The sequence below is a fragment of the Cibotium barometz genome, chromosome 12, assembly GCF_041138505.1.
Source record: "Cibotium barometz isolate CiBa-2024 chromosome 12, ASM4113850v1, whole genome shotgun sequence".
In the NCBI taxonomy this organism is placed as follows: domain Eukaryota; kingdom Viridiplantae; phylum Streptophyta; class Polypodiopsida; order Cyatheales; family Cibotiaceae; genus Cibotium; species Cibotium barometz.
The window spans coordinates 44,703,430-44,775,518 of record NC_141057.1 but is presented as its reverse complement, the minus strand read 5'-3'; the positions used below and the strand labels follow the sequence as shown (position 1 = coordinate 44,775,518).

The following is a 72,089-nucleotide window of genomic DNA, read 5'->3' as shown; positions in this document are numbered from 1 at the left end:
CAAGCACAATTAGGTTACAAGATTAAGACTAGTACTCATAAAGAGGCTTGAGATGCGTGCAAGTGCTTGTACTTCCATTGCTTGAAAATGACCCCTTTTATATGGGTATAGTACACCTTTGCTTGGTCCTTGCATATGGGATAAACCACTTTTTCCATGTGGCTTCCTCCTCACCTACTAACTCCCTACCTCTACATGTGCTCTATGGCACCACACTTCTCAACACCCCCCCTTGGTGCCATATCTCTGGGCTACTCAAGGTGGTTAGATGTGAGTCACAACATTCATTACCCCCCCTGGGTGCTCAATTGGTTACTCGCAGGTGGTCAGGTATGAGTTACAATGATCATTTACCCCCCTGGGTACTCAACTAGCTACTCTTAGGTGGTCGGGTATGATTCACACAAAAACAAGATAAGATGGGTGTCTACTCATATGGTGACCCCTCTTTTACAACAGATGGCTAGGGTAATGATGGTGGTTTACTCCTTGCTCTTTCGAAGAGCTGACCTTTGGGATTCTCTTCATACTTGGTAGTCGAAGTAGTCTCCATAAAGTTGCCTTCGCTTTTCTTCAATCTGCACTCTTCTTCTTTGTGCCCGAACTTGTTGCGGAAGTTACACTTTGGCTTGTCTTTGAACCTGCATTCATTTTGAAAATGCCCTATGCATGCTCAACACTGCTAGGATTGCTTCCTTTGAATTCTCTCTCCTTTCTCCAAAAGGGAGAAGTCGCATCCATCAAATGTTGGCTCTAGTAGATTCTTCAAGGTTGTGACAAGTGCATTGTATTCCTTTGGCATACTTTTTAAGATTATTGCAAATGCATATTTATCTCCAATTCTAGCATCTATGCCATCCAACTAGGTCATGATGCTTTTCATTTACTAACAAACTGAGCCAATGATTCATTAAAGTTCATTTCTAGACCGTAGAACTCAATCTTTAAGTGAATTTCTTGTTTCTTTGCCTTAGCTCCAAACACGAGATTCAATGTATCCCATGCATCTTTTGCATGTTCCATAGAGTCAATGTTGATGAATAAGCCTTGCATCGTGTAGATGTAAACCAATGAGTGACAATGCTTGCTCGTCTTTTTCAACCCACCCTTCGCTTGGTAAATTTGACATATTCTCCTTTAGTGACTTTCCATAATTTCTTATGCATTAAGAGGTACTTCATTTGTGTAGCCCAGGTGTGGAACCCTTCCCCATTGAACTTCTCTACATGCGAAGTGATGCTTGTTGATGTTGCTATAATAAGGTCTTACCAATGAGCTTATGATGCTTCAATTGGCAGTGTCTATTCTTGTACATTTTAGCAAGTTTGGATGCTTTAAACAGGATGGAATGCAAGTTGTGCGTGTGCTTCCAAATTTCAATTTTTGCTTCTAAGGCTTCCTAATGGTAGCCCCAATGCAAAACTAGTGCTTCTGATGGGTAAACATGCTAAATGCAACTGTAATTACTCACTTGTATCCCCATTTTTTAATTACATATTAATTATGGTGATTAGTGCTTAATACAATGATTAAGTGAGCTAAAATTTGGAACCTTCAATTGAGCATAAGGGAGCAAGCATTGAAGAGGTTTTTTGCTTTAGCTTTTTGCCCTTGATGAGAAGATAAGGCATACTCAAAATAACCAGCTCAATTCGTACAAAAAGGGCGCAAATCGTCAGAGAACTGACGACTGTAGTTTAGCTTGCCCCGGCCGGTATACAGTATAATTTGAAGAGCCCTTTTGTCAAGCTATAGATTATACCATGGGTTATCTTTTTCTAGAAGGGCTTGACCCAATTTAATGCACAGACGAAGAACGGGGAAAATAACCAGACGACGTGTTTCTGCGGATTTCTACGTCCTGGCGGCGATCTTGCTTAATTACTCCACAATGTAACTTAGCAATTACCTAAGGAACAGCCTCCTAAAGTGGCTTGGACAATGGTGAAGAAAATTTGGAGAATGAAGAGATCAAAAACTAGCCACAAAGGGGAAAGAAGAGATAAGCTTATGATTAGAGAGTGATTAGTGGCTTAAACACACTGATGAATTGAAATTAAATAGATAAGGTGATTAAAAGAATCTCTAAAGAGAGAGGGAGGCTTTGATACCATGTTAAAATTCATGGTATTACCTCCTACAAGAAGCTAATTAGCCTAATGACATACTAATCACACATGATTAACTTAAACCTACGGTAGATGATGCCTAAGTGCACTCATAATGATGAGTGTATGCATTAGACTCAAGCACAATTAGGTTACAAGATTAAGACTGGTACTCATAAATAAAGAGGCTTGAGATGTGTGCAAGTGCTTATACTTCCATTGCTTGAAAATGACCCCTTTTATATGAGTAGAGTACATCTTTGCTTGGTCCTTGCATGTGGCTTCCTCCTCACCTACTCACTCCTTGCCTCTACATGTGCTCTATGGCACCACACTTCTCAATGACAAGGAGCTCCACATACATCTCTAAGGGCTCTCAATTCTCTCACTCTTGCTCACTCTCACAATGGACAAGAGGCACATACACTAAGAATCATGACCCTACTCTCAACTCCCTCTCTCATATAAGACTAGAGCACAAGAAATTAAGTAGATAGACAAGTCTCAATTAGGGCGAATGGGGATTATCAATTGAGAATGAGAAAAAGTTACTTGTATACATCTAGGCCTTATTCACACTTAGGTGCCTAAAAACAGTGAGCTTGGCCACTGGCCAACTTTTCTCATAATACAACATTTTATAGTTTTGTTCATGACACTTATTATAAACCATCTCACATGTGTAGAGAAGAGATATTTAGCTAACCCAAAATGGGGTTAACATCCCCCCTGCTTGATGTAGATTTCGTCCTTGAAATCCTTTTTTTTAAAGGCATCTGATCCAAGATAGATTTTATATCTAGATCTTTTGGTTTGTAGTTGCCATAGGGTGTACCTTAGGTAATAGAAGGGCATCCAGAATCCTGTGTTAATCATGTCTTCAAAGATTGTATGCATGTAGGAGGGCATGAATCAGAGTTTGTGGTAGTAGAATATGATGTCTTTTTTTGGGCCTTCGTTAAGTTCAAACTTTAATTGTTCCCTAGTAAATGTGTACACATAATCATGATGTTTGTCAATTAAGCTGATGAGTAACTTGAAAAACCTGATTGTGGCTTTATAATCACTTGATCTGGAATGTTTTGCCAAGATTTTATGATGGTCAGCATGTGCTGATGTTGCTGGTTCAAGGTAGTAAACTTATTATGTTTGAAGAAGGAAAAATTAAAGCAATAATGGGAGTCCCTTTCTTTATGAGCTTTGAATTCTGATTCACTTAATCTTCTTCTTATTGGCATATATACAGTGGGTCGATCCTGAGTATCCATGGTAATCTTCTACAGATAGCGGCCAATTTTAGTACCTCCAAGAAGGGTGATCTCCATGTTTTGCCAAGATTTTATGATGGTCAGCATGTGCTGATGTTGCTGGTTCAAGGTAGTAAACTTATTATGTTTGAAGAAGGAAAAATTAAAGCAATAATGGGAGTCCCTTTCTTTATGAGCTTTGAATTCTGATTCACTTAATCTTCTTCTTATTGGCATATATACAGTGGGTCGATCCTGAGTATCCATGGTAATCTTCTACAGATAGCGGCCAATTTTAGTACCTCCAAGAAGGGTGATCTCCATGCTGGATAGATGCGATAACAATGTATAGTGTAAGTGACATCAGCATTTAGGTACACCCCTTCATATCCTCCTCTTTATTCTACAAGGTACTTGATCCACCATCTCTTAATAATAGTAATCACTGGATCTGGAATGTTTTGCCAAGCTTTTATGATGGTCAGCATGTATTTATGTTGCTGGTTCAAGGTAGTAAACTTATTATGCTCGAAGAAGGAAAAATTAAAGCAATAATGGGAGTCCCTTTCTTTATGAGCTTTGAATTCTGCTTTAATTAATCTTCTTCTTATTGGCATATACAATGGGTCCATCTTGAGTACCCACCATGGAAATCTTCTACAGATAGTGGCCAATTTTGATACCTCTAGGAAGGGTGATATCCATGCTAGATGGATGCCATAACAATCTACAATGTGAGTGCCATCAGCATTTGGCTACATCTCCCCATATCTTGGACTCTTTGTTCTACAAGGTACTTGATCTGTCATCTCTTATAGCAGTAATTGATCATCTAGACCACAATTATAATTTCTAGTAGATCTACTAAGTTTGGATTTTCTACCTTGGTGTGCCTAGCCACATTTTCCCATAGGGTTCCTTCCCCTACCATTGGCATTAATTCCTACATATTTGGCCTTCGAGATCTTACGAGATAAGGTAATCATGACTTCTTGTCTGTGCTTACATAAGCTTTTGATAAGATTAGCATGGTTGGATTGAATGGTGTGATTTTTTGTAAGGTTTTCATTATGAGCTTGGGCTGCAGTATAGCGAGTTACCTGTTCTGATCATAATCACTTCATATTCACTAGCAGCATGCATATCCATGATGACATCTGTATTGTTAGAGACGTCTTTTGGTTCTTCAGTAGGAGCTTCTTATTGTGGAAGATTGTACACACTTGTTGGCATAACTTTTGGCAACTCAAGAGTGTTAGTGGGAAATTTAACAATTGGAAAAGAATAATGTGGGATAGTTTCTTTTTATTTTTTGTGTGGCTGCTTGGGTAAGACTTCATCTACCTCACCCATGGTCAACTCAACCCTCGTAGTTTTGTGAGGTGGTGGTTCTACCTTCTGCTATTCTTTGTTACATGGGAAAAAGGGTGGTCAACTTCTATCATGCATGTTGTTGCATTACCTCAGCCAAACTCCATTGTCACATCACCTCAGCCACCAACTCTATTACCTCAAGCAACTCCATTGTCACATTGCACACTAGTGTTGCAACTAGGCATACCTAGAACCACTTGCATCACCAATAGTTCACTCTCCCTTCTTGGAGGACTAGGCATTTCTCTTATCACATCACTTTCTTCAAGCTTCCTCATGAGACATTTGAGGCATTTCAATATTGCTCCTTGGTAGTGAATAAGTTCCTATCTCTGCACTTTCCAACAGTTCTAACTTTACCACGGTTCCAAAGGTGTTAACAAGGCTTCCCATGCTATTGTGGAAGGTACAACTTCCATGGGAGAACTTGCATTGTTAATTCATCTAACTCCATGGTGGGCTTGATAGGTGTATTCTTCATCCTTTTTTTAGCCTCTTATCCCTCCTTTTTTCTTTGCTCCTCTTGGAGTTTTTATTGCAACAATTGTGCTAGCCATTTAACCACCGTGATTTACTTCACATCAAATCTTCTATGTTGATGAGAACTACTGCACAAAAGCCCATATCTTGATTCATTTCTTTGTTATCGATGGGTAGAGGTAAAGAGGCTCACCCAAAAGAGGGAATCTATAGCATGGCTAAGATCCTAGTCATTAGCTAAGGGTTTTACCACCTTACATCCATGCTTAGTCATGTATGCATTGAAATCTTTGTTGAACATTTATGCCCAATCATCCTTCTCGGCCTTGTGTAACTTGTACAACCTATGCAAGTATATGAAATTGTACTTATTTGTGGGATTCTCCTGCATGATCATGGTCACTACCTTGCATGCCTTTTCCAACTTTTGGTCTTTAATGTAAGCAAACTCCAACCCATTATTTATGTTCTTTTGTTTAAAATATTTGGGCTATTTTGTGACCAGGACATGAACTTTTTTGCCATCAAGGTAGGTACTCGTACCCCTTTTGATAACCTAATCATATGTTAACAAATATTTTGCACATAGCTTAGTATTGCCATGGCAATCAACAATCACTTTGGCATATCCCTTTAGCCCTACCTATTGTAGGTTTTCTTGGAAATCCTCATCCTTAAGCATCTGCATGCATTGTGGCGAGTGGTTTTGGAAATACACCTTTTTTGTTCTACATAAGTTTTCCTCATCCTTAAGCATCTGCATGCATTGTGGCAAGTGGCATTAGAAATACGCCTTTTTTCTTTACATTGTGGCAAGTGGCATTAGAAATACACCTTTTTTCTTTACACATTTTCCTCATCCAAGAGTACCTTGTCAATGTAATCCCCCAAATATGATCTTTTTCTTGATGGGCTTCTATTTGGCCTTATTCTTTGTTGGGGTCCTATCCTTGTTGATAGATGCATATTTAGAGTCAGATGCCATCCTATTGCAAACATTGATGAGCAACAATTTAACCTCTTAAATTATAAGCTGGAAGGATCTTCCCCATCCTTGTGTTTAGGTGTTCAATGTTGGGATGACGCACATGCCCCAAGCCATGTGTGGGAGGGTTTTTTCTTGGTCATGATGGTTGATCACAAACCTTGCAATACCAAGACCTAAGCAACTAGGTTAGAGTGACTCTTTTTAGCTAGTATACCCAAATTTTTAGTCTCTAGTTTCTCTCAAGGCTACTCTTATTGATGCTACAATAATGGATATCATTGGGGATAATGCAGGTGATGCTCTTGATATGTATGCATAAAATCTTGTTTGTATAGTTTAGCCATGATATACTCACAAACTAGAAGCACCAACTCAAGACAAGAAGAATTACATCCTTGAACAACTCTATCGAGAGTTTTTGTAGCCCAACAAAGATGCTTAGTAGTTTAGTAGAAAGTGGATGCTCAAGAGGATGACAACCACAATGAGCCATTGAAGGTTAGAAGTAAGAGATGTGATTAAAGAGGAAAAAAATAAGCCCCGATATCTTGATACAGATGATTGGAGGAGGAAGGCCAAGGCTAAGACACTTAAGACCCCCCCCCCCCCCGCCCGCCGCGCCGATAACTATAAGTAATAATGGGAGGTAGCTAGAGCGAGTCTCGAAGGTTCAAGGCTTCTCATCTCAGCAATGCTTGAATGCTTCCATGCACTTTATAGGTGAATTCCTCACATTTACTCCATGTGTTTATGCATAGCCTTATACCGTATGTGCTCAATTGTCATTCAAGAATGTGTGTAGAAGGAAGCAACCAAATGTGCCTGTATGCAAGATGAGTATGACTATGCATGAAGGCACATAACAACTACTTTTCTTGAGAAGCTAGAGTGAGAAGGTCATCAAATTAATTGGGCCCATGTTGTCAATTGTGTAAGTATAATAGTTTGCTAATTAAGTTTCCAAGCATGTAACTTATGGTTTGGAAGCATGTAATTAATGTCTATATTTATACAAGAAATTTTGGAGGAGGCTCACGATGATGTGGAAGGGGAAGGAGCTAATGGAAATTATGAATGAGTAGATACGCCACCATGCAATATATATGCTATTTTTTGCTCGTGATTTTTGTAAGAACTTACCTCAATTTTTTGTAAGAGTCTTACTTCAATTTTTTGTAACATAGCAATTTATAGATTGTGCCACACTAAAATATATCAATGTAAATGTTTATGCAAATGTTAATACCAATCTAATCATATTTGTGTGTACTAGTATGTCTTGTGAACTATTCTTTCAAACACGTTTCTTTCAAAATATCTCAAATATGAGTACATGTTATGGTACAATGGTAGAATGGGATGATAGACTGGGGCTAGTAGAGTTTCCAATGCTAGTGTACTCCATTTTGCTAAATAAAAATTAAGAGAGTCGGTATAGGCGTCGATATAAGCATTGATATATCTATGCATATCCCAATGCTTATACTGACAGTCCCATACTGATGCTTTTACCCCTGCGAGACGGAAGAAAAAGGTAAGAAAATACTAAATCTAAGATGTCGGTATGGGGTCGTTCCTTTGTAGTGTAAATTAGTCTAATTAAGAGTATATTTTCAAGTACTTTAATTTTAACTTGATATTTTTCTATAGGTATCTAGAGAAAAAAATCTAATTTTTAATATGCACAGATAAAAATTTCTACCATTAGAATGCAAAGATTTATTGAAATGAAGAGGATTATACAAGGATAAAGAGGGGTAATATGAGACTAAAGTAGAGACCTATGTTTATGGCACAGACTTCTAGACTCATTCTCATTTTGACTGTCAATTGAGGCCCTCACAACTTGAGGATAATGAGATCTTCCTCTACCCCTAGAGCGGTCTGCTATGGGTATATCATTTTGCACTTACATGTAGCCTATTTGACATGATGCTAAACTTGGCTAAGTTGTCTCTTAACTCTTTAGCCACATATGGACCAACTTGGGTGTCCACATAGGTGGACCCACCCCGATGTCTCTTAACTATTTGGCATATCCAGGAAGAGAAGGTAGTCTCCTTGGAGTCTACCGCCAGGCCGCTGGGAGAGAGGCAAGAGAGAGCACGACAAAGCAAGCAAGCAAGTCATTCATTAGCCACGAGAGAGGGAGAAATTAGAAGCTTGCACTAGAAAAAGCACTGCGCAAGAAGCTGGCCATGAAGGCATCTCAAAAGATGGCTACGAAGGTAACTTGAAAGTCGGACCTTTCATAGGGTTCTTAATAGTCCTCGCTTCCCATCAAGCTATAGATCACTCCATTTGGATCAATTATTGGGATTTACACTCATTTTCTTATTTTCAGTTGGTTGTAAATCAAAAAAGTCAAAACAAAGGGTACTACAGATTTAACCATCAAAAGTCATCTTACACATGGGAAGTAGACTCTGTTACCTCTCCATAGATCTAAAGATCATTCAAATGAGCTTCTCCAAAAGTCATTTGACATTTAAGATGATGCTGAAGGCCAAACCCACCAAAGGAAACTACGCAGGAAGGCAGCAAGCCTGCAATGAGGTCCCACCCTAGAAAAAGATTAGAGAACCACACCACAATGGGCATGCAATCCCCTGCCTGGCACTTTTAATCCCACAAGCTTTTTTTTTACGCTCAAAAGAGACAACCAGAAGAGATTCCCAAGGACCTCTCCCACCTTCTTGCAATCCATAATTATGATGAAGTTATTTACAGAGTAGCAAAGAATCTCCCTCGCAGAGAGCTCATTCATGGTACTATCCGCATGCTCAAGGTCCCACTTATGTGGCTATACCTCAACCAACCCTGTAAGCAATGGTTGTAAAACACCCTAGTCCACGAAGAGCGCGGTGGGTACAAGAGGCCAGTGGTGGATGACAAAGCCTTTAACAGCATAGAGATGAAGAACCAAGCAAAGTGGTAGCGGCTTTGAAATCCAAGTTTATGGGCCACATACTATGATCTTTTCTAGCTACAACTTTATGTTCACCCGCAACAATTGGAAGCTACTCCAACTTGTAAAGGTGGTGCAACACTTCTATATGATGAGGTCCTCGTGAAGATAAGATGAAGATCCTCTCATCGACATGCTTGCAGGAACCTCCTCTTGTGCTTGTTCTCCCACTTGTGAAATGGAGACTCTTTCTGGACTTTTCTTACCTTATAAGGGCCTTTTCAAATATATGCAAACGTTTCAAGGATTAATTACAGACTTAATCCTAATCTCTTGATTAAGAAAATGTATACCTCCCTGGGCAAAAACAAATATGGAGTTTGTTTTCTTGGGAGATGTAATTTTGATTTTTTTCTCCAAACCCACTCATGATTGCATGCCGGAGTGCCATTTTTTGAAGAGAAATCCCATTTTTTGAAGAGACTAGAGCCTAAGCCTTTATACTTTGACCAAGGGTTAAACACTTGCTTTCTCTTTTGACCAAAGGTCCAAATCAAGGACTCTTGTCTCTATAATTTGACCAAGGCTTAAACACTTGCTTTCTCTTTTGCCCAAAGGTCCAAATAAAAGGCTCTTGCCTTAATTTTTAAAAGTCCTTTCCTTCACAGATATTGCTGACTGTACAAAGATGTACAAGTACTTGCTTTTATGTATTTTTCTACAAAGCTAAAGCTAAAGCTATGGTTAAATGTTGACATGTCTTAGACAAATCTTGATTTTTTAAACTTTTATTTTTTTGGTTCAAAAAGCTGTTCTTTACAAATGCTCCTTTTCCTTCAAGCTGGATGTTGAAGCCCACAATTACTTTAAATTTTTCTCTTAGTGTTGGAGGAAATAATAATTGTGCATAAACTATACAAACTCAAACCATAGACAAAAGATTGAATCAAAATAGAGAATAAGACAAAAACATTGGGTGCAATCTTCCCCCCCAACATGAGTGGCTCCATCTCCCTCATGTGAGTATTTAACAAGTGTATTTCCAAATTCAACCCTTGGAGCCAATAATACCTTGAACATCTAAAGTTGGGCCTTTGCTTTTACAAAAATAAACTTAGTGCCTTGTGCACTATCTTTACAATAGATGAATTGATTTCCTACACATGGAATTTTAAATCACAAATACAAATACAATTCTAGAGCTTAAGCCTTTTTACTTTAACCAAGGTTTAACACTTGCCTTCTCTTTTCCCAAAAGTCCAAAGCAAGGACTCTTGTCTTGATTTTCAAAAGTCACTTTCTGGGGTTGGAAAGTGTACAAAGATGTAGGAGTCCTTACTTTTATACATTTTTCCTAGTGGTTAAGTTATGACATAAGTTGTGAACCTTTGAGAAATCCTTTTTTTTCATTTGTATTTTTTTGGTTCAAAAATCTTTTCTTCACAACTGCTCCTCGTCCTTCAAGCTTGAGGTTGAAGCCCACAAGTTCTTTAAATTTTTCCTTCCCCGTGTGAGTGTATTGAAGCTTTGATACCACTTAAAAACATCAATTAGGTCGGAAGAAATAATAATTATGTATAAATTATACAAAAACCATAGACAAAAGATTGAATCAAAATAGAGAAAAAGACCAAAAACATTAGGTGTTGTCTTCCCTCTTAACATGGGTGGCTCAACTCCCTCACATGGGTATTTAAAAATTATATTTCCAAATTTGACCCTTGGAGCCAATTATAGCTTGAATATCCGAAGTTGGGTCTTTGCTTTTACAAAAATAACCTTAGTGTCTTGTGCACTATCTTTACAATAAATAAATTGATTTCCTACACACTAACCATGGAATTTGAATAACCATTACAAATACAATGCCCGGCCAAAGCCAAAATACGAGCTAGAGAAAGAACATGCTCTCAAGTCATTGTGCCAACTTGAGTTGTGAGAGTGAATATGAATATGTTACTTTAGATTTTTCAACTTGTATAACCCGTCATTTGCAAGGAAGTCTGTATCATTATGAAGGCGAGAGTGTTTGAAACATATCTGAGAAACTATTTGAAGGTGGGAGGGTTTGAAAAATATGTGAGAAATGTTGTAATGCCATGTTAAAATTAAATTGAAATGTGTGTTGTGCCCGAGTTGTTGGGCCTACTCAAGAGTTTCTCTCAAGTTCAAGATGTGAAAGGGTGAATATGAATAGGTATTTTAGATTTTGTGCTTTTGAAATTTGTAAAATCTATCAATTTTTAAAGTATATATCATTTTGAGAGTGTGACAAATATGGGAGAAATTGCCATTGTTCAACACCATGATGAAAGTTCACTGAAATGTGTGTCCCAAGTCAATGTGCATGTTTAAAAGACTTCATTAACTTAAGCTATGAGGGAGTGAATATGAAAATGGTACTCTATATTTGGATGTTTTCTAAAGTGGTGTAATCTAAGTTTTTGAAACTAAACATAATTTAGGTACTGTTTGAAAAATAAGCTAAAAACCAGTCATTGTTCAATGCCATATAGAAATTTCACTAAAATGTGTCTATCCCAAGTCAATGTACATGTACATGCTCAAGAGTCTTTGTCAAGTTGTAGATGGGGTAGAGTGAACATAAATATCATACATCACATTTGGTAATTTTTTGGTGTCAGATAATCATACCATTTTGAAGGTGTTCGAACATCATTTTGGGAGAGTGAAAAATATGGGAGAAACCATATCATTTTCCAGTCATTCAATGTGTATGTAGTCATTGTGCATGCTCTGTCTTATCAAGCTGGAGATATAAGACAATGAATATGAACATGGTACTTCAGATTTGGTAGTTCTTTTTGAGTGGTATGACCTATCATTTTGAATATATACATCATGTTCGGAGTGTTTGAAAAATAATGGGGAAACCATGTCGTCATTAAATGCCATGTTGAAATGTGTCCGAAGCTAGTGCATCTTCAAGAATCTCTATATCAGACACTGGAGAAACTTTGTTATAGTTTCAAGTCCATGCTGAAATTAACAAGGATTTCAAACACTGGAGAAACCTTGTCATTGTTTAAGTCCATGCTGAAATTTTACTGAAATGGGAGTGTCCCCCAAGTCATTGTGCATGCTCAAAAACCCTCGTCAAGTTGGCTGTGTTTTCAAGTCATCCTGCCAAGCTGGGACTATGGAAAAACATATTTTCCGTCATCATTCCAAATTGAAAATGCCTTTTTAGTCATCATGCCAATTGTTGAAAAATGTCATTTTAGTAATAATTCCATGGTGGCACATAATGAATGTGTTTTTCATCATTATAGCAAGCTGGACTCCAAGCCTTACCATTAAACTTCTGAAGTACATTTAACATATGCCACTTCATCAATTTTAGGAAAAGCTCCCCGAAAAAATACCTGCCAAAAAAAGTCCCAAGCGGCCACCAGCTTGATACTCGCACTCCATTCCTCCAAGTGATGAATAGCATTACGGGAGACTTTTTTAGCAGGCATTTTTGAGGGAGACCTTCCAGATTTTCTTTCTAAAATTGATGAAGTGGCATATGTTAAATGTTTTCTTTTTATATTAGAATCATGCTAAAATTTTGTACAACTCTAACATTGCGTAAAAAGTGCACACGTACTCAACTTCAGAAGAATGAAAGCTCACTGTAACAAGTAAAAGGCAAAATATAATTTATTTAGCTTTCTCACTACAAGGAACATTCATGGGTATAAAAAATGATACATAAGTTACAATATCAACCAGTGAGTGACACATACTGCTCTGCCTAGAAAGTCTTTCAAATAACTCACAAGCTAAAGCCTGGACCTCCGGTCTTTGACCAGCAATAGTAGTTGATCTTGTACTCTCTCGTGAACCTCCCAATTAATGCCAAATAAAATTAAGAAAACTTTTTGGGGCCTCTAGCTGCAGACACATGATCCTGGGAAAAAAAACACTTTTAAGAATAATTCATGCTGCAACACACTCAAATCAAAACAGAACATGCAGGTGAACAGCAGGATGAAACTTGTTTTGGGTGCACACAGAATACCCTTATCAGAAGAGGATGCAAATAAAGCACACAACACTAACTCCATGACCTAGGAAAATGCGGAGAACTGGAGCCCCGCCCATCCCGCCTCCTTCGCGACCCTGCTCCCTGGCCCCCTGCCTGCCCATCGGCCCCCTCCTCGACCACCTGGCTTGGTCTCTGGATCTTCTGAATTCCATGTAGTCTTTTCCTCCTCACAGGATTCGGAAAGCAAACAGAAAGCCAGCACGAAGGGGATGATGTCTAACACCCCCTCTCAGCACCGGATGCTAAGTGAACTCCAAGAAGCCAGAGACGTCCTCCTCGATCAAAGATGAAAGATTGCAGAAACAGGTACCAAGAAAGCTCCACAAGCAATCTCCTCAGCAACTCAGCTACAAAAGCAACAGAACAAGCTGCTAGGTACACCGCTCCTCTGGAAGAAAACAACCATATAGGCTGAGACGTGCTGCTCCAAATAATGGTTCCAAGCCCAAGTGTAAGAACACTCCCCGAAGTCGAATGTCGTGTATCCAGCTTGGAGAAGGTATGAAAAACCTCATAACCAACCAAGATCAGATCCTGTATATAATCAATCCTGGGGGAAGCAAACTGCTCCAAATTGGAAACCTCAAAAGAAATAGAGTCAATCTGCTCCAACCTTGTACCAAGAGTAAGTAGCCAAAGGCTGTACAAAAGCACCCTCTGAAAAGATCGGCATCGCAAGATGTAAAGACTCTGTAGAAAAGATGGAGTCCATCTACTCAAACTCCGTACCATGAGTTGCCCAATGCTGTACATAAGTACACGCCACTGAGGTGGGCATCGCAAGATGAAAGGATTCCACATCCCTCTCTAAAAAAAGATATCGTCGGACTGATAAGCCCAACCCGATTCTGATCCAAATCCAAAAAACTCTGGAAGAACCATTGTGCCCCAGGCACGGTTAGCAACCACAAATCCAAAGCATTCCACTGGGTCCCAAAAACCATCCTCCAAAACAAGCAGCCTGCAGAACTTGCAGGGGGAGGGGCATCCTAAGAAACATCACAAAGAGAGGCAAAGGTAGACTTCTCACGATGAGGAAGGAAAGCAAGAATATAAACTGCAATGGTAACAAAGTCCTCAAAAGCATCACACATAGCAGAAGACTGTTCCAAAAGTAAAATCAGATCCCAAGAATCAGTAACAAATAAATGATCCATGTGAAAGGATCACACCTCAAAGGCAAAACACCCTCCTTGTTCTGCAAACACTACAAAGAACACATGCTCGGACAAAATAAACTCTGCTCAAGATCTCTGAAAAGATCACTGCTCTCCTCCAAAATCTGTAAACTCTTGTCACACAGAAGAAAGTTTCCACAGATACAAAACAACTCCCAAAACTAATCCTCAAGTGAAGTAGCTGGAGATAGGCCCCCTCTGAGTGTAGAAAACTCATGTGGAAAGCAAAACGCAGCCAAAACACTCCTATCCAGCAAAAAATAGCACTCCACGGCCAACAGAAGGCAAGGATCATGTAGAAACCGAGAAACCGTGTAGGCCAGGAACAAAACACAGGTATAGATGCGGGTACCCTCCGCTGGCACTACAGGCCACCTGTTTGGATTTTCCCCCCTCCGATTGAATGATATAGCCTCTCAGTTATTGTACTTTTTTATTTGTACTTTTTTTGCACCTAGGGAGAGTCTCCCTAGCTGCCTTGATTGGATCTCTGCTCTGCCTTCTTATGAGCAGGAGAGGGTTTTGTAGCCCAGTGGGCGTTTTTTTATAACTAATGAAAGGATCTTTTCTCGGAAAAAAAAACACAGGTATAGATGCTCCAAAATCAGCAAAACACTGACTGAAATCAAAAATTCATAATCCTCCTCAAGTACCAAATTGCCTCCAAAGCCACAATCCAAACAAGAAACCCCCTCTGCAAGTGATATGTGTCCACTGGAGAAGAAAACATAGCCAAACAAGGGCTACAAACCTGAAAATTCAGGCCAACCAGAGTCCACACCTCCTATGAGGAAAAACGCTGAAGAGAAGGTACCTTTGGGTCCAACAGATGAAGCCCAAGTGAAGGTAGAGCTACCAGCAGAAATCAGTCGAGAAAAACGCAGCAACCATGGCTGCAAATCTGAAAACGCAGTGGTATTCAGGGCAGTAGAAAGGGCTGAATCTGGAAACGCAGAAGAAATAGGTACACCCAAGCCTCAGATCAGCAAATCAGTATCAGAAACCTAGAAACCTGTAGAAGAAAAAAACGCAGCAAATATGCTGCTGCTGGCCTGTACAAAACAGGCGACCAGCACTACAAGGGGGGTATGAATGCCGAGAACGGCTGAAAACTGCTGTAGACAGCCACCAGTAGAAAAACGCATCAACCTATGTGCTACTGCCCTGAAAACAGTGCAGAAAACAGGTTCTCAGAGGTCAAACTGATGAAGAAGGACCACGGGCTGCTGTGAAGAAACGCCTAGAAGAGGCAGGCGGCCAGCAGCACTTCTGAGAAAAAAAAAACGCAGATCTATCCACCTTGCTGAAAACGCAAAAACGTAGGAGGGAGAGGAGGGAGCATCCAACATCACCGGCGCTCTGATACCATGATAGAATGTGCAGCAGAAAAAGGGAAAGTGGGAACACGAGAGAGAGAGAGAGAGAGAGAGAGAGAGAGAGAGAGAGAGAGAGAGGAAACACAGGTGAGAACCTGCTCTCAATATCATCACCAAAAGGAATACATGCCCCGAGCAAGAGGGGAGAAAACCTCGTATGTGAGGGACTGCAGCAAACAATGCTAAGCAACCAGTGAAGAATGAGGGAGGCAAGCCAACTATATATATGCCCATGTGTAGGCAGCCGACTAGAGATAAAATCTTCCACGACTGGGGAAAATACCCAAGACTCCATAAAATGGGGAATAATATGGAAAAATATATATGAGGGGTGACCAACCCCTTTAACTAACATGGTCAGCCCTAAAGGCTATCATAGGACACCAAACAGGAAGCCAGCAAGAAGGGGATGATGTCTAACAAATGGCACCTCCTCGGAAACATGATCACGTCTCTCAAGAACTCTGGTCTTAGAAGACCTCTTTTCATTGGGTCAACGCTCTCAGTCTTGGGTTGCTTCACAACCTGAAGTGATTCCTCCTTTGGCCTTAGAAGCTCTCTTTCCATTGCGTCAACACTCTCAATCTTGGGCAACTTCACAACCCGAGGTGATTCCTCCTTGGCCTTTGTTGATGCTGCCATGAACTGTGCCCATGTTTCCTAGAGGTGTGCCCAACCTTGCTCGTACAAAAGTTGGGCTTGACATGCCTCTCCTTGAAGCTTTACTTGATGTGCTTCTTTCTCGCATTGCTGACGGTCCTTTTCTATGAGTTGATGCCTATACTCGGCCATGATTTGTTCGTACTGGGCTTTGCGTTCTTGTTCCCTTTTGTATCGTTCTTCATCTTCCCGTCTCCAACGACTCTACATAGTCTCATACTCACTCTTCTTTCCAAGCATCATTGCTCTCCATCGAAGTGAGGTTTTGGTGGAGGTAGTAGCAAAAAGAAGTCTTTTCCTACCTAGGTTAGACCTAGGCTAAGTCGTGTGCAGATTCTACCCTACATGCAACCTATGCTACATGCAAAATGGGACTGAAACCCTAAAAACCGAAACCCTAATTTGGTTTTTCACTTTCCACATTGAATCTAGGACTGAAAATATTGTCGCTAGGACTGAATGCAAAATATAAAAACCCTAATTTTGGTTTGCAAACCCTAAAATGCAAACCCTAATTCAACATGCACAAAACGTATGATAAGGGCTGTCCTAGGATAACCTAAGCTCTGATACCAATGTAACATGCGTCGCAGAAGTGTGTTCTTGATTAACGCTAATCCTATGTTTAGCAAAGACACAAAAGAGAAGAAGGGATAGACCTAATCTATTTTATATTGCCAAAAAATGCTATATATACAATGATCTTGCTGCTTCACAACTTCATGATGCATACCAAAGATCCCTGCAACCCAGAGTTACCAAGGAACGAGAACGGGGGAACGTTTCGACCCTGGATACGAGAATGTTTCGAGGGAACGGGGAAAAAGGGCATATCTAGTTTCTCTGCTCTCTCTCTTGTTCAGCTCCACTTACTAGTGCATGGGAACCGTGTTTCAGAGTTCCAAGCATTAGACATCTTGCAGGACTTCCCGACAGCGAGCGATTTCACTAGCTTTCCACATCGGCATGGTGCTAGTACAGTGGACTATGTTATGGCTCAGCCCAGTCTCATTCTCTCTTTTCAGGATTTTATGGTAGGCACTAGGCCGGTTGGAGTGGCACTGGATCATGCTATCTTGTCCTTCACTCTCACACTTCAGTTCAGCACAGCTCCATTGGGACAGGTCTCCACACACACTCGTTATACCTTTACGAGGGAGACTGACACCGTGTACACGGATGAGATATACAGACGCTTATGTGCCGAGGAGCCAAGACGGCCATTAGATGAGCTCACTCAAATATTGATAGAGACGCTTCATGCTGCAGCATCAGAGGCATATCCCCATAGTCAGCCTACACGGAGACGATATGGGAACATGCCCCAGAACAGCTGGTATGATGAGGAGTGCAGAGAGATGAGGATCAGATTACAGAGAGAGGTGCTCATGGGTGTTACCACTCACAGATAGTCACGGATTACCTTCCGGCGCCTAGTGCGACGGAAGAAGAGGACTTATCTTGCTCAGTTAGAGAGGGATTTGTATCAATTATTTATGAGTCAGGACTCAGGCGAGGCATGGAGACTATTCCATGAGCATTCACCATCACTAGCCATTACCTCCACAGAGATTTGGAGTGACCTGTACACAGCACCAGGACAGCCGCCCCTGCCAGACCCATCGGAGCCATGCCCAGAGACATGTGCTTTCTTTACTGCTGAGATGGTAAGGAAAGCTATTGACAAAATGAGGACTGGGAGAGCATATGATCATGATGGTTTGGTAGCAGAGTACTTTATTCATGCCAGAGATATGCTTGCAAAGCTTATTGCTATGATGTTTAACCGAGCCACGTGTGAGGGTTTTCCTGAGACTTGGAATATGTCCACAATTGTGCCTATCTTCAAGTCAAGGGATCCCATGCTTCCTGGGAATTATCGTACCATCATGATTGGTCACACATTGGCTAGATTATATGCATCTATTCTAGAGCAGGAGTTGAGTAGATGGACAGAGAGAGAGGGCATACGTGCTGTAACTTGGTTGAACACAATGCTAATCAATACACTTAAATACACTAAGATTTGAAGGACACTTGCTCAAATACAAGAAGTAAAATTGCTGAATTTGACAAGAGACACACAATGAGCCGGAACGGCCGACCCCTCCCTTGAGTAAATTGTATTACTATTGGAGAAATTCAATACATAGCTTCACGGGCATCCATTGCCAAATCCTCCATGCCAATGCATATGAAATTCAGCATTTAGAAAACAATGGTATGTCGATGTAGATCACCAAGGAGCTGCCTTGATGCCCGGCCCGACTTCAGTGCCTATATTCTCTACCATTTGCTCTATGTTCTACCAAGCAAGGTAGCAGCATCTTCAAGAGCACATACGACAAGAGAAATACTACACAGGGCGGCTAAACAAGGAGTCTTGCCCTTCTACTGAGTAAGTAATGACAACACATTGTCCAATTAGCTTACCAGTCTTCATAGAAGTTGTTGCAAGCGGAAGCCTTCGCGTTGGAAGCTTTAGAAGTGTTGATATCTTCGATTTGCCGCAATCCTTCGCGACAAAAGTCTTCAAGAGGATGAAGGGAACCTTGGGAAAGCTTCCCCTATGGTTCAACTTGAGAAAGGAAGGCTGAAATTAGGGTTTTCAGCAAAAAGACCAGAAATTACAGCAAAAATGAGAGCTGTTTTGCTGAATTTCAGTCATTGGGAGTGAGTAGGAGAGTGATTAGCACTTGGAAACACTCTTGGAGGCTTGGAAAACACCCTAGCAAGTTGGGTATGGCTATGGAGAGCTTGGAAATGGAGAGAAATGGTGGAAAAACAGAGTTTTCAGCCTCCAAAAATCCTCATGAAGAGAAAACACGAATTTCTCTTAATAAGTAAGTGAATTGGGGTCCAATCAGGTGAAGGGACATGGGGAGATGCCCATTTATGAGTAAAAGGGGAGGATCAGGTCGTGGACATTGAGTCTTGTCCGCCTCGGGACTTCAGTGAGTGTGAACTTGGAAGAGGTCATAATTTATAAGTGACTTTTGGGCGCCCAAACTTTAATGAAATGGGAACGCACTCACTTATAAATATTGGCTAAGTCCTAAGGGCTATTTGAGCCTAGATCGGGAAATACTTACCACCTGTTCACATGCCACACAACCATGTCAGCAGACAGTTTCACACACACGGTTCACGGGCGGGCCCCTTATCCGGAACTACACATAGGTCATGCAAGCATGAAAACAGCATGCAATTTCATTTGCAGGCAAGCACATAAAGATGCTATGCAATGTAGCATTGGCATGAGCAGTTTCCGTTCATGAAACCATATAAGACCAGGCGTTTCCAGGCAAGTATACGCAATACCAGACCCAGTGGAAAGCCAATCCTCCAGGCGTTTCCGGGCATGTACACAAAGGCACAAGTCCCAACGGAATATCATATCCAACTATACAGCATGACACGTGTCAATCACCTGCATAGGCATATTCCATAAGCCATGGACACTAATCCAATATGTACATAGTGTGAAAGCAAGAGTGAACCATTCGGGTGGCCAAATGGTGACATTTCCCCCCCCCCCCCCCCCCCGCTTCTAAACAGTTGTCCGCAACTGAAATGCATCCAAATATGTCTGAAGCACATGCGGGCAATCTTTGAAGAACTCTTCATCTACCCATTTAGCATCAATGGGAAGATAGTTCTTAAACTTCACAAGGTAACGCCTCACAACTTTGCCTGCAGCAAGCTTGCGTTCCTTGTGATACACAATCTGCTCTGGTTGCAAGATCTCCTCAAGCTCATCCACTTGTGGTGGATCCTCAATGACCATTTCACTGGGCTCCGGCCCTACATACTTTCGAAGGAGACTCACATGAAAAGCATTGTGTATGTGCCAATGACTAGGTAATGCCAATCTGAAAGCCACTTCATTGATCTTCTCGATCACTCGAAAAGGTCCATAGTACCTGGCTGCAAGCTTAGGATATGCACCCTCTTTGCCATGCCTCTTTGCAAGTCTTGCTTTCTCAAATTTCAGCAATACCCAATCATTCTCTTTAACATCCAATTGCCTTCTATGCTTGTCGGCAGCCTTTTTATGCTTGTCTTGTGACCTTGCAATGGCTGTCCGCACCTGAGCAAAAGCAATATCCAAGTCTCTTACATACTCATCAGCTGCAAATATCTCATCCTTTGTGCGAAGGATGGGTGGCAAAACCACCTTACCATAAACAATCTCAAACGGGGCCTTTTCCGTAGATGCATGCATCGTGTTGTTGTATGCAAATTCCACAAGCGGTAAGTACTTCTCCCAAGAAGACTTCTGATCCGCCACATAACATTTCAAGAGATCCAACACGGCTGAATTTGCAGCCTCACTTTACCCATCCGTTTGAGGGTGATAAGCTGATGAGAAGTCAATTTGGTGCCCATATTATCAAATAAGGCCCGCCAAAAGAGACTTGTAGTCCTGGGATCTCTATCCCCCACAATGGACTTCGGCATTCCATGATGTTTGAACACTTGTGCAAGATATATTTTAACCATATGCTCAGCTTTGATGGTCTTTTTGACCGGCAAGAAATGAGCTTGCTTGCTAAACCTGTCCACAATTGTCCAAATTGCATCATTACCTTGTTAGGTACGTGGCAAGTCCATAATGAAATCCATTGTAATACTTTCCCATGGCTGCGTTGGAATAGGCAATGACTGAAGCAAACCTGGTGTCTTTTGCCTATCAAATTTGACCTTTTGACAGGTGATACATGCACGTACATGTGCCTCTATGTCCTTCCGCATACCTGGCCAAAAGAAATACCGCTCAATCATGTGCGTAGTAGACATTATGTCTCTATGACCAGCATATGGAGGAGCATGGCACTCATCCAAAACCTTTTGCCTCATGTCAGACACCACACATAGGCAATTATCTTTCATGAGATAACCCTCTTTGATCACATATGAGGCATGTGCATGACCAGCCATCAAATCGGCCCAAATAGTGGCAAAATCAGCATCCGTATGATACAAATCACGCATGGTAGACAAGTCCCCATGAGAGGCAACCGAGATAGCTGCTACATACGGCTTTCGTGACAATGCATCGGCCACTACATTCTTCTTTCCTGGGGTGTGCAAGATCTGAAAATGAAACATAGAGAGGAAATTGGCCATCCTCATATGCTTCTCTGACAACTTAAGAAAATACCTCAAACTCTGGTGATCTGTCTTCACAGTGAAATCAGCCCCAAGAAGGTAATATTTCCATATAGTAAGTGCATGAATTACAGCCAAGAGCTCTTTCTCATAAATGCCAAGAGATAGCTCTGCATCATGCAATCTACGACTCTCATAAGCCACGGCATGTCCCTCTTGATTAAGGACAGCCCCTATGCAATTTCCAGATGCATCACATTCCACACAAAAAGGCTTTTGCAAATCCGGAACGATCAACACTGGACCATGAGTAGTTGCATCTTTCAATTTGAGGAATGCATCTCTCTCTACATTAGTCCATTTGAACACGGCCTTCTTCTTTGTCAAATCATGCAAAGGAGAAGCAATCCATGCAAAGTGCCGAATGAACCTGCGGTAGTAAGAGCATAATCCAAGAAAACTGCGGATCTCATGCACCGAACTCAATTCGGGCCAATTCCGAATTGCATCAATCTTTGCAGGATCCATCCACACTCCATCTTTGGACACAATATGCCCAAGATAATGTATCTCTGACAAGAAGAACTCACTCTTCTTTGCATTTATGAAGAGTTTATGCTTATGGAGCTCTTTAAAAACAATAGCCAAATGAGCTTTATGCTCTTCTTCGGTCTTCAAGAAGACTAGGATGTCATCAAAGAAGACACCTGTAAATTTCCTGTACCCACGGAATATGCGATCCATCATTCTATTGAATGTAGCCGGGGCATTTGTAAGACCAAAAGGCATAACAAGATACTCATAAAGCCCAAATGCTGTCCTGAAAGCAGTTTTGTGTACATCCTGAGGCACTACACGCACTTGATGATATCCACTCTTGAGATCAATTCGGCTAAAGCATGCCGATCCATCCAACTTGTCAAGGATGTCGTCTATGCGTGGAATCGGAAACCGATTCTTGATGGTAAGCTTATTCAAAGCTCTATAATCCACACACATACGAAAGGATCCATCCTTCTTTTGAACCAAGAGGACGGGTGAACAATATGGGGAAGAGCTTGGCTGAACCAAACCCTTCTCAAGAAGCTCATTTACTTGCTTCATGATCTCCTCTTTTTGGGATGCACTTACGATAGGCTGGCCTATTAGGTGGTGAGCTACCCGGCACAAGATCAATGCGATGATCTTCCGGTCGTACAGGTGGTAACTCATTTGGTAACTCATCAGCAAAACAATCATTGTGCTCTTGCAAAAATTTCAGCCTATCATTACTAAGAGTGTTTACATGTACATTAGTTTTCTCAATAGGATCTCGTACAAAAATCAAGCACGCAAAAATACTCTTTTTCATTACTTTCTTAATTTGTACATGAGATACAAGGGGAATGGTATCACCCTCTTCACCAGCATCAATTACATGTTCTCGGCCTTTATGCATGAAGGTGATCCTGTTAGTCTTGTAAGCCTTGCACGGATCAATACGTGTATGCCAAGGCTTTCCAAGCAATACATCACAGCCATTCAAAGGCGCCACAAGAAAATCCTCATGATCCACATAGCCTTGAATGTGTATGCGCAACTTGCCAAAAATAGGCATGACTTGCACTTCTCTACCAACAAAGGCAGCCCCTGCTTCAATTTGAGGACCCATGTCCTCCACTTCAATACCCAAAGCAGCTGCCATCTAAGTGGATATGAAATTTTCAGATACACAATCACCAAACATAAACAAAGCGGGCTGATCTTTGAGTTGTCCCCAAGCTTTGCATACAACCCTATCTTTGCTATCATGTGAAGTGTTGCCCTGCACATCCGGAACCATATGCACATTAGGTTTCAGTACATTAGCATTTTCAGCTTTGTTCTTCTTATTTGGGCATGCTCTTGCCATGTGCTCAGTGCTGCCACAAGTAAAGCATTTGCCTTCACGCATATATTGCTCCTTCTTCTCAGCACTAAGACCAAAGTTTGCCGGCTTATAAGGGCGCTTTTTAGCAAACTTATTTTCAGCTTTTGGACTTGATTTGGCTTGGTTTTGGTCCCTTTTAGGTGGCTGTCCATCATTTTGCAGGTTTTGGACAGCCCTCTCTTTGCCTTGAAATGAGGGTTTAGCCTTATTGGATCGACTCAATTTGAGTTCCAATTGCTCGGTGGCGGTGGCGGCTGCGATTAATTGGTGTAAGGTATGACCAGGATACATTTGTAATCCCACTTTGTACACGGGTTGCAATCCCGATTGAAACCTTCTCTTCCTTTCCGCCTCGGTGACATGCATAAATGGATTTCCAAAACTTTTGTACATATGCATTTACCGATTCCCCCTCATTTTGCTTTACCCAATCCCACTTCATTGTTATCTCATTCAATGCATTGGGAGGCAAGAATTGAGCATAGAACCTCTCCTTGAACTCTTTCCATGATCTAACAGGACTCGGTGAGAGCTTCTCCGTGAGCCACCAATGGGCAGCAGTGCCTTTCATGAACATGCTTACATGCCGGATCATGGATTTCTGAGTGCCATTGATGCATCGTATTCCCCATGATATGTGTCAAACTTCACAGATTTGTCTCCGGCTTTGAAGTCACGAGACTTTGATGCATGTGTGTGCATCTCAACATGTTTTCCCCCATGTTTGTCCATTGGGACAGTCCCTGTAATTGGCATCATTTTTGGACCAAAAGGTGATGCATAAGGCATAGATACATGTGTCCTGTAAGCATGAGGCATGGCTGGCCCCTCAACATGCATTGATACATTTTCAGCCATAACTTCTCCCTCACGAGCACACTCGAAGGCATGAGTGGCATGAGAGATACGCGGAATACCTGCACCAACAGAAAATTGCAGCCCATGTTGCATGTGTTGTGCATGTACATTTTCAGCCGGCAATGGCATTTGACATACATTTTGACCACTGCCATAAACATTGCATCCTTCACGGGCTACATGAGATATTCCTGCATGGCGTGAAGTCACTGATTGTTCCTCTCCCATAGCATGGAGATTCATCCTCTTAGACATAACTTCTTGTTCGGGCACTTGTGGGGATTCCAAGACATGTGGGATGGTTGCCTTTTCTGCATAGGCATCCTCGGTACGAGCCAAGTATGCACGTGCTACATCCCTCGGTTGCATGTGCAACTCTTGAGCAATCATTACCATTGCATGATCCATATAAGATTCAGCTTTCTTGGCCTTCAAACGGTCATGTACCAATGGATCCTCGCGGCGATAGAGATTCAATTCTTCTTGTTGTGCATGGAGAAGAGCCTGCATACGAGTAAGTTCAGCCCTCAAGACTACGGACTCTTCTTCTTGCATCTTCTCTTTGCCACGGGACGGCTGTCCCACATATTCATGTTCCCTATTGTGCACCACATGAGTTTGCTCATCCTGTAAAGCATTGGAGGCATGCATTTCATTGTCCCTGCCTCTTGTATTAGCATCTCCAACATTCATTGTATGGCTGTCCATAATGTTCTAAGTGTAGAGATAGCTGGTGTTCACGGTGATCGTCTCTCATGATAGAAGTGAAAGAGAACCGTATGCTCTGATACCAATGTAACTTGGTTGAACACAATGCTAATCAATACACTTAAATACACTAAGATTTGAAGGACACTTGCTCAAATACAAGAAGTAAAATTGCTGAATTTGACAAGAGACACACAATGAGCCGGAACGGCCGACCCCTCCCTTGAGTAAATTGTATTACTATTGGAGAAATTCAATACATAGCTTCACGGGCATCCATTGCCAAATCCTCCATGCCAATGCATATGAAATTCAGCATTTAGAAAACAATGGTATGTCGATGTAGATCACCAAGGAGCTGCCTTGATGCCCGGCCCGACTTCAGTGCCCATATTCTCTACCATTTGCTCTATGTTCTACCAAGCAAGGTAGCAACATCTTCAAAAGCACATACGACAAGAGAAATACTACACAGGGCGGCTAAACAAGGAGTCTTGCCCTTCTACTGAGTAAGTAATGACAACACATTGTCCAATTAGCTTACCAGTCTTCATAGAAGTTGTTGCAAGCGGAAGCCTTCGCGTTGGAAGCTTTAGAAGTGTTGATATCTTCGATTTGCCGCAATCCTTCGCGACAAAAGTCTTCAAGAGGATGAAGGGAACCTTGGGAAAGCTTCCCCTATGGTTCAACTTGAGAAAGGAAGGCTGAAATTAGGGTTTTCAGCAAAAAGACCAGAAATTACAGCAAAAATGAGAGCTGTTTTGCTGAATTTCAGTCATTGGGAGTGAGTAGGAGAGTGATTAGCACTTGGAAACACTCTTGGAGGCTTGGAAAACACCCTAGCAAGTTGGGTATGGCTATGGAGAGCTTGGAAATGGAGAGAAATGGTGGAAAAACAGAGTTTTCAGCCTCCAAAAACCTCATGAAGAGAAAACACGAATTTCTCTTAGTAAGTGAATTGGGGTCCAATCAGGCGAAGGGACATGGGGAGATGCCCATTTATGAGTAAAAGGGGAGGATCAAGTCGTGGACATTGAGTCTTGTCCGCCTCGGGACGTCAGTGAGTGTGAACTTGGAAGAGGTCATAATTTATAAGTGACTTTTGGACGCCCAAACTTTAATGAAATGGGAACGCACTCACTTATAAATATTGGCTAAGTCCTAAGGGCTATTTGAGCCTAGATCGGGAAATACTTACCACCTGTTCACATGCCACACAACCATGTCAGCAGACAGTTTCACACGCACGGTTCACGGGCGGGCGTCCCCTTACCCGGAACTACACATAGGTCATGTAGGCATGAAAACAGCATGCAACTTCATTTGCAGGCAAGCACATAAAGATGCTATGCAATGCAGCATTGGCATGAGCTATTTCCGTTCATGAAACCATATAAGACCAGGCGTTTCCAGGCAAGTATACGCAATACCAGACCCAGTGGAAAGCCAATCCTCTAGGCGTTTCCGGGCATGTACACAAAGGCACAAGTCCCAGCGGAATATCATATCCAACTATACAGCATGACACGTGTCAATCGCCTGCATAGGCATATTCCATAAGCCATGGACACTAATCCAATATGTACATAGTGTGAAAGCAAGAGTGAACCATTCGGGTGGCCAAATGGTGACACGTGCATCAGTGCAGGCAAGGTTCAGGAGAGGTTTCTCCACTCTTGACCATATCTTGACACTCATAGCTATTATTGAGGAGGGTAGATTATATGGTAGGAGGATTTATTGTTGCTTTGTGGATTTCCACAAAGCTTTTGACACAGTATCGAGAGCCAGACTGATGCGCAGACTACAGGAGATGGGAGTGCCCACAGAGCTGATTTGGGGAATCATGGCTTTATACAGGACAGTTGTGGGGCAAGTACGCACTACTCAGGGTATATCTAAGATGGTTCACTCCACTATTGGGGTGAAGCAGGGCTGCCCCCTTTCTCCCACCTTATTTGGGATATATGTGGATGAGGTTTCAGACTATGTAGAGCGGGAGGGTGACAGAGGAGCACAGCTAGCAGGGACATGGATTCCGTTGTTATTGTATGCTGATGATATTGTGCTCATCTCAGATTCTCCAGCGGGGATGCAGCGTCATTTGGATGCATTGCACACGTTTGCACAGGACTATGGATTGTCTGTTAACCTTGGTAAAACCGAGGTGATGGTGTTTAACACCACAGCACAGTGGATTAGGAGGTCAGTACCCACCTTTACATATGGTCAGGAGACAGTGGAGTATACAGATGCATATACTTACCTTGGTGTGGTTTTTAGTGGCCCACTATTTTCCTTGAGGAGAGCAGGGGAGACCAGATTGACCAGAGCTTATGCAGCATTAGGGAGACTAGAGAGGATGTGGTCGCAGGTTCAGTTTCAGGAACCTCAAACAAAGCTCTGGCTCTTTGACACTTTGGTCACTTCAGCCATGCTGTATGGAGTGGAGATATGGGGACCCTCAGTGGATCACCACATCCGAGCTGGTAGCACTGATGGATGGAGATGTATGGAGAGGCCCTTGGTTTCTATGATTTCCCGGATGATTAGGGCCAGGGCCAGGGCCAGGGCCTCCGTACCACATGATATTATCCGTGCAGAGATGGCTACCCCCCCATTGGTAGTAGAGGCACTCACTCGATCAGTCTCCTTTATACATAGCGCTTGGGCTCTCCCTAGAGACAGATATGCTCGCTTAGCCCTGGAGTCTTCACGACAGTTGGCATCACAGGGAGACGGATCATGTTGGTTTGCACTGATGACAGCTTGGTTCCAACTGCATGGCTTTAGTATGGACAGGCTACCTCCATTTCAGTACTCCTGGATGCACCCTCCCTCTCTCTCACACGGGCAGAGATTACCAGACTTATCAAGCAAGACTTGACTCAGCTGGACACTAGGAGGACATGGATACAGCCGACACACGAGCTTGTACGAAGATGGCTTTCTATAGAGATCATCTTCTCCAGCTCACGGAGGATGGGTTTGTGATTAGACCCACCTACATGGATACTCATCTTTCTCATGGGGTACGGTGTGCTATTGGTCAGATGCGCACATCCTCACACTAGCTAGAGATTGAGACTGGCAGATTCAGAGGAGTACCAGCTCAGGCCAGGATTTGTCAGTTGTGCCAGATGGAGCCAGAGACAGAGTTACATTACATGTCACTGTCCAGTATATTATGAGATACGAGGCCGTTTTCACTGCCTGTTCAAAGAGGGTTTCAGACCACTTTCCAGAGTCATGAGATACCAAGATCAGAGATGCCTCAGATTGTACTTGCTGGAGCTGCGTAGACATAGAGAGGGTCTCTTGAGAGGGAGGGGACAGAGAGGAAGAGACACCTACAGAGGCAGATTACAGACTTCTTTCGACCAGAGATTGAGCAGTCAAGCCAGCAGGCATTGCAGCTAGCCCCAGAGTATAGCCGCGCCAGAGGTACACTGATTGATCGGGCTATAGAGCTGCGGCGGTCCAGGCGCCCCAAGATGAGAGGCCCATCTCGACACCGGCGGAGACTACAACAGAGGATCATGACCATACTAGCACGGCATGGGAGACGTCCAGTTAGAGTACTCACCATGGAGGACATTGAGGATATCCGCCATCGACTGATGAGAGACATCTTTGGATAGTGATGTATATGATGCTTACCTTTGTTGCTGGAGTTTTCCTCCCCATATGTTATCCATTAGGAGCTCCTAGTACCTTACTTTTCCTCATAGTTATTGTTTCAGTTTCAGTTAGTTGTTTAGTTGTTTTAGCTTTTCTTACACAGACATTGTATCAAATCCACCAATGGTTGTAACTTTTTTGGTCTCATAGGTCATTTTGGCCTTTTGAGGACGTTAATATATCATTTCATTTCTCTCTCTCTCTCTCTCCCCTCCTGCACCTAGCTGAGCATCTTGTAGGTCGCATTTTCTGAGTCTCCCCCAAAGGGGAGAGGGTACCCTTGAGGGGGGACTCGTTCCACCAACAGCCCTCTCCTTTATCAGCAGCAACACATGGAAAGTAAGAAGTCTTTTGCCTCAGTCACCGCTTTACGATTACTGCCCATTCCTCCACCCGTGAGCAAGCCAACACCATGGGAAGCCTACCTCATGCAAGAACTGAAGAAACTCCAAGGAGAATTAGCAGCACTGAAACACAAGACTATCAAGAAAGATGAACAAATCAACGAACTGAAAGTGCAAGTGCAAGCCATGAAGACGAAGCAAGAGGAAGCACGAGAAGGACCCATACCTACAACACTACAAACAGAAACGACAAACCATGTTTCAAAGGTAAATTCACTTAACTCACAAGATTTTGTTAAAGAAGTCATATCAGCAGTCAAAGAAAAGGAACGAATGGAAAGTAACAAAAAGGTAATCAGAGTCGGTGGTCTTCCTCAAGGCTGGGATAGGGCAGACATAGCTCAAGAGCTTCGAGAAGACTACATATTAGATACAGATGTACTTACAGCACAACTGAGCAAAGTAGTCCCCTTCGTGGACTTAGGAGACCCTATCTCTATTAAGTAAAGGGTACACAGGCAAAAGTCTCCTATATGGACAACAATGAGAAAATAGCAGTGATGAAGCAAACAAGGTCTCTCCAAGGGACAAAGGTATGGATAGCTGATGAACTCACCCCGCTACAACTCAAGAACAGATCGGCAGAGCTGAATAAAGTTAAAGAAGCAAGAAAGAATGGCAAATGGGCAATATACAGAGGAGGACAAGCAATCATTAAAGAATTCCGTACCCCACCCCCCTCAAGAGCAAATCCATCCATGGATGAAATATAGCTATTTTTATTTTGAACCTCAATTTCGAACTAGATGCAATAGAACCCATTGTAATTTAAACTCTTAAGAGTCTTAAGAGTTCATTTTGAGTTATTTTTTTCAGTTTTATGCCTCTTTGGCATCGATACCCAGAGTGGAATGTAAATGGATGTACCTGATCTGTCCCATAGGTCGGATTCTGCCTCCCGTGGACGTTAATATAACTCTCTCTCTCTCTCTCTCTCTCTCTCTCTCTCTCTCTCTCTCTATATATATATATATATATATATATAGATAGATATATATATATATATTCTACACATCTACTTCAGTTTTGTGCGTTATATTCATCGTGAAAGATTGCTGAATTCTAAGCATTGAAGTTACCGATTCGACCGTGAAGCTTCCGCATGTTACATTGATATCAAAGCCTTCTTCAAGTGTGAAGATTCAACCAAAAAAACCAAAAAAAACCCCCAAAAAAAAACTCGCTTGTGGGGTTTCTAGACTCCGGTGGACCACCCCCTTTCAATGTGACTCCTGTCCCTCGAAGGAAGGACGGTTTTCAACCTCTAGAAGTCTCCCACACGCATAGTGGATGGCCAGATTGCGCTCCGAAAAGGAAGTGCGTTTTCTTGCTATGGCGAGCCACGACAACGAGAGAAAACGACAACCTAAACAGGGTACTGAATTGGAAGAGCAAAAGGCACAGATCTTGGCCCTAGAAGAGCGCACCCATTCTCCAGCACCTCTTTTTCCGTCTCCTCTCTCTCCTTCTGTCACCATTTGGCTCCCTGAACAACAAGGTATCCTCAAATAAATGCAAAGATAGATTCTCTTCGGATCTTTCTATGCATTTGGACACCAGTTTGACTGGTGAATCACCCTCGGGATGTCCAATATTTGGGCTTTGCTGATATGATCAGTAGTCCTATGAGATGGATTGATATTTCCAGATGGATGAGAGCTTTGCTGATATGATCAGTAGCTCGTCTGGCAGTGCTAGTGTGACTAGTAGGCTTGGAGTTGTGACCAGTATGACTAGGAACACTAGAACTCGGGGTCATCTAGTATGACTAGACCCCTGAGTGAGATACATGGCTTGAGAACGGAAGATTTCCAATGTATATTTGCATATGCACTTCACTTTATGTATGTTTAAAGATAAAAGATTTTCTAGGTGCATGACTTGTTTTCGTGTCATGCATGCTTGTCCATGTTTCGTCTCGTAGTGCTGGGGACGCCTAGAACTACTGGCTATGAGACTGTGTGGATACCTTTGCTTGTTGATTTGCGATTGGCGTTTTGCAAGCACCAAATCTCGCCGTCGAAAGGCTAAAAAATAATGTCTAAGGCTTAGTTATATTTCATAAGGTGGAGTGTTCACACCCACATTAAAAATGGGTGTGAACACCCCAATGGGCACACAAAATTTTGAAACATCTACATAGGAAGAATCGTGCCATTTACGAAGGCTTCTAATGCTTTGAAATAAAATAATATCAAAGCATGGCTGTCCACGTGTGGTTTGCCCACTCCTACAGCATGGCAATCGACGTAATGATGGTGGCTGGCCAACGTTGACGGGTTCTCTCACCGAAGGGGAGAAGCACGGAGAAGGTCGCCAACTGAAGCGAAAGGATCCCGACTCTCACCTTCTCCTACGGCCAGCGAACTGAAGCAGAATCCGTCTCTTTCTTTCCCACAGTCGGCAAACTGAAGTGAAGGGAACCCCATCTCTCTCTCCCACTCTCCTGCAGTCTTTGAACTGAAGCGAAATGAGTACTCTCTATCTCTCTCTCTCCTGTTCTCAGTAGACTGAATTGAAGGGAAACCCCATCTCTCCCTTATGCCCAGCCGGTGGACTGAAGCGAAGCCCTGGATTCTCTCTTATCTTCAATCAACCGGTGGACTGAAGCGAAGCCCTGGACTCTCTCTTATCTTCTATCAACTGGTGGACTGAAGGAAGGTCTGGCTGCACGTTAGAAGAAACTGACTGCTCACAAGAGTACTCACCTCTCTTCCTTAGCACAAGGCTGGATTCAATATGGTACTGTAGGGAAGAGTGGCCATTTGTTAATAACATCTTCTCTCACACACACACAAGCTGTTGGGGAAACCTCTCTGTATCAAAGGTGTGGAACTGCTGAAGCCTCTTCATTGAATAACTTACATTTGATACAAGAGAAGTATCCAAAAAGAAGGTATGTGTTGGAAAGAGTTACTGCACATATATGTTTCCATTTATGTGTGATGACTAGATGAGCCTAGTTCTCAAGGAGCATCTAGTATTGTGTGTGAGTGGGAGTGCTTGTGAGAGCCACATAGTAGCCTATGTGAGACTGGGCATCTTCTGTGAGATCCACACAAGGCCAGTGTGAAGCTGGAAACACCCCTTGCCTTGGGCTTGGGCAGAGTAACTTGTTTTACTTTGTTTTCATCTTTGATACTTGGAAATCCGGTGCAAGAGCACCCTCTACATGTATCTGTTGTAACACGCGGAAGCTCTGGGAGTCTTCTTTCAGCCCTAAACAATCCTGGAAACATGCTAATGCAAAACGCAGACATGAAGAGAGAGTAGAGAGAGAGATATATGGCTGGAAATTCAGTATATTTATATAGTACAAAAAGGTACTCCTAATCTACAGCCCTTGACTTGGCTGCCCTCTTGGAAAAGGTGAACATCACCAAAATCTGTCCCTAACTGGGACCCTAAGGACCCAACTCCTAAGTGAGTTGAATGAATAAAACTATGAGCACACTTTGCCTTTTATACCCTCTTGGACTTCTTGGAGTGCTGGCCGACCAGCAGCAGTCGGCCAGCCCATTGGACAAAATAAACCATAAAATTTATAAAAGCCTATGCGCCTGCAGCCGCCTCAGCCGACAGCTCCTGGAGTCCTATCCGGATCAGCCGACAGTGCAACCTTGTCCTTCTCTAGTCCAATACTTCACCTTGTGCCCCAAGTCCTAGCTCTATCTGGTCATACTCTTTATCTAGCTGCCTCTTCTGGACCAACACCTGAGAATGTACATAGCATCTTTCATGCACATGACATCCCCCTCTGCTAAACTTGATGACGGGATTCCAACCTATTCTTGGATGACTGTCATCCATCCATCCCTGGCAACCCTTTTCTCTGAAAGCCCCGCCCGATCTCCAAAACCACTCTCTCTCAACTTAAGATCTGTGCATCTGTTCCATCTAGTCCACAATCCATTCCTGCCCTGACTCTAAACACTGTCTTGGTCTTCATTCCTGAGAAATGAGTCTGGCACTCTCACATCACCCCTTGGAGGATAATCCTCCCTTGGGACCGTTGCCCGAGAACCTATCTGGCTCACACGACTGCCATCCCTCTTGCTTTGTGGAACACCACCAACAAACCTCCTGGGAGCTCTTCCCGATTCTGTGTTCCTTGCCTTGGGCTTCGTATCCATGTACTTTCCCGTACCTTGGACCTGTACACCATCATATGGGACTGATTCAGTGTTTAGCTTTGCTAAGCCTGATGCTCTGATACCAATGTAACACGCGGAAGCTCTGGGAGTCTTCTTTCAGCCCTAAACACTCCTAGAAACTTGCTGATGCAAAACGCAGACATGAAGAGAGAGTAGAGAGAGAGAGATATGGCTGGAAATTCAGTATATTTATATAGTACAAAAAGGTACTCCTAATCTACAGCCCTTGACTTGGTTGCCCTCTTGGAAAAGGTGAACATCACCATAATCTGTCCCTAACTGGGACCCTAAGGACCCAACTCCTAAGTGAGTTGAATGAATAAAACTATGACCACACTTTGCCTTTTATACCCTCTTGGACTTCTTGGAGTGCTGGCCGACGAGCAGTCGGCCAGCCCATTGGACAAAATAAACCATAAAATCTATAAAAGCCTATGCCCCTGCAGCCGCCTCAGCCCCGATAGCTCCTGGAGTCCTATCTTGATCAGCCGACAGCAGCCGGCAGTGCAACCTTGTCCTTCTCCAGTCCAATACTGCACCTTGTGCCCCAAGTCCTAGCTCTATCTGGTTCATACTCTTTATCTAGCTGCCTCTTCTGGACCAACACCTGAGAATGTCCATGGCATCTTTCATGCACATGACATCCCCCTCTGCTAAACTTGATGACGGGATTCCAACCTATTCTTGGATGACTGTCATCATCCCAATCTTTCCCCAAAGTCCCTCTGTCAACCATCCATCCCTGGCAACCCTTTTCTCTGAAAGCCCCGCCCGGTCTCCAAAACCACTCTGTCTCAACTTAAGATCTATGCATTTGTTCCATCTAGTCCACAATCCATTCTTGCCCTGACTCTAAACACTGTCTTGGTCTTCATTCTTGAGAAATGAGTCTGGCACTCTCACATCACCCCTTGGAGGATAATCCTCCCTTGGGACCGTTGCCCGAGAACCTATCTGGCTCACAGGACTGCCATCCCTCTTGCTTTGTGGAACACCACCAACAAACCTCCTGGGAGCTCTTCCCGATTCTGTGTTCCTTGCCTTGGGCTTCGTATCCGTGTACTTTCCCGTACCTTGGACCTGTACACCATCATATGGGACTGATTCAGTGTCTAGCTTTGCTGAGCCTGATGCTCTCATACCAATGTAACACGCGGAAGCTCTGGGAGTCTTCTTTCAGCCCTAAACACTCCTAGAAACATGCTGATGCAAAACGCAGACATGAAGAGAGAGTAGAGAGAGAGAGAGAGAGAGAGAGAGAGAGATGGCTGGAAATTCAGTATATTTATATAGTACAAAAAGGTACTCCTAATCTACAGCCCTTGACTTGGCTACCCTCTTGGAAAAGGTGAACATCACCAAAATCTCTCCCTAACTGGGACCCTAAGGACCCAAATCCTAAGTGAGTTGAATGAATAAAACTATGAGCACACTTTGCCTTCTATACCCTCTTGGACTTCTTGGAGTGCTGGCCGACCAGCAGTCGGCCAGCCCATTGGACAAAATAGCTGGTCGGCCAGCCCATTGGACAAAATAAACCATAAAAGCCTATGCGCCTGCAGCCAACAGCTCCTGGAGTCCTATCTGGATCAGTCGACAGCTCTGCCATGCAGCCGACAGTGCAACCTTGTCCTTCTCCGGTCCAATACTGCACCTTGTGCCCCAAGTCCTAGCTCTATCCGGTTCATACTCTTTATCTAGCTGCCTCTTCTGGACTAGCACCTGAGAATGTCCATGGCACCTGTAATAAATAATAAAGTTTTATCTATGGGGGGGGGGGTTCCGGACCCATTGTGTTGTCAACTTCTCTAAGTATTTTATACTCATAAAGTGAGTGTGGGTAAGTGTGGTTGTTACAAGTGAATATGTCTATACTTAGTGTCTTTAATGTGAAGTTTAATATTCTTAGAAATTTGGATTGTACTTCCCACCTTGGTTTCACCTTCCGTTTCCCAGATTCCAGATCCTCTACTACATGACCCTTTTGAAAGGATACGATCGCACCCGAGTTCGATACTCGAGTTGCAGATACGAGCAATGGAGATTCGACAAATGCAAGATCGTGCGGCAGTAGCCCGTGTTGCTGCACAAGACGACGCCAGGCGACGCATGGAACACGAAAGATATCTTGCGGCTTTGGATGCAAGAATGACACCAGCGGCTTCCTCGAATCATTTTCTTGAGAAAATGAACTTCAGTAAGTATAATGGTGAACTCGACCCTTCAACTCTTTATTCCTGGCTCCATCAGTTTGAAGCTTATTTTGCCACAATTAGAAAAAGTGATACTAACGGAGTGATCTTGGCTAGTTGGTGCTTGGAAGGTGAGGCCATTCCTTGGTGGACCTAGTGGGCTCATGTCCACACTAGATTAGGTATGGCAGCTTATGTTTGGGACGAGTTTGTCCTCGACCTTAAGCGGCAGTTTCTACCTCCCCATTATCTTGAGCGACTCGAAGACAAGTTTAGGGAAGCGCGTCAAAACGCGCAACCAGTCCCAGGACTTTCCAACCTACCCTCCCAAGGCAATTGCCTCGGAGGAAAAAGGCTAGAACCAAACCCCAGGACAGAGCACGAGACCTCTCTTGTAGGAATAGACATAATTTTGGGAATTCAGTGGTTTCACAAGTTCCTACCAGATATCGATTGGGACATGCACACTTTCGAGATTAGTCGGAATGTGTCCAAGGCCGCAGTGACCATTAAGTGTGAACCAAGAATCCTGAACTTTCCTCTCATAAGCCATTTACAGGTTAAACGAGAAATCAAGAAAGGCACACAGTGTGTGATGATTTACATCCAGACTGCCCACCAGACAATGGCCAGTGCTTCAAAGAAGTACCAGGTTCTCCATGACAAGTTCCAAAAGATTTTTCTTCAAGACAATTTCCCTCCCCAACGCTCCCCCCCTATAGACCGGAGGACCACAGAATAGACCTCCTCCCAGCTCAGATCCCCCGAGCAAGTTTCCGTACCGCCTTTCCAAGGCAATGGAATCAGAGTTGGACTGCCAACTCCACGAACTGTTGCAATCTGGCTTCCTACATCCCAGTGTGTCACCATTTGCAGCACCGATCCTGTTTGTCAAGAAGAAGGATGGGTCTTCTGGATTGTGTGTCAATTATCGTGCACTAAATAAGCTGACTATCAAGAGTAAGTTCCCGATGCCTCGAATAGATTATATTCTTGAAAGGCTGAATGGGACCAAGGTGTTCTCGAAACTGGACTTGAAGAGTGGGTACCATCAGGTGAGGATTGTTGAGGGAGACATCCCCAAGACAGCCTTCTGTCCACTATGAATTTGTGGTCATGCCTTTTGGCTTGACGAACGCCCCAGCCACATTCAACCGCATGATGATGCGTGTGTTTAGGGACTTAATAGGAAAGTGTGTTTTCATTTTTTTGGACGACATACTAGTATTTTCGGCTACCATTGAGCAACATGACATTGATGTGGAGAAAGTCATGAAGTTGCTGGAAAGCAATGAGCTCTACGTCGATGAGAAGAAGTCAGAATTTTATTTGTTCGAGGTTCACTACCTTGGATACATTATCAATGCCACCTTGGATACATTATCAGTGCTGAAGGCATCCGACTTGATCCGGCCAAGGTGGCCAAGATTGTCAATCGAGAAGTACCACAGACTGCTTTTGACATCCAATCTTTTGTGAGTATATGCCAAGTATACTCCACCTACATAGACAAGTTTTATGACCTCTCGGCAGATCTCACCGATCTGCTAAAGGATATCAAGACTAGGAGGCAACGGATTCGAATGACTCCATGGGCATTGGAGACATTCAAGAACATCAAGGTCGCTTTGTCAAAAGCGCCTTGTCTAACGCTTACATATATATCTCTAGATGAATCCATGAACATGCCCAAATTCACCTTATAAGAATGTGCAATTTATAACCTCATTGTAGTCATCCATAAGACAATAAACCATCAACTCCATTATGCAGAGTATGGACTGGATACTACGACATCCCCACTAACGTCATCAGTGCCTCATGGGAATACGCCTTGTCTAGCACTTACCTCATGGAACGAGCAGTTCCAGGTTATCACCAATGTGATAAAAATCGCAATGGGTGTGTTACAACTAAATGGCCATCCAGTAGCTTACATGTCTCGTAAGTTACTGCCCGCAGAAAAGAATTACTCGGTCTACGCTCCGAAACTCCTCGCAATTAACATTTCCTCTATGGCCGTGAATTTGAGGTTCGCACTAACGATAAGCATTACGGTGGATTCAGACAATGCCGAATGCACAGTGGAGTGACCAACAGCACCACTGGAGCCAAATCTTCCAGCAATTTGGTGGTATGATCGAGTACCTTCAAGGCAAGGCCAACCCAATGGCCGATGCTTTGAGCAAGAAGGAACAAGTGACGGCGATTCAGACCACTAGACTCAACCTCATTGATACGGGACTAGACAACATGAAGCACACGTACACAGATTCCAAGGAATTCGGTACACAGTGGGAACAAGCATTGGATGCCACAGGACCATGCCACTTTTTCATACACGATAGTTGGCTTTTCTACATAGGCCGAATCTCGACTATGTGTCATGAAGTCATTTACGACAGCTCTTCTCCATGATGCCCATGACGCCATCACTGGTGGTCATCGGGACATGAATTCAACTCTGGAGAAGTTAGAAAGGCAATATTATTGGCCAAGAATGAGGCGAGATGTGTTTGCACATGTGCAACAGTGTGACATTTGTCAAAAAGTGAAAGCTCCTCGTGGGAAGAAGATAGGGTTGTTACAGCCTTTACCAATTCCCAAGGGACTTTCCAAGATATCTTGATGGATTTTGCATGAAACTGCCTCCCTAGTCCGGGTAAGCGTAATACTCAGTGCTTAACCATTGTTAATAGATTTAGCAAATTTGTTATGCTTCTCCTATGCAAGGCCAATGTGACTACCGAGGATGTTCCCATTTGTTCATTCGGCATTGGTACCCGATTGGCGGGATTCCTAGGACCATAGTGTCAGACCGAGATGCCAAGTTTACCAGTCATTTTTGGAGGGCATTGTTTGATAACTTTGGTACTAAATTGAATTTTTCCAATGCATTTCATCCACAGACAGATGGCCAGACAAAAATCTACAACCAGTTGGCCTTTGACGCGCTGAAGTGTTATGTCCACGATCTGCAAGGTAAGTGGGAATCGTGTTTGCCTTTAGTCTTTTGAATGATTCCGTTTCTTCATATTATTATTGGCAAGACTCCATATGAAGCAGCATTTGGAAGACCATTACAGTCGCTAGAACCTTGACAGTCTTACCAAGAGATTTTGGAGTCAGTAAAAGATAAGTTGGCTAAAGCACAAGAGGCCTACACTCGATAGGCCAACAAGGACCAAAGGGATATCAAGTTCTTGAAAGGAGATTGGGTTTATCTTCGGATCATGAAGCAAACACTGAAACAGGTGGACAAGCGGTGTCCAAAGCTATCATTCAGGAGCTTCAGACCTTTTTCCATCCAGAGAAAGATTAACGAGGTTAGCTTCAGTCAAGTTAAGCAAAAGGGGATGTCAAGTGCATCCCGCACTTGGATGCCACGTGGACATATCTGAACAAGAAGATGCAAGACCTGGAGTGGAAACTGGTCCCATGTGAGCCCAATCCGAGATGAGTTAGCCAGGGTTCCTCTCTATGTGTCCCGAGGTCAGGTGTGCATTGTCCTACACATGAAGTAGTGCCAGTCCGTACTGTGAGTCTCCCTGTGGAGAGATGTCAGGTGATCTGAGTATCTGGTCTGCGATCGGGCGTCAAACATCTGTCGATGCATGTAGGTTTGCATGTAGAGAAGGGGCTAGTGCATAAGGCTCTACACCAGGGCAAAGCCGAGTGCTCTTGTTGTGGGCATGGGGGAGGTGTAGAACCACCCCCAAGGGGCCAGGAGGGCCCCAGGTTGTGCCCACTAGCCTTGGCTTGGGCTGGAGGGGCTGTCAGCCAGCCTATGGCCACTGGACAGTCAGCCGACTGGGCCCCAAGCCCTAGAGATACTGTCGGCCAGCTGTGGGACAGCCCAAACAGCCAGCCCAGAGGCAACCCAGCAACCAACAGATATGCTTGGGGTGGCCAGCCATAATAAGGTGTGAAAGTGTTGGGTTTTATTAGCATTTAATGCTATATAAACCAATCGTGGAGATTTTACTGCTGGCCGACTTTAGGAGGCTGGCTGACTTGCTGAAACCGATCCCGTCAAGTGGGAAAGACTCCGTTGGACACCCACACGCTTAATAGCACAACTTTAAAACCACAAATTTGAAATGGACAACTTAATACAACTTGAAATTGAAATGAAATGAAATGGAAAAATGGACACCAGCACTGGGGCCGGAACGGGCCGACCCCCCCCTCAATATATGATATATTTATTGGGAGTATTTAATGAATACAATGCTCCATGGGTTCCAAGAACCAGATAATGTCCATGTACATATGAAAACAGTACCAAACAAATAGACTCGAAGTCGAATTTCGATGTAGAAGCTCGAAGCAGAACGACCACTAGTGTGATCCAATCTCTACGGTCCTGTGCTTTCACTAGACTCCGCGGAGAGCGCCACACTGGTGTTCCGAGACCACGCACAGACAGGCGCTCTCGTACTAACGTCTGGCTCTCCCGATCTCAGCACCTTTGGACCGAGGTTCTCCAATAGAGCTTGGACAACCCGGCACCGAACGGGTGTGACCGTAGAGGGAGTCGGGAATCCCTTACCAGATTTAAACACAAAATACTTTACTTAAATCTGAAATTCACTTACTTGTGGATAGCTGATAGAGAATCAATACCCATGTGTACAGTTACATGAGAGAGACACCGAGATGAAGCCACTTGAAGAAAGAAAACACCGCCTTTGGAAAGGAAGTGCAACCTTTTGCCAAAAAGAAGATGGAGCTGCCGCCTAAGTAGCCGGAGCGAGACTTGCTGGTAACAACAGCCCGGCTGCAGAGTGCAGCGTATTAAAGAAGTATACCCACGGTCTACTGGTGAAGGTCACACAACTGGCTGCTATTGTATGCTGCTGAAGATGGCCCACATTCGCTTGCAAAAGAACAAGGCAACGCAACCTGTGTGTAAACAGCCGCCAGATAAAGGGTTTAGCCGCCTGTGAGAAAAGGGGTGCCTAGCTGCTGTACACAGGCGCCTGGCTGCAGCCTATGTGGGTATTCGCAGCCTGTGGAGTGGCGGCCAATCGCCTGTAGAGGAGCAGTGTGGATGATTCAGCAACCGCCTGGTAAAGTAAGCGCAGCCGTACAGTAAAATATGGCTGCTGCCTTTGCGTAGGAAGAGCAGCCTGCAGGAGAAGGTAGCGTGGAGTAAACAGCCGCCTGTAGTTGTTCATGCGCAGCCTGCAGTAGCATAAACAGCTGCCTTTGATTTGGCTTAACCGGCAGCACGCGATGAAGCACAGGGTGATGAAGGCGCACAGAATCAGTATACGTGCGCAGCCTGAAGAGATGTTCGCCGGTTCTCACGTAAGAAGGTGGAAGCGGTGATGTCTACGCTTGAAGGAGGGAGCCTTTTTTTTATAAAATTAAAGTGAAGTTTTCTCTACGCTTGCATGTGGGTGAGGAGTGTGGGTAGGTGACCATGCCCACCCCCACACTCACTTAAAGTGGGGCTCCCCACCTTGGCCCCTAAGTGGGTGCCCAAAGGGGGTGCCCACTTTTAAGTGTGTGTGAACATTAAACCTTATAAAATAAAAGGTTAGAATATGAAACATTAAAACAACATGTGCGACATACTTACCACATGTTCACATGCACCAAAACTCGTCAGAATACAGAGCAGACTTCACGACTCACTGGCAGGCGTCCCCGCTCAGTCAATAACACGTCAAGCAGGCAAACACACAAATACATGTCATGCGAAAACAGTTTCAAACATGCAAAACATGTGTGCATGTGCAAATAGTAACATGGACATATCTCCCGTTCATGGAACAAGTACAAAATATCTGTCGGCACAAAACTGGCACGACATAAAAACATAAAAACCTGGTCTTTCTATGGAGTGACAGTCCCATAAGTAAGACACAGTTCCAGGCACGAGTCTCCCTATGGTTTGACAGTCCCATAGGCAAAACACGGCACGAATACTGGCTCTTCCATGGCGTGACAATCCCATGGATCGAACATAGTCCAGGTCATACACGGGTGGCACCAGTCCGGCTCGCGTCCATACGACACCATCCTGCTAACACACGGGTGGCACCAGTCTGGCTCCCGTCCATGTCAGCAAAATACTGGCCTCTTCACATGAGACACCGACCTGGCCTCAAGTGAACGAGACGCAAAAACTGGAGATGGACCAAATGGTCGGTCAATTGGTGACATCCCCCCGGGCTTCTAAAGAGTTGACCTCAACTGAAAAGCCTCAAGATATGCCTGCAACAACTGTGGGTAATCAACAAAATAGTCCTCATTTACCCACTTGGCATCAATAGGCAAATAATTCTTAAACTTCACAAAGTATCTCCTGGAAAGCTTTCCTGCAGGTAGCTTTCTCTCCTTGTGAAAAACAATCTGTTCTGGCTGGAGGATTTCCTCAAGCTCTTCAATCTCTGGTGAATCTTCTGTGACAGGCTCTTCAGGATCTGGCCCCACATATTTCCGAAATAGACTCACATGAAAAGCATTGTGAATCTTCCAATGACTAGGTAGAGCAAGCCTGTAGGACACTTCATTGATCTTCTGAATCACCTTGAAGGGTCCATAATAGCGAGGAGAAAGCTTAGGATATGATACTTCTCGTCCTGGCCTCTTCCGAAGCCGAGCCTTCTCAAATTTCAACAATACCCAATCACCTTCTTTGACTTCCATGTCCCTTCTATGCTTGTCAGCAGCCATTTTATGCTTATCCTGAGATCTTGCAATGGCTGTCCGCACCTGACCAAAGGCAACATCCAAGTCGCGAACATATTCATCAGCTGCAAAAATCTCATCCTTTGTACGAAGGATGGGTGGCAAGACCACTCTGCCATAAATAATCTCAAATAGAGCCTTTCCTGTGGAAGCATGGATCGTATTGTTGTAGGCAAACTCAACAAGTGGAAGATACTTCTCCCATGCAGTCTTTTGATCTGCCACATAACATTTCAATAAATCCAACACGGCTGAATTTGCAGCTTCACTTTGGCCATCCGTTTGGGGATGATAAGCTGATGAAAACTCAAGTTTAGTACCCATATTATCAAACAAAGCCCTCCAAAATAGGCTGGTAGTCCTGGGATCTCTATCCCCAACAATGGATTTAGGCATACCATGATGCTTGAAAATATCAGCAAGAAAAAGCTTTACCATATGATCAGCTTTGATGGTTTTCTTGACAGGCAAGAAGTGAGCTTGCTTGCTAAACCTGTCCACAATAGTCCAAATAGCATCATTCCCATGCTGGGATCTAGGCAAGTCCATAATAAAATCCATAGTGATACATTCGCAAGGTTGCGAGAGAATAGGCAATGGCTGAAGCAAACCTGGAGGTTTTTGCCTGTCAAATTTCACCTTTTGGCAAGTAATACATGCACGCACATAAGCCTCAATGTCTTTACGCATGCTCGGCCAAAAGAAATACCTCTGAATCATGCGAGTAGTAGGCATAATACCTCTATGACCAGCATAAGGTGGAGCGTGACATTCGTCCATAACCTTTGGACGCAAATCCTTTACCACACATAGGCAATTATCCTTCATGAGATAACCCTCGTTGATAGCATAAGAAGCATGTGAATGACCAGCCATCAAATCAGTCCATATATGGCAAAAATCAGCATCCAAATGATACAAATCTCTCATAGCAGATAGGTCTCCATGAGAGGCCACTGAGACTGCAGCAACATAAGGCCTCCTAGATAGTGCATCGGCCACCACATTTTTCTTTCCTGGAGTATGCACAATCTGAAAATGAAACATGGAAAGAAAGTTTGCCATTCTCATCTGCTTCTCTGAAAGCTTGGTTTGAGATAGAAAGTATCTCAAGCTTTGATGATCTGTCTTGACTATAAATTCAGCCCCAAGAAGGTAATGTTTCCATATTTTTAAGGCGTGAATTACAGCCAAGAGCTCTTTCTCATAGATATCCATATGAAGCTCAACATCATGCAAACGACGGCTCTCGTATGCAACTGCATGCCCTTCCTGATTTAGAACAGCTCCTATGCAATCACCACAAGCATCACATTCAACCACGAATGACTTGTGCAAGTCAAGAACAATCAATACTGGGCCACATATGATAGCATGCTTGAGCTGCAAGAAAGCATCCTGTTCCTTTGAAGTCCATTTGAAAGCAGTTTTCTTCTTCGTGAGATCATGTAGAGGAGTGGCAATCATAGCAAAATGCCTTATGAAACGCATGTAATACGAGCATAATCCCAGAAAACTACGTACTTGATGTACGTTTTGCAATTCAGGCCAATTCCGAATGGTTTCTATCTTTGCAGGATCCATTGTAACTCCATCTTTGGATACAATATGACCCAGATAATGAATCTCTGAAAGGAAAAACTCACTTTTCTTGGCATTGACGAAAAGTTTATGCTTCCGCAACTCTTCGAACACTGTGACCAAATGACTTCTGTGTTCCTGCTCATTCTTGGAGAAAACCAAGATATCATCAAAGAAGACTCCTGTGAACTTGCGATGGGGTCGGAATATCCTATCCATCATTCGATTAAAAGTAGCAGGAGCATTGGTGAGACCAAAAGGCATTACCAAGAATTCATATAATCCGAAGGCTGTCCTGAATGCAGTCTTATGGACATCTTGTGGTACCACGCGTATCTGGTGATAACCACTCTTCAAATCTAGTGTGCTAAAGCAAGCCAAGCCATCAAGCTTATCTAAGATATCATCAATTCGCGGAATTGGGAATCTGTTCTTGATGGTAAGTTTGTTCAAAGCTCTATAGTCCACACACATACGGAATGATCCGTCCTTCTTTTGAACAAGAAGCACAGGAGAGCAGTAAGGTGAGGAACTGGGCTGAACCAAACCTTTCTCTAAAAGCTCGTTTACCTGCTTCATGATTTCTTCTTGTTGTGCAGCACTCACTCGGTATGCGGGTTTGTTAGGTGGAGAACTACCTGGCACAAGATCTATGCGATGATCTTCGGGCCTTTGGGGAGGTAATTCACCTGGCAACGAGTCAGCAAAACAGTCGTTGAATGCATTAAGAAAATTCAGCCTATCATTAGACATAGCATCCACATTTTGATGATTTGGCACAAGACTATCATGCACAAAAACCAAGTACGCTGAAAGACTCTTTTTCATTGCTTATTAATTTGGATGTGTGATACAAGTGGGATGGAATCCCCTTCTTTGCCAGCATCAATAAAATGCATGCGGCCTTTATGCATAAAGGAAATCATATTAGACTTGTAGTCTTTGCGGGGCTCAAGCCTATGATGCCACGGCTTGCCCAACAATACATCACATCCATTCAGTGGAGCAACTAGGAAATGATCATTATCAAGGTAGCCCTGGATATGGATGCGCAACAAGAGATAAGCAAGAATGGAGTGGAAAAGAGCACTCACACTGAGATTTTGCCTTTTATGTTTCATCGCTAGGGATTATAGTTTTGGGTAGCCAATGTTAAAAACTAGGTCCTATGGCTCATTCAACCACTTTAGCTTGTGCAAAAACGTAATCCACAACTAGTAGTCTCCACCTAGAACTGTGTGGTGTGAGTTTAATAGACAAGGAACGATCACACACGCAAAAAATACAACATAAGCACATTCCAATTAAATTCAACATATTGAGTGATAAGCCAAAACTGTTGAGATGGTAAGCTGGACAACATCGACATTGGTGGTTTAACATTCACTCATAGGAGCAAAAGAAACATTGGTGCATGGAGCATAAAATAATGGATTGTGTAGATCAATGAGATTACTTATTGTTATACCCTACCAAAATGAATAGGTTTTAGAACATGGCTACACTATTTTCTTGATATTTTTTAATATCTTATAAAGCATCAAAGGGGTAACCTACACCTCTTTACCAATAAATGCAACTTCGGCTTCAATCTGTTGGTCCCATGTTTTCAACCTCAATACCCAATGCAGCTGCCATTTGCATAGAGATGAAATTGTCAGTTGCACAGTCATCAAACATGAAGAGTGCGGGCTGATCCTTGATTTGCCCCCAAGCCTTGCAAACCATTCGCTCTTTTGCATCATGACCTGTATTTCCTTGCACATCAGGAACTGCATGTACATTAGCTTTGGTGTGCTTGTCCTCGTGCTTTGGTTTGCGATCTGGGCATTGTCGAAACATGTGGTCTTTGCTACCACAAATTTTCCATCCTTGGCATATTGCTCTCTTTGCTCCGGGGTTAAGCCGAATTTGTTCTTCCTTGGGCCCTGTTCTTTAGATGTGTTATTTTCAGCTTTACCACCCTTGTAGGACTCCCGGAAGTTCTTTTTAGGTGACTGTCCACCCTTTTGCTGATTTGGGACAGCCTTGTCCTTCCCTTCGGAACCTCCTTGATCCTGCTTAATCTTGAGCACCAATTGCTCCGTAGCAAGAGCAGAAGCTGTGAGTTGTTGCAACGTATGTTTTGGGTGCAATTCAATGCCCGATCGATATGCTGATTGCAGTCCAAAACGAAACTTCCTCTTTCTTTCATCCTCAGTGATTTGCATAAAGGGAGTCGCTTCCAGCAACACTTTCCAGAATTTGTTAACATACTGTTGCACGCTTTCATTGTCTCTTTGTTCCAGCCTGTCCCACTTTTGAGTGAGAGTTTGCTATGCATTGGGTGGCAAGAACTGAGCATAAAATCTATCCTTGAATTCCTTCCAAGTAGAAATGGGATCCTTGGTGATCTTTTCAGTGATCCACCAATGAGCAGCAGTCCCTTTCAAAAACATGCTAGCATGGCGCACCTTTGACTTTTCTGTGAAGTCCTCATCGCTAAAAGCAACGTCGAACTGTGCCACAAATGCTAATACCTTAGAAGCATCATGTTCACCATGAAAAGCATCAAATTTGACAGATTTGTCACCTGCTTTGAATTCCTTGAGCTTCCTGGCATGAGGCTCATGGTCTTCTCTTTTTCTTTTCCCCTTATCCAACGGGGCAGCCCTATCTGCATGGGCTCCATGGGCCGTCATAGAAATTTCATGGGGCACGGTGGCATGTGCTCCACGAACTCGAAATTCAGATGCATGTGACTTACCTGCATATGGCATTGTCTCTCCATGAGACAACTCAGAAGGCAAAATTTTTCTAGAAGTAGACCTGTCACCATGAGATACATGTCTTGCATGCATGAGACTTTCATGCCCTCCATGAGCACTGGCATACATATATCTATCAGGCTTAGTGTCTTGTGGAGAAGATGCATGTCGAGAGGTGACTGTCACCTCTTCCTTTTGCATAAAAGATTTCAGCCTTTGAGACGCGGGATCTCCATGCTTCAAACGAGGTGGATTTTTGAATTTCAGCTCTCCGTCATCCCCCTCTTTAATATCACCTTTGCGGAGGAGGTAGGCAAGTGCCAACTCCCTTGGTTTCTTGCCCACTTCACGAGCCATTGATTCAAAAGTTACATCTACCATAGCATCAGCCTTCCTGGCTTCAATAGCACTTTGCAAATGGGGATCTTCATGCAAAAACTTTAACTCTTGCTCTTGAGCCTGCAAAAGTTTTCTCATATGTTCCATTTCAGCCCTCATAGCATCAGGCTCTTGTTCAAGCATAACTGTCTTTCCTGGAGACAGTTGACCCTTTGATTCACTATCAATAACCCTTTCAAGGGGCTTGTGTCTACCTCGTAGGGCATCAGACCAACGAGAGGCACTAGAGGGACCCCTCGAATTTGGCACTTCCAAAGGGTTGCCTTGGCTGTCCATTGTGTTTTAAGTTTGCTAAGAGCGGGATGTCCAGTACACAGGTTCGTTTCCCCACTAGGAAGAGGGAAACAACCGTGCTCTGATACCAATGAAACCGATCCCGTCAAATGGAAAAGACTCCGTTGGACACCCACACGCTTAATAGCACAACTTTAAAACCACAAATTTGAAATGGACAACTTAATACAACTTGAAATTGAAATGAAATGAAATGGAAAAATGGACACCAGCACTGGGGCCAGAACGGGCCGACCCCCCCCTCAATATATGATATATTTATTGGGAGTATTTAATGAATACAATGCTCCATGGGTTCCAAGAACCAGATAATGTCCATGTACATATGAAAACAGTACCAAACAAATACACTCGAAGTCGAATTTCGATGTAGAAGCTCGAAGCAGAACGACCACTAGTGTGATCCAATCTCTACGGTCCTGTGCTTTCACTAGACTCCGCGGAGAGCGCCACACTGGTGTTCCGAGACCACGCATAGACAGGCGCTCTCGTACAAACGCCTCGCTCTCCCGATCTCAGCACCTTTGGACCGAGGTTCTCCAATAGAGCTTGGACAACCCGGCACCGAACGGGTGTGGCCGTAGAGGGAGTCGGGAATCCCTTACCAGATTTAAACACAAAATACTTTACTTAAATCTGAAATTCACTTACTTGTGGATAGCTGATAGAGAATCAATACCCATGTGTACAGTTACATGAGAGAGACACCAAGATGAAGCCACTTGAAGAAAGAAAACACCGCCTTTGGAAAGGAAGTGCAACCTTTTGCCAAAAAGAAGATGGAGCTGCCGCCTAAGTAGCCGGAGCGAGACTTGCTGGTAACAACAGCCCGGCTGCAGAGTGCAGCGTATTAAAGAAGTATACCCACGGTCTACTGGTGAAGGTCACACAACTGGCTGCTATTGTATGCTGCTGAAGATGGCCCACATTCGCTTGCAAAAGAACAAGGCAACGCAACCTGTGTGTAAACAGCCGCCAAATAAAGGGTTTAGCCGCCTGTGAGAAAAGGGGTGCCTGGCTGCTGTACACAGGCGCCTGGCTGCAGCCTATGTGGGTATTCGCAGCCTGTGGAGTGGCGGCCAATCGCCTGTAGAGGAGCAGTGTGGATGATTCAGCAACCGCCTGGTAAAGTAAGCGCAGCCGTACAGTAAAATATGGCTGCTGCCTTTGCGTAGGAAGAGCAGCCTGCAGGAGAAGGTAGCGTGGAGTAAACAGCCGCCTGTAGTTGTTCATGCGCAGCCTGCAGTAGCATAAACAGCCGCCTTTGATTTGGCTTAACCGGCAGCACGCGATGAAGCACAGGGTGATGAAGGCGCACAAAATCAGTATACGTGCGCAGCCTGAAGAGATGTTCGCCGGTTCTCACGTAAGAAGGTGGAAGCGGTGATGTCTACGCTTGAAGGAGGGAGCCTTTTTTTTATAAAATTAAAGTGAAGTTTTCTCTACGCTTGCATGTGGGTGAGGAGTGTGGGTAGGTGACCAACACTCACTTAAAGTGGGGCTCCCCACCTTGGCCCCTAAGTGGGTGCCCAAAGGGGGTGCCCACTTTTAAGTGTGTGTGAACATTAAACCTTATAAAATAAAAGGTTAGAATATGAAACATTAAAACAACATGTGCGACATACTTACCACATGTTCACATGCACCAAAACTCATCAGAATACAGAGCAGACTTCACGACTCACTGGCAGGCGTCCCCGCTCAGTCAGTAACACGTCAAGCAGGCAAACACACAAATACATGTCATGCGAAAACAGTTTCAAACAAGCCCTTATCTCAATTTCCATCCAAAGGTGCATGTGCAAATAGTAACATGGACATATCTCCCGTTCATGGAACAAGTACAAAATATCTGTCGGCACAAGACTGGCACGACATAAAAACATAAAAACCTGGTCTTTCTATGGAGTGACAGTCCCATAAGTAAGACACAGTTCCACGCACGAGTCTCCCTATGGTGTGACAGTCCCATAGGTAAGACACAGTTCCAGGCACGAGTCTCCCTATGGTGTGACAGTCCCATAGGCAAAACACGGCACGAATACTGGCTCTTCCATGGCGTGACAATCCCATGGGTCGAACACAGTCCAGGTCATACACGGGTGGCACCAGTCTGGCTCCCGTCCATACGACACCATCCTGCTAACACACGGGTGGCACCAGTATGGCTCCCGTCCATGTCAGCAAAATACTGGACTCTTCACATGAGACACCGGCCTGGCCTCAAGTGAACGAGACGCAAAAACTAGAGATGGACCAAATGGTCGGCCAATTGGTGACACTTGCAGCATGAGAGGGTATTTAAAGCCCAGCCAATATTCATGTTTGCTATCTCATAATTCACAAGGTTAAAAGTACAGGTCAAGATTCTGTCTTTATTTTCTTATTTACATCATTCTAATAAAGCAAATACACCATTCGTGGTGGGGGCCCTACAAACGGTATTTGGGACCCAATATTGTGTCCTCTTCTCCCTCTCTCTCTCTCTCAAGAGGAAATCCTTCCATGGCTCGCTGCTCTAAATGGCGGAGTCAATGATGCCTAGGCCCACTCTACGGCACGGCTGTATGATCACTCTCCAGGCCACCTTGGCCCAGGCTGGCCTCCCATCACTGCCTGCCCACAGAAAATTGCGGATCAACTGCTGAACTTTACCAATGCATGCCCTGGAGAAGGGCTAGCAGGAAGTAATATACCACATGGCAACAAGAAGAACCTGGTTCGCCACCACCACTCAGCCGGCTAAGGAAAGCCTCGCTAAACTCCAATATGGAAGCTTCTTCCGAATGCTCAGAAGAAGAGGGGCTAGCTCCTGCTCTGGGGAGATATCGATGCCCACCTAGCATCCACAGATAACGGACTAGAGTTGTTAGAAGTCATCTCCTGTCTTTATCAGACACCAGGGCCTCTGTTGTGGGTGTGCTCACCCTGTTTTAGGTGTTTTATCATTTTTCCTCACTCCCGTATTTTTTTCCCATTTTTTCCATGGTGTGGGTGGCTGCCACAGGCTAGCAGGAGCTTCTGATGCTCGCCGACTGCACTCTTGTTCACATGGAGCTGGCTGACTTGATCAGAAGGAGTCGTGGGTTTTTTCTCTGCTGGCCGACTGGCTGTGCCCAGTCGTGAGGGCTGGTGGGGCATGATGCGCTGGCCGACTGCACTCATGGAGCCATATAAATAGGCCCCATAGCCCCCACATTGTATTCATTCAGTTTTCCTCGGGATCTTGTGTATAGAGAAGAGTTACACGCCTATCTCTCTACTTCTCCTGTGCTGTCTATTTTCTGCACTCTACTTGCTCTTGTGGTCTCAGATTTGGTTATCATTTCCGCTGCGTGTTTTGACATGGTATCAGAGCCCTAGGCTCTTGAAAGATCTTGGGAGTTTTCTGAGCAAGAGGGGGATAGTTACGTTGCTGATTGGTGGACTGTTTGGACTGTTCGGGAAGAGAAGTTGCAAGAGGAAAGCGGGCTAAGGTGCTGGACAGCCACTTGCAGGTTTAAAGTTTTTTTTCCCACCCACCCACCCTTTTCAGTTACGTCCCCGCGATGGCAGATTTGTTAGAGATGGCTGAGAAGCATGTGAAGATCCCGACTCTCCCCACGTTCCCAGTGGACCGTCAGTTGGACGGGAAAAATTACGGCATCTGGAAGGTTATGATGGAGTATGTGCTGGAGTCATATGACCTTGTTGATTTCATCGTCATCGGGGTTCCACGGCCGGAAGCAGAAGAAGGGGAGTTACTGTCGATGAAGAAGGACCGAGAGGCACAGGCACAGATGTGGGATCGTGTCAACGCCAGGGTCCGGTCATTTATTTTCCTCAATTGCACACCACAAGTAATCAATCACGTAAAGCACATGACGTTGGACAGAGGCATATGGCAGCACTTGGCTTCTCTTTATAACAGGGTATCACCCATGAAGAGGATCTCCTTGGAAGTGCAGATGCCGGTTATGAACCCTGCAAAGTCGTCGACGATGCGGGACCACATTAACAAGCTGTAGGCCCTTCAGCAGCAAGTCCTCCAGGCTGGGAAGGAGATATTATCTAAAGACATGGCCATTACTTTGCTGTCCCACTTGCCTCCTCAGTATTCCGCTTTCTACTACTCCTTGATTACGAGTGGCAGGCTCAACACCATTACCTGGGAGGAGCTTGTGCCCATGGTCTTGGACCAGAAGGAACGTTTCACAAACTCTCCTCACGGTGGAGGTTCGGAGGCCTTAACTGGCCAACGGTCGAAAGGCCGGAACAACAACAAGGGCAAAGGGAAGGCTTCACCGGAGAAGTCTTCTGAGAAGAAGCCTGACTCAAAACGAGAGAAACTAGAGGCCGAACGATCCTGCAATGATTGTGGCGAGAAAGGCCACTATTGGAGGAAGTGTCCTAAGCGGACTAGGAAGAGTGCTGATTCTTCAGCCTCAGATGCAAAGACTCTTGCATTTGTGCACTTAGAGATGATGGACTCCGATGCTTCATCGTCTTCTTTGATGTCCAATCGCCTTCTATTTTTGTCAACAACCTTTTTATGCCTATCTTGAGATCTAGCAATAGCTGTTCGTACTTGTGCAAAGGCTACACTTCTCTAGACTGTGCAACACGGGGTGGCACACTTAGGCGCACATTCTATGATGACCTCACCATCTTTACACGGCGCCATTCATGCTATTGCGGGCCATGCATCAACGGTGACTACTCATTGCGCGAGATGGGAGAGTGGGCTAATCCTCAGTTGGAGTAGGTGTTGAGGCGAGAGCGAGGAGCGTTACCCCCCACCACGTTTGATCCTTGCACACTACCTGAGGGAGCATATCATGATTGTTTGACAGATATTTTGACGATGAGTGATGTTTTTGCAGTCATTGCCGAGGAGGACAATGAGGAGGAGGTGGACTACTACATTATGGAATGCACTAGGCCCAAGTGCACACTTGAGTGTGATGTGACTGATGATTATAGATTCTCATCTGATGCCCACAGCATAATAGTTGCAGGTCACTACTATGAGCAGGGTTACATGTGCAAGGGCAGCATCAAGTTTGTGCAATATGAGTGGATCAAGGAGGAGATTATATACTCTCATCTTGTTCTTGCTATGAAACTCACACTTTGGCGAGTTAATAGCAAGAAGGGAGCCCCCCATGGTGCTCCTTAGCCCAACACGAGCATCTTGAGAATCTTGGAGACCCTTAGAGCTAGAGAGTCTGCTAATTGATATTGGAGCCTCCTCCCTCTTTTTTGTTGTATCTACAGTCCTTTTTTTGGTATCTTTCTCTCAGTTTGTATCTTCTACACATATATATGGCATTGCCGCCACTAGACCCACAGGGGCCTGGGGCCATGTGAATGTATTATCATTATGATTTAATGAGTTATGATAGCCATAAGCTTCAAATTGTTCACTCTTGTGTTTTTATGCACAAGTTTAACTTTTATACATGAAATTCGTGGTTCCTAGGGTTAAAAACTATATATACAGGCCATAATTATAGCTGAAAAAATTAGTGAATAAAAAACTTATTTTAAAAACTTTTCCAAAAATAAAAAACGTTTTTAAAAGTATAAAACTCGTATAATACTTCATGTTTTAAAAACGTCTGGCAACTATGATGCTTACATGTCTTATTTTTTACTTTTCAGAAAAAGCCTTGTCACAGAATGCGATATCAAACTGAGCAACATAATCCATCACCTTGGAAGCATATCACTCCCCATGGTTAGCTTCAAACTTGACGGATTTGTCACCTTCGTTTGAGCCTTCTTGTATTAGGCTCTTCCTCCTCTCTTTCTCTTACCCCTATCCAATGCATGGGCCATAGTCATAGGGGATGACCATCCCAGGCCTTCGGGACAAGGGAACGCCGTCCCGGCCTCCCTTTCACGATACCATTCCCTTGGTGCCTGTTTGAGCCTATAAAGACTCTTTTTCAACTTGCATACAAGCTTCTCCTTTCCATTCACTGCATAACCCTCTGGCTGTTGCATATATATCTCCTCATGGAGATCACCGTGAAGAAAAGCAGTCTTCACATCCATTTGAATCAAATCCAGATCATCATGAGCAACCAAAGCTAATACAACTCTAACTGTGGTCATTTTGACCACTGGAGAGAAGATCTCATCAAAGTCCACACCATATTCCTGCTTGAAGCCCTTAGCCACTAACCTGGCTTGTATCTTCCTGCTTGAAGCCCTTAGCCACTAACCTGGCTTTGCATCAAGTGCAACTTTGAGCCTGTAAACTCACTTGCATGGCAAAACCTTCTTGCCTGTAGGCAAATGCACCAACTTCCATGTTCCATTTTTGTGCAGAGAATCCATCTCTGACTTCATGGCACGCTCCCAAAGAACCTTGTCTGCCCTCTGTAAAGCCTCCTTATAACATGAGGGCTCCCCATAGTCAATGAGCATCAAGTAATCAACCCCTCGAACAAACCTGTCAGGGGGTCTGGAGGGTCCTGTGGACCTCCGTACCCAATGACCATCATTTGCAGGTTGCTGTCCAGCCTGCATATCACCTATTGGTGGCTCCTGTTCCATGCCATAAGGTTGAAAGATCATGCCCGGTATCTCCTCTAACTGTGGGATATCCATAGGGATATCTTCTGCCATCTCTAGCTGTCCATTTGGACCATTTTCAGCACCATTTAAGGGCTGGTGGCGCTGCTGTAATGGCTGATTTACAGCCCTTGGTTGTTGTCCATGATGTCCATCATCATCAAAGATGACTCTGCCAGGCTCCTGTTGCCTTGCAGGCTCCTTATACATGCATGTTTCATCAAAAATGACATCATTGCTACATATAATCTTTCTATTCACTGGATCCCAAAGTCTATACCCCATTTCACCTCTGTCACCATATCCTAGGAATATGCATTTGTGAGACTTAGGATCAAGTTTGGTGCGCATTTCCCTCCTGCGTCCTGCGTATGTGCACGTACGCAACGCAACCAAACACTCTCAAGTGCTTGTAGGACGGAGGCTTCCCTGTCCATACTTCCTCTGGCACTTTCCCACCAAGCCTCGTGTTAGGTGACCTTTTTATAAGATGAACGGCTGTCATAACACCTTCAGCCCAAAAACCATGAGGTAGCGCAGCAAGTGACAACATAGAACGGACCTTCTCCTGAATGGTCCTATTCATCCTCTCTGCTGTCCCGTTTTGTGGAGGATCATAAGGAGTAGAGAGCTCCCTCTTGATGCCTTTAGTATCACAAAAGTCCTGAAACTGTTTGGACATATACTCTCCACCATTGTCGGAACGCAAAGCCTTCAGTGTTTTGCCAGTTTGATTCTCAACATGAGCAACAAACTTCTCAAACACTGAGAATGTATCACTCTTCAAACGAAGAGGATAAACCCACACCTTGCATGTGGCATCATCAATAAAAGACACAAAATATTTTGCCCCTCCCAAAGAAAGCTGAGGCATCTCACATACATCTGTATGCACAAGCTCTAACTGAGCATCTTTCTGTCCAAGAGCTTTCTTGTGGGGGCACTGGAGTTGCCTGCCATATATACAATGCTCACAAAACTGAAAACTTGAGAACTTTAAAGAAGGCAAGTAACCAAAACAAGACAATTGCTCCATTCCCTTGACACTCATGTGTCCCAACCGGCTATGCCACATAGAGATTTCCGGCAGCTCGGTTGCATTTACATTAGCATGGTGACAAACACCAGCATGCATGAAGTAAAGAGTGTCCACCTTAGAGCCTCTGGCAACAACCAGTGAGCCCTTACTAATCTTCCACTTTCCACGACCAAATGTGGTAACATAATCAGCATCATCAAGCTGTCCAGTAGAAAGCAGGTTCTTCTTGATCTCAGGCACATGCCTGACATCATGGAGCATAAGCTGTGAGCCATCTGAAAACACAAGCCTCACATCACCTCTGCCAAGAATCTTGCATGCATGGTTATCACCCAAATAAACTACTCCTTCATTGCCAGCAGTATACCTGACAAACAAGTCTCTACAACCTGTGACATGAAAGGAGGCACCTGAATCAATGATCCATGAGTGCATACCATGACCATCTCCTGTAAGAAGTGAATGGGCATCAAGTGAAGACGTGAATAGGACCTCATCCTCACTGTCACTGCATGTGACACATTGACTTCTTCAATCCTGACTCCACTTTTGCCCTTTGGCTTTGCATCTTTGTCTTTGTCTTTTCCTTTGTCCTTTTCCTTTTGATCATTCTTTCATTTGTAGCATTGCTTTTTGAAGTGTCCCTTCTTGCCACAATAATGGCATTCCAAGTCCTTTTTGGAGCGGGACTTGCTCCTTCCCCGTTCTTGGCTTTTACCCCTTTGCTGGGATCTCCCACGTGCATTCATTGCATTGGACTTTCCAACAGAATTGTTCTTCCTGTTCATCTCTGAAGAAGAGCACCCTCCACATCTGCATATGACAGCATAGCATTTGAATTGCTAGTGTGGCTGTCCTGAATGTGTCCCAACTCTCTGGCAAAGTGCATAAGAGAAAGGTGGCTTTGAACTCATCGTCCATTGCCAACTTTTGATTGATTACCTGGCTGACAACACCATTAAACTCATTTAGATGGGCTGTCATAGACGCCCCTTCCTTCATTTGAAGACCTATGAGTTTCTTCAACCAATACACTTTTCTTGAGGCACTTTGCTGGGCATACAAGTCCTGCAATCTTTGCCACATTCCCCAAGCTGTCTTCTCTTCACGAATGCTGAAAAGTAAAGAGTGACACAGACAACATGATAGTAGATCTTGCCAGCTCATCCATATCTTCCCATTCTTCAGCAGTAAGAGAAGCGGGCATTACACCCCTTTCTTTGATGGGCTTGTGTTGCTTCTTCTGGAGCAACACATTATAGCACTGGGTTTGCCAAATGTCATAATTATGTGAGCCTTCAAGCTTCTTGATGTGAAGCAATGAAGAGCTCTCACCTGTGGTTGCCATAGCTATATGCAACGTGTCACAGTCAATGCCTGACTCCCTGCAAGATGTGCAAACACTGCACCAAAAGCACACAAAGTGCTCACAGTTGTTCTCCCAAAGTTTATCTCCCACTACGGAAGCACAAATGCAACTCTACTCCCACTGTATGTGATTAAATCACCAAAATCTGGTTGCTGCAGATTTAGGACAGCACCTTAGATGTGCTCTGTTTCCCTTCCAAAGTACTGTACAACAGTACTAAGTGCTCACCAATGATGTACCAAACCTGTACCGGCAAGTACAGCAACTGAAAATGAGCCTTTTCCTCACTCAAATCAATGTACAGCCATGCCAAAACTTGTACAAAGTTGTACCAAATCTGTACCAACAAGTACAGCAACAATAAATGCTCTCCTGGCTGTCCAAATGAGTGAAAATCAGACTTATACAGTCCCCACCACTGCATACAACAGTCCCGAACAGAAATTGGGCAAAAGCCCCTTGACTGCAAGTGGATTTCTGAGGATTCAAGGCATAAAAGTCTTGCCTGCTGCTTTGCCAAGCTCAACAAGCATAAAATCTTGAAAAGCCCCTTGATTTAAGATCAATTTCTGATCATACATGGTACATCGAGTGCTTGACAGGCATCAACACATTGCCCAAAGCATCAAATGCGAGTGCCTGCATGCAAATCAACCCAATCGGCACAAAAGCCCTTTGATCTGCACTGCAATTTAGGCCCGAATGTGAGATTGCTCACATCATACAGCATGTATGAATGCCCAATTGCACAATTACATCAAAAGCCCCAAATTTTGACATCCAATTTCCTGCAAATTGATCCTGAATGTGACCAATGTCACCCAATTTTGCCAATTTTGCTCAAAATTTGAGCAATTTGGCACCTGTACCTGCTCAATTGATGATTGTACCTGCTCAATTGCAAATCCCAAAAAAAAATTGAAGCATGTACCTCTGAAATTCTTGATTGCAGAAAAGGGGGGTTCGTGCTGATGCTGCTGCAAAAAAATTGTGCAGATAAGCGATAGCTGAGGAGCTCTGGTCGTATGCCTGGTCGCTTCTTCTCCAGGCGGAACAGGCGGAACAGGTATTGGTGCGTAGCTCTCCTCGTTGTGTGCAACACAGTAGACGACCGCAAGCTGTGACATGCGTAGCTCTCGTCGTGGTGTGCAACACAGTAGACGACCGCAAGCTGTGACACGCGTAGCTCTCCTAGTGGGCGACAGGACCTCCACGGGCGCAGAAGACGTCGGGTGACGAGTTGCGCTATCGAGGTCGGCGACGCACGGCGCCCGACTCCTCTAGCTGCGCGCGAAACTGCAGCACGGCGCCCGACTCCTACTGAAGGGAGCTTCACAACGCGCTCCACCTGACCTTTGCCACGTGCTCTTTTCTCAGTCCGAGGCTTTCGAAGATTGCCTGGTAGAGAAGCGCTCCGCTATGCACGTGACCTGTCATGAAATCTGGCAAACAACGGAAACGAGGCGTGCTGAGGGCGCCTGCCTGCGATAACTCAAAATGTAAAGTAGCCCCTTCTAAGGCTACAGAGTTGATGTCGCATTTCTAATTGATCTCCTGCCTGCTGCGCTCTGCAGAACCCAAGAAAACTCGAAAAAAAAAAGGTGTAGCAACATGGGAACGCACTCTCAAATTAGAGGAATCTTGAAACCCTAAAACACAGCCTGCTCTTATACCAGTTGAATGGAGAATTAGGGTTTCACGTGGGAGACATACACAGAGAGAAGGGAGAGAGAGAGAGAGAGAGAGACATGTGGGGATAAGTCAACTCAAGATATGAGTGTGTGACTCCCCTATCACACATGTATATTTGCACTAGTACACATAGTGCACTTAGTACATTAAAAGTACTAGGTGTACTATGTACTATAACTTATGGGCTTGTACACACTATAAGGGTGGGCATAATGCCTTTACCCCAACAGTTCATTACAAATACCATAAACTGCTCAGTACAGTAGTGGTAAGCATTACATATTTTGAATTTTGGGCATTTTTATTTTCTCTGTGAAAATCTTCTGGCAGATACAGGCAGACTTTCTTGCAAAGAAAACTCTACAGGTTTCTTGCAAGGTTTTGGGTGCAGTAACTTTGGGCAATTTTTGGGCATTTTGGCACTGTGTAAGCCATTTTTGCTGCTCTACTCAGTCAATGGTGCATTGTGTTGCACATTCAGAGGATTGAGAGTGCAGGCATATTTGGGTTAACTGTATTCAGTGGAGTACAGTTGCTTTCAGGGTTCTTGCTATAGGGTTTTTTGATACACAGGTACAACATTGTGCATTGGCATAATGGCAAATCAACAGCAGAGTGATGTATTCACATATTTGTCTAAGGAAGACAAATTGGACGGCACGAACTACTCCTTGTGGAGTTTATGCTGAAAAATGTGTTCGTGGCAAAAGGTCTTTGGGATTTTGTTAGTGGTGATAAACCACGTCCAGATCCATTAGCACTAGAGACTCCTTCCCAAGGGGGTGCTCGTGGACGAGGACAACAGGTACAGGCTCCAGGTCAGCCATTGCCTGTTCAAAGAACAAATGCTCAGAAGACATGGGATGCCAGAGATGCACAAGCCTTGTCACTCATTGCATTGTCAGTACAGAGGTCTATTATACCTCATATTCGTTCAACTGGCTCTTCACAGAATGCATGGGTGACTTTGGAGCAGATGTATGCTGCTCGTAATGAGGCTCGGATCTCGTTTTTTAAAAGAGAGCTCGAAAATCAGAAAATGCATGAAGGAGATGATATGTCTAGCCACTTAAACAAGCTGCAGGATTTAAGAGAGCAACTCATCAATGTGGATGAGATTATTCCTGAGACACAGCTTGTGTCCACCATCTTGCACTCTTTGCCAAGATCTTACTTGGCTTTTCATACCTCTTTGAACCTCAGCATGAGGAATGCTGTTGAACCCCTCAAGTATCAGGAACTTGTTGCTCTCTTGCTACAAGAAGAGCAAATGAGGAAGAATATGAATATGAACACAAGTGCTGAACAAGCATTTACTACAGGTCAAAAGGGGAAAGGCAAATCTCAGCCAGAGTTCAAATCAGAATTCAGGTGATGGTGGTTCATCTCAGGATACCAAGAAAGGTGATGGACAGCCCAAGAAGAAGGGCAAATGCCATTACTGTAAGAAGCCAGGTCACTACATCACAGAGTGTAGAAAGAGGATTGCCAAAGAGAAGGCAAAGGAATCTGGGATGTCTCTAAATGATGCCTCTAAAGCTCCTCCAAAAACTGCTTCTTTTGTTGAGGACAGGGATTACTGTTTCTATACATGCAGCTATGATGCCTCTTGGTCTTCACAGGCACTCAGTATGACAGAGCATGCATGTACTTGGTATTTTGATAGTGGTGCTTCAAAGCATATCACATCTCGCAGGGATTTGTTTTGTCATGTAGGCCCTGCTCCTATTGGCAAAACTGTTCAGTGTGCCAACAATGCTTCATATCCAGTTCGTGGCATTGGGGAGATTCAGCTCACAGCCATTGATGGCTCTATTCTTCGCCTTACAGATGCCTTATATGTACCAGGGATAAAGAAGAATTTGTTGTCCATTTCTTCTTTAGCACATTGTGGTATGCAAGTCCACTTTGATGATGACAAATGCATGGTCAAAGACAAAGCTAATGCTTTGACCTTGATGCTTACTGGTACATTATGTCATGGACTTTATCAGTTGGATGCATTTCAGCCAGTGGATCAGTCTGCTTATAATGCATTCACTCTTACTCCAGCTATGGTTGATGCGGAGTTATGGCATGCTCGCATGGGGCATGTAAATTTTGGTAGTCTTATGCTTATGCAGCGACATAACATGTGTACAGACCTACCTCTCATGGAGAGGCCTCCAGATCACATTTGTGAAGGATGTATTTTGGGAAAAATGCATAGGTTTTCCTTCCCACGTGATCAGGCTCACGAGCAACTGCAAAGTTGCAGCTTATACACAGTGATCTTTGTGGTCCCATGCAGACGAAGTCATTAGGAGGTTGCTTCTATTTTACTACATTTATTGATGACTTCTCTCGTATATGCTGGGTCTATCCTTTGACACAGAAATCACAAGTATATGATGCATTTTTGGCCTTTGTAGCACTTGCTGAAACAGAGTCAGGATGCAAGGTTAAGACTCTCCGTTCTGACCGAGGGGGGGAATATATGTCACACATGTTGAATTCCTTTCTTGAGAGTAGAGGTATAAAACATCAGTTGTCACGTGCATCCCGCACTTGGATGCCACGTAGACATTTCTGTACAGAAGGTGCAGGACCTGGGATGGTGAACTGGTCCCATGTGAGCCCAGTCCGGGACAAGTCAGCCAGGGATCCATCTCAGTCGTCCGAGGTCAGGTGTGCATTGTCCTGCACATGAGTCCAAGGTCAGGTGTGCACTGTCCTGCACATGAAGCAGTGCCAGTCCGCGCTGTGAGTCTCCCTCTGGAATGATGTCAGATGTTCTGTGTATCTAGTTTGCAACTGGATGCCAAACCTCTGTAGGCATGTAATTTTGCATGTAGAGATGGGGCAAGCCCATAGGGCTACCCCAGTGCGAAGAATTGCACTTGCACTCTTAGTATGGGCATGGGGGAGGTGTAGAACCACCCCCAAGGGGCCAGGAGGGCCCAAGCTTTGCCCACCAGCCAAGGCATGGGCTGGAAGGGCTGTCGGCCAGCTCTAGGGCTGCTGTACAGGCAGCCGACAGGGTTTGAAACCCTAACCAGCAGGTCAGGCCAGGTGTAGGGGCAGTCCCACACCTCTGCGCAGCATGCCCAGCAGCCAGGAGCTGTCCCAGAATACATGCGCAGGCTGGACAGCACTTATTAAAGTGTGAAGGCATTTTATTAAATAAAGACCCAGTCGTGGAGCTTCCTGAAGCCAGCCGACTGGATGCTAAGTGGAGTATAAATACTCCAGCCCATAATCCATGAATCCATCTCATAATTCACCAAGTGCTCCAAGCAAACAAGGGCCAGGACAGCCAAGAACTTGCTAAAGCAAAGGGGTGAAGGACTGAAGGTCAAGGGCAGGTTTTCCAGCCAAGAAAAGGTCAAGTACTTTGTATTTGTTTTCAGATTTACATCATTCTAATAAAGCAAATACACCATCCGTGGTGGGGGCCCTACAGAGGGTAATTGGGACCCAATACTGTGTCCTCTCCATCTCCCCCTTCTCTCTCTATTTTCTGCACATCGTCTTTCAGTTTGTGCGTTAATTCCGTCGCAAAAAGAGTGCTGATTTCTGAGTTTTGAAGTACCGATCCTTCTCCGAAGCTTCCGCATATTACAGTGGTATCAGAGCCTACTTCAAGGACAAAGATTCAGCATAGAAAACCAGAAAATTTTTTCGCTCGTATGGTTGGTTTTTAGACGCCGGTGGACTACCCCTTTCGGAGTGACTCCTGTCCCTCGAAGGACGGTTGGTTTTTAGCCTCCGGAAGCCTCCGGAAGTCTCCCACACAGATAGTGGATGGTCACATTGCGTTCCGGAAAGGAATTGCATTTTCCCGCTATGGCGAGCTTTGGCGACGAGAGAGAACCAGAACCATGGGACCAGAGTGCACCAGGCAGCCCAGCTAGTGCACCCGGCTTGAGTGTAACAGACATGTTCCAGCAGATGATGCGAGCAATCGCGCGCAGACCAGACAACCAAGTTGGATGAGCAGAAGGCGCGGATTTTGGCTCTGGAGGAGCGTTCTCGCTCTCCAGCGTCGCGTTTTCCATCTCCTCCTCCCTCTCCTTCCGTACCCCAGATACCAGATCCTCGTCACAGGGACCCTCTCGAGGGGTCACAGCCGCAGCCAAGCTCCTTGCTTGAGATGCAGATGCGGGCATTGGAGATTCGACAACGAGAAGACGACGCCATGCGACGAGTGGAACACGAGCGTTACCTCAGAGCTTTGGACGCCAGATTGACACCGGCGGCGCCCTCAAATCATTTTCCCGAGAAAATGAATTTCAGTAAGTATAATGGTAAACTCGATCCCACTACTCTGTATTCATGGTTACATCAATTTGAAGCTTACTTTGCCGCAGTTAGGAAAACAGATATTGACAAAGTGATCTTAGCTAGTTGGTACTTGGAAGGTGAGGCCATTCCTTGGTGGACTCAGTGGGCTCATGCCCACACCAGAGCAGGTATGGCAGCTTATGTGTGGGACGAGTTCGTCCGCGACCTTAAGCAGCGGTTTCTACCGCCCCACTACCTTGAGCGACTCGAAGACGAGTTCAGGGGAGCGCGTCAGAACGCGCAACTAGTCCTTCAGTTTGCCAATAAAATTTCGACCTTGTGTCTGCAATTAGGCTTATCTGATACGGACAAGAAAGGGCAGTTTTTGTATGGCCTAGACACGCAAATCCAATGGGAGGTGCGTATGTTTAGGCCAGCCACCTTTGAGGACGCACTCTCGCTTGCGCAGAGTGCAGAAATGAAGCACAATGGTGGCAAGCCCAAGACTTCCCAACCGGCTTCTCCCAAGGCTAACGCCTCGGGGGGCAAAAGCCAAAACCAGACGGGGTCTTCCCCAGGACAGGGCCCGGGAGCCTCTGGCTCCAAGAACTCGAACAATGCGTCTAAGCTTACTGCAGACCAAAAAGCGGAGGCAGGCAAGACAGGTGGCAAGTGGAGCTTTCTCAGTACAGGCAGGAGGGTAGATGTTTCTTTTGTCACACAGAAGGACTTACTTCTCGGGATTGTCCGAAGAAGCCTCCAAAGGCCACCGCCGCCTCCACAGCTTCCGTGGTGAGCACAGCTCCCACACACAGACCCCAGCAGCTACCCCTAGTTCTTCAACCCTCGGTGCTTCAGTTGGAGCAATTATTAGCCGGGCTACCCAGCCTTGGGCGCTTGCGCATACTTGGCCGGCTGCAAGCCTGACCACCAGCATAGACACCCAAAAGCCAACGCTTGCCCAACGTGAAACACGTCTCGACCAGCAGCCCTTCACGACCAGCGATGCAGTGTTCGCCTCGCACGCTGTCTCTCTCTCTCTCTCGCGCGTTCATCAAAAGCAGACGTGCTGTTTTTTCTTTTTTCTCTCTCTACAGTACATGTAACTGCACAACGATTCAGACCTCTTCTTTGCCAAGCAAAAAGACCCACTTAGACTACCACCTCCCATCAACATGGGTTTCTTTGATGAAGGAAAACACATACTATTCTGAAATCTACAAAAACAGCAAGCTTTTTTAACACATACCGTTCTTCCACCTCATCTTCTCTACCTACCGACTTGCTCGCTCACGAGGTATGCTCTGATACCACTGTCAAATCCCCACGGATCCCCTCGTGATCGATCTTGGTTCGAAACTCGAATCCTGCAAACAAACGAACAAACAAACAAGCAAAGCGGGTGCAGGCCTGACTCACCTCCCAACCATGACAGCCGTGGGCAAGCCCACAGTCTTGGTGTCCCCACCGAGCCACGAGCTGAGCTAACTAGATTGACGTACCGACCAATCTCCTCCTCGCGACGTCCCATACCGCCACGAAGCTGCCCTCGCGGGCCTCGTGATTGCTGCCGGCCTCGGCTGCGTAAAGCAAGTGCACGTCTGCACTAGATCTAGGCTCCAAGACCATAGAGCTCTCACAAACTCGTGAGACTCTCTATATCCCAATAACTAACCTTGGCCACCCTTTTATAGGCTCTTGGCCGGTCATCGAGCGTTCACCCTTGGCCGCCTGCCCGTCCATACTTGGGTGCCCACCCGTTAATATTTCCCTAACTCAGCTCGTCAATCAGCCTGCCTAGTTCCAAGCTTCCCCAAGCCTCGAAACTAGTCTTGCGTGCGTGTAGCACACGATAGATACACATTATGCACATGACAATTAGAAATGGAATCCCAAGAGAAAGGAGGATGTTGATACGGCAGTGGCTTGCTTCTTTTTTCATGATCATATTGCCTTCCATGCTGTCAGATCTGAGTACTTCAAGGTTATGGTGAGGAAGATGTTAGAAGTCATCTCGTCTTTACTGAGACACCAGGGCCTTTGTTGTGGGTGTGCCCGCCCTTGTAGGTGTTGTTCTCATTTTTCCTCACTCCCTGTATTTTTCCCCATATTTTTTCCATTTTTCCATGGCTTGGGGGGGCAGTCATGAGCTCGCAGGCGCATCTCTTCTGGCCGACTGTACACCTCTTCTTTTAGACCTGGCCTATTGAAGTTTGCTGGCCAACTGGTCGTGGAGATTTGTCCCTGTCGGCTGCCTTTAGAGCAGGCCGACTGCTACTTGGGGGCCATATAAAATGGCCCCACAGCCCCTTGCCATTGTTGTATCATTATTCAGGATCTTCTGTGTGTTCTTCTTTGTGTATATAGAGCAGAGTTACACGCCTCTATCTCTCCCCTTCTCTTGTGCTGTTTTTCTGCACTGTGTTTGCTCTCGTGTTCCCAGATTTGGTCATCATCTCCGCTGCGTATTATGACATGGTATCAGAGCCCTAGGCTCTTGATAGTTCTTGGGATTTGTGTGAGCAAGAGGGCGACTGTTGTGTTGCTGATTGGTGGACTGTTCAGGACTGTTCAGGAAGAGGAGAAGCAAGAGGATGGCGGGCTGATTTGCTAGACAGCCACTTGCAGGTGTAAGTTCTTCTTTGTTCCCACCCACCCACCTTTTTTCAGATAACATCCCCGCAATGGTAGATTTGTTAGAGATGGCTGAGAGGCATGTGAAGATCCCTACACTCCCCACGTTCCCGATGGACCGTCGGTTGGACGGGAACAACTACAGCATATGGAAGGTTATGATGGAATCTGTTCTGGAGTCTTACGACCTTGCTAATTTCATTGTTGTTGGGGTTCCACGGCCAGAAGTAGAGGAAGGGGAGTTACCGTCAACCCGAAAGGACTGGGAGGCACATGCACAGTTGTGGGATCGTGTCAATGCCAGTGGTACGCCAATGGTATATGGCAGCATTTGGCTTCTCATGTTAGAAGTCATCTCCTGTCTTTGCTGAGACACCAGGGCCTTTGTTATGGGTGGTGTTCTCATTTTTCCTCACTCCCCGTATTTTTCCCCATATTTTTTTCATTTTTCCATGAAGAGGATTTCCTTGGAAGTACAGCTGCAGGTTATGAGCCCTGCAAAGTCGTCGACGATGCGGGAGCATATTAACAAGCTGCAGGCTCTTCAGTAGGAAGTTCTCCAAGCTGGGAAGGAGATATCGTCAGGGGACATGGCCATAACGTTGCTGTCGCATTTGCCCTCTCAGTACTCAACATTTTACTCGTCTTTGATTACCAGTGGTAGGCTCAGCACCATCACATGGGAGGAGCTTGTGCCCATGGTCTTGGACCAAGAGGAACGATTCACGAACCCTCCACAAGGCAAAGGTTCGGAGGCCTTAACTGGCCAACGGTCGAAAGGCCGTAACACGGGCAAAGGGAAGGCTTCATCGGAGAAGTAGGGGGGAAGCATTCCTCCCAGGTGTTATATGTTCCGTCACTTGGTTTTCATCTGTTGTCAGTGCATCAGGTTTGCAAGACTAGCGTACAGGTGGAACTTGATGAGCATTTTGTTGCTCTCCGAGACAAGGCAACAGGCCAGGTAGTGTGGGAAGGCGGAGTGGAGAATGGAGTTTACAAGCTTTCAACACTCTCTCTCCCAGGTCCTCAGTTTTGTGATGAGTGGCAGTATGGTAATGGCCACTTAAGTGTGGATACGCTGCAGGTGCAGGCTTTCCCGGACCAGATGGTAGATAGCTTGCCAGTTGATGACAGCACTTGGCAGCAACTTTCCAATACAGATGTTGGTAGTTCTTGTGTTTGTCAGTTAGAGGAAACTTTACAAGTGACCTATGCTCTGATGTCTCCTAGCATTCGGGATATAGAAACTCATGTAGATGAGGATGTTCTTTCCACGGGGACCTCTTGGAAAGCCAGGCAAGTGGCAGTTGATTACTTGCAGAAGGAGGTGGTTGTTGCTCATTCTTCAGGCTTTGTGGTTCCGGATTCAGAGAGGGGGTTTGACAGGTTTCAAAAGGCCTTGCGTGGTCTTCAGCAGGTTTCCGGGACTTGGCTTTCCACCGTAACATGTGTTGATCCTTGTGAGCAGTGTGGTGCCTCTTTGACTCGGAAGCAGAATGGTTCATTGATTTGGTTGATGGATACCAGATTGGATGGGAGCTTCCTGATGAGGCCGATTAACTTGTGATTAACTTGTGTTTGCAGATGACTCTTTGGGAGGCAGGATTGCGTATCTTGTGGTTTCTGCGGCATGCGAAGGATCATGGACTCTTTTACACAGGAGGGGGATTGATGGATGGAGTCCTACTCCACGGTTGGAGTGACTCAGATTGGGGAGGAGATCCAGACACGAGGAGATCTACTTCAGGCCCATGTGCAGTTTTATGGGGCAGTAAGAGGCAGTCATCTTTTGCCTTGTCGTCGATAGAGGCAGAGTACCGGGCTGCTTGTGGTGCTGCCTGTGAGGTGGAGTTCTTGCCTCCCAACGCTGTGGAGAAGATCATGAGCAATTCGGACAAGATAGAGAGAAAAGATAATGAGTTTGTGTAGACATATATGAACAAATTCTGGAAGATCTATTTGGAGGTCTCTCCATTTTTGTTCCTCGGTGAGCCTGAGGAGAAGAGGAAGTTCAAGTTTGGATTTCAACCCTTCACAAGTCTGGTTTTGATACGCATCACACTGCTACTTTACAAGGCTACATAGCTGCTGCTCTTGCCACCAAGCAATTAGAGCATAAATTGTTGCGTTCTGGCAAAGGAAACCATGCTTTCAAGGGCAAAGAGAGGGTAAAATCATTAAGTCGTGCAATATTCTCTCTCTCTCTCTCGATCTTTGATCCTCCGCAGCCTAGGACCTGCAGCTTAGCTCTCACCTGCCACATGTGAGCCTGAATGGCTTGCCATAAAACCTTAACTCTTATAGAATAGTGAAAAACTATATATTTTTCGACCGTCTTCCAATCACAGAAGTGAAGGGAGCAAGGCTTTGATACCAATGACAACACTCTTGCCCACACTCTACGTCGCTGGCACGTCAGAAACACCAACCCTATGTGCCACACCCAACATCTAAGGCATGTTATAGCTACCATTAAGCATGCTCTAGGCGACTGGCATGTCAGAAACACCAACCCTATGTGCCACACCCAACATATGAGGCCTTACCGCGTGTTACAGCTACCATTAAGCTAATCAATATGCAGAAGCTGTCATACCAAAATGCAAGGTGCAAACTCATAAGATTATCAAGAGACTAAGACAAATGTGAAGTTAAGAAAAAATGAGTCAAAAACTCAATTTATTTGTTAGATGTCATACCGAGATGAAGTCAAAAGCTTTCGTATCTTCTTTCTTTGCAAAATCTGCTGCTGCTGTAAACTTTGAAGTCGCATCTCCTGAAAAATCAAAGCCATCCCCGAGCACTCTTCCAGATCCTGTTGCTCCTTGAGGATTCCCTCCATTCATCACACTCATGCCCATACTATGCCTCTGTAGTCCAGCCATTCCACTTAAAAGCTGTTGCTGGAAAAAGGCATTACCAGGTACTCCCATCCCGAAGTTTTGTGACATAATTATGGGTGCTTGATAGCCTCCAACCATTCCCATCGGAAGCATGACAGAGGAATTCAGATGTGTCATTTGAGGATTTAACAAACTTCCAAACATCTGAGATGACATAGCATTGCCATGATGAGGAGCCTGTACAGATGAAGACTTTGAAAAGGCACCACCATCTTCAACAAGTCCATACAATGGACCACCATTCCCAGAATCTTTCAAAAAAACATCCCCCATTATGTCAGCCACACAATCAGAAGATGCAGGTCGGTTGACAATCATGGGCTTATCTTTCTCATCATGCAAACCATTGAGTAAGAGGTCAAACCCTCCTTCAACTGATGACCTGTTATCTAAAGAAAGACCTGAGAACAAGTCCCCAGTTGACTCATCCACTGCCCTGTCTGCTGTATGGAAAGATAGTCCAGCAAACACATCCTCAGAACCAGTTCCAGCACTGGCTTCTTCATCTCCAGCCCACAAACCTTCTCCTAGAAGATCACCTGTTGTAGCAGATAAACTCGAATTAACATCCCCTGTTGTCGAAGTTGAGACGTGTGGCACACTCTTTTCATCAGCCAACAAATCTGACTCTCCGGTGTCAATTAGATCAGGCATGTCATGTACCACAACAGGCTGTGATACATCCTTGGGATCTGCTGGCCCTTCTGACTCCTTCTCAGAAGAATCCTTTACAGAAGCTCCAAGATGATCAAGGATCTGTCCTTTGACAGAAAAAATGGCTTAAACTTCCATGAAATGCTAGCTTTAAAAGAACCTTGAATACTCACATTGATAAGAAAAAGCCACCGTGGCAAAGACTTCTTTGAGAACTAGTGTATTGTTATTTATATAACACAAGCTACCTCCTAGGACCGGGTGGCATACCTTAAGAGCTTTATCCCTTACAGATGTCTGAGGCGACTGAAGACAATCATGGATAGCACCTGCATCTTCTTCAAAAAAATCTATAACTTCTCCAAAGAAATCATGGTCATGCTGGCGCACTATTGCCTCCAGAACACATAAAGCCTTGAATCGAACCTGTAATTGAACTATAAATTAACAATAGTTCTTTGAATGAGAGCAAGAACAAGACTTATAACTGTCCTTGACCATGGAACTGAAAGTGCTGGGAGTGTCCTCATGGTTAGACAACATACCTGCCAAGCATGTGAATGTAGCTTTGATTCCAATGCATGGCAAAGGTTCTTTCGATCCAGTTTCACAACATTCACTAAGAATTTTTGCAGACTTTCTCGCGTAGGCTGTAAGCGCATCCCTCCAGGAGCTGTAATAGTGTCCAGAAGTCTCTCTTCCAGTGACACCCCCGCTCGGCCATTGTCTGCTTCTGCCCTCGTAATACTGGCATCGTGCTGAGAAACCCGAGAATTGTATGCAGAGGGCTTAGCATTTACACCAGTGATCTCTGAAGAATCTCTTGCATCTCCTCTCTCATCTCGTTCAAATCTGTCAAATGTCTCTCTTTCTGATGTAAGGGACTTCCGCAGGCTGGGACCCTTGTAGCTTCCAATATCATTTCTCATATTTCCAATGTTCCCCCCTGAGTAGCCACTGATAATGGTTAAGCCCTGCTTGATAGAAGCACTCCCAAATTCTATAACATCACTCACAACATTCGTTATTGAAGATTTCTTTCCATCTGTAGTTACAGGCATCTCGTAATTGGTGCTTCCAAATCCCATGATACGCTTGTTAACCTCTTCTGTTTGGGGAAGCTTTTCCTCGGAGGCAAAAATGGCAGCTATTGCTTCGTGTGCAGTGTCTCGCACTGCCTTGTTAAGAGCATCACCCCTCAAAGCATCAGGATGGCCCTTATATTCAAAAAGCTGACGAACCACTGCTGATTGGCGCTGCATCTGACGTTTGAACTCCGTCCCACCTTTCACCACAGCATATTTGATCATCCTGAGAGTCTGCCAAGTCCAAATATTTTCTTTACTTAAAAGATGCATGGGAGGCACTTAGGGGAACCAAACTACAAACTAGAAATATAGCAGAGAAAATCATATAGTTGAAATAGGGGAGAGCCGTAATAACACGATGCAAACCGTTTGTATGGCAGGATGACATATGTGGCTAAAGGCCTTTTGTTTCAAAAAGGCAGTTACCTTCTGCTTAACCCGAGGACTCTTGCTGTCTAGACGCTTCATAGTATACTCCACCATCTCACGGACCATGTCGCTCGAGGAAGTCCGGAGCATATCACAAACCTCGTCCAAGCGATAGACAGGAGCCACCTTGTCATCATCTGTTACAACGTGATCAATGAGGCGGGTCCTCCGGTAAGCCTCCACAGCTCGCTTACTGGACTCCATCTCTCTGCTGCTTTAGAAGATGGAGAGAATAGCACAGCTTAACCAGATCAATGTTAGATCTGCAGAAGCCAAATGATCACCACCCTATCCTCTACTGTTGAGCAGAAACCCTCGCTGCTACTGTTGGGTGGGGTACAGTTAATCAAAGCCCATGTAAGGACCCCTAAAACTGTTGATCGTGAAGCGTTACTGATGTTGATCGAAAGCCTTAATGCTGTTGAACGGAAAATAATATTGTTGATCCGAAATCGTAACAATGTTGATCCAATACCCTAATAAAGTTGATCAAAAACCCTACTGTTCGCAGATCTGCAAATCCACAGCAAGTATCAAATAATCCACCGCCGGGAATCTAAATTCGTACTGCTCATCAGAAGCCCTATAACTTCTGAACAGCAACCCAACCAGAAACCCTGATACTGCTGATAAGAAACACCTAATCCAGTCTCGAGAGGGAATAATCCAGTCTCGAGAGGGAACAGAGGAAAGAAAGAGATCATACCCGCTCAAACTTGGAAGCCCTGGGCCATTAGAGGTCCGCCATGGAGATAAGCTTTCTGTACTGTGAAGTCGGTCGGAAAGCCATCTGATGAGAACGAAACGGGCTTCAATCTTCCCCTTGTGCTATATTCTTACCGTGAAGGGAGAGACTGGTCAATAACTTGGTCGTTATTTGTGTCACTTGCTGTCATGAGCATTTTGGGACACATCTAACTTTTGGAAGAGATCTCCCACGCCCACATTTTGGGACACACCTAACTTTTGGAAGAGCCCAGGAAAAGTTTTGTTTTTCCTAGATGCAATGTGTAAAGGGCCTAACGAAGTTATTGACCCATCTTACTTTACAAGCAGGGACAATAGCCCTCCTGTGAACGTGAGTTCAAACCCCACTCATGTTGGGGAATGGTCGCTTTAGGATCTTTACATACTCACTGTTCCCCTAAGAATTGTGTGGTTTATCCTCACCACCCATGGTGATGGAGGACAGGGGATTTCAAGTAATTTGTGAAATGAAACACAAACCCAACATTTTTTTCTTTAACTCTTTCCCACATTGCTACAACCTAATCGTTTGACAGATACACTCAAGTCGTAAAATCCATTGTGTTGAAAGAATGTGCTCACATAGGCATAACAACACTATGGCAAGGATCATCATTGCAAATACCTCAAAAAAAAACATATATGACAAGGAACGAAGAAAGCGTACTTGATTTGAGTAGTAGTCATGGATGGACCCATCCGCATGTAGCACATGCCCTCAGCCTCTACAAAATGCTCTCAACCCCTTGCATGCAAGTGAAAACTGACCACAATGACTCCATAGCCAAACTGAGTAGCCTCACAACGAGAGCAAGAGGTAAACCTAATAAAGAAAAAAGACACAAAGAGGAGGAACCACTTGGAAACCATAGCAAGAAAAGAATACAAAAAAATCCCTAACGTGAGAGAGCAAGAAAGAGAAACGGTTGATTGCATGCACTATTGCTTACTCAACCCACCAACTAGACATAACTCATGGTTAAAGTTCACACACATCTACAAACTTCTTTTTTTATGCTATCAAATAATTTTCAGTTCATATGAAAAAAAAACCAAAATAAGCAAATCCTAGCCATCCATTCACTTCACAACATAACCACCATAACAAATAGACCAAAACGCCTTAACCCATGAAATTTTTTATCCAAATTGCTCCATGGTCATGCATAGAATATTATCCCCAATCGATTAAAATAAGGTGAGGTTTTTACCTTGGCCTATTTCCCCTTCTAAGAACTTACACATCATGTGATTTCATAACTAAACATTGTCCCCAACCGATCAAAACAAGGAGAGGTTTTTACCTTGGCATGTTTTTCCTTCAAAGAACTTACACATCATGTGATTTCATCACTAAATCTCAAATGATCTTTTCAAGGCAAGTAAATCTTTTACCTTATTTTTCCCCAAAATTGAGCAACAAAATATGCACTAAAGGACGATTCTTTTTATAACATTGTGTAACAAGGCATGTTCTTTCACTTTTTATCTTCTACATAAAGATTCATACTCTCTAGAAACTTTGAGGACCAAGGACTATGTATTTTGGTACTACTCTCTCGTTATTTGTGGTCTTTATATGTGTGTGTGAGCTTG

General features: G+C 44.4%; 1 protein-coding gene across 2 annotated transcripts; it reads right to left on the bottom strand.

The window, feature by feature from the left end:
* Positions 1-11,627: 11,627 nt before the first annotated feature.
* LOC147633466 (protein MODIFIED TRANSPORT TO THE VACUOLE 1-like) lies at positions 11,628-70,706 on the bottom strand. 2 transcript variants are annotated; one of them, XM_086806549.1, is made up of 6 exons: positions 70,453-70,706; positions 69,744-70,259; positions 68,775-69,548; positions 68,500-68,655; positions 67,372-68,331; positions 11,628-12,263 (listed from the first exon to the last, which is right to left on the bottom strand). In XM_086806549.1, exons 2-6 carry the CDS (start codon positions 69,948-69,950, stop codon positions 12,240-12,242), a joined length of 2,121 nt encoding a protein of 706 aa, XP_086662675.1. In that variant the 5' UTR covers positions 69,951-70,259; positions 70,453-70,706; the 3' UTR covers positions 11,628-12,239. The 2 variants fall into 2 exon arrangements, with proteins under 2 accessions (XP_086662675.1, XP_086662674.1); XM_086806548.1 differs by lacking the exon at positions 11,628-12,263 and adding an exon at positions 12,747-13,021.
* Positions 70,707-72,089: the final 1,383 nt, after the last annotated feature.

What these genes read in the sequence shown, in the direction of transcription:
- LOC147633466 (XM_086806548.1), bottom strand. Translation starts at nt 69,950, where the DNA reads ATGGAGTCCAGTAAGCGAGCTGTGGAGGCTTACCGGAGGACCCGCCTC. An exon ending in GTCCTCGGGTTAAGCAGAAG is followed by an intron (nt 69,549 to 69,743) that starts GTAACTGCCTTT and finishes TGGACTTGGCAG; the next exon opens with ACTCTCAGGATGATCAAATA. An exon ending in TACATTCACATGCTTGGCAG is followed by an intron (nt 68,656 to 68,774) that starts GTATGTTGTCTA and finishes GTTCAATTACAG; the next exon opens with GTTCGATTCAAGGCTTTATG.